Here is a 71,287-nt window from a genome sequence, read left to right as displayed (position 1 = left end):
CTACCCCCTTAGGAAAAATCTCGTCCTCGAGATTTCTGCTGATCCTCAAATAGATATGGATGTTCTGCCCGAAGGAAATCTTCCCTTTCCCATGTAGCTTCATCCTCAGTGTGGTTGCTCCACTGAACCCTGAAAAACTTTGTCGTTTTCTGACGGGTCCTCCGTTCAGACTCTTCTAAAATCTTTACTGGCCTTTCTCTGTAGGTGAGATCTGGTTGCATATCAATGTCCTGATGAGGTACATGCTTTTCTGGGTTGCTCACACATTTTCTTAACTGTGAGACGTGGAACACGTCATGGACGTCTGACAGCTCCTTGGGTAGGTCTAGTTGGTAGGCTACCGTGCCTCTTCGTGCCTTTACATAAAATGGTCCAATAAATCTTGGGGCTAGCTTCCCCTTAATTTTGAACCGTTGTAGACCCCTCATAGGAGATACTCGGAGGTATACGGAATTACCGGGTTCAAAGCTGACCTCACGGTGCTTCTGATCATAGTAGCTCTTTTGGCGGCTCTGTGCTGTCTTGAGTCTATCCCGGATTTGTTTAACTTTCTCCTCGGCCTCTTTAAGCATGTCTGGGCCGAAGATACGGCTGTCACCTGTTTCTGACCAATTCAGTGGGGTACGACACCTCCATCTGTACAATGCTTCAAAGGGTGCCATTTGCAAGCTGGCTTGGTAACTGTTGTTGTAAGCAAATTCGGCATACGGCAAACTCTCTTCCCAATTGGATCCATAGGTGAGCACACAGGCTCTTAGCATATCCTCTAGGATCTGGTTCACACGTTCCGTCTGTCCATCAGTCTGAGGGTGGTATGCTGTACTGAAGGCTAGTTACGTGCCCAGAGCTTGTTGTAGGTGATCCCAAAATTTGGAGACGAATTGGGTGCCTTGGTCTGATATTATAGTCTTTGGGACTCCGTGCAAGCAAACTATACGAGAGAGATAAAGCTTTGCCAGTCTTTGTGTGGAGTAGGTAGTCTTCACAGGAATGAAATGAGCAACCTTGGTTAGTCGGTCTGTGATAACCCATATGGCGTCATTCCCACGTTGTGATCGGGGTAATCCGATGATGAAATCCATTCCTATTTCATCCCACTTCCACTCCGGTATCCTGTTTGGTTGGAGTAGCCCTGCTGGCTTTTGATGCTCGGCCTTGATGCGCTGACACGAATCGCAACAAGCAATGAATGTGGCTATATCTCTTTTCATACCGTGCCACCAAAATCTTTCCTGAATGTCCTTGTACATTTTGGTTCCTCCAGGATGAATCGAGTATGGAGCGGTGTGGCTTTCCGTCAAGATCTGTTGCTTGAGTTCCTCAATGTTAGGCACGCAAAGTCTGTCTCGGTACCATAATGTTCCTTCACTGTCGGTGACGAACTCGGAAGTCTTACGAAGATTCATTTTCTTCTTTATGCCTTCGATGCTGGGATGTCCCTTTTGAGCCTTCTTGATTTGTTCCACCAGGGTGGGTTGTATCTCCAGGTTCGATACGGTGCCCTCGGAGACTAACATCATGTTGAGCCTAGCGAACTCTCGCTGAAACTCAGGCCTCAAATTTTGCTGACCGTCACTGTCCGGGCTGGGGTTTCGACTAAGGGCATCGGCCACTACATTTGCTTTCCCTGGGTGGTAGTGAATGCCGACGTCATAGTCTTTGACCAGTTCCAACCAGCGTCGTTGGCTTAAATTCAGCTCTGGCTGTGTGAAAATATATTTGAGGCTCTTATGGTCTGTATATATTTCACAGCGATTCCCCAACAGAAAGTGCCTCCACTCCTTGAGTGCATGTATGACTGCTGCTAGCTCCAAGTCATGTGTTGGGTAATTTTCCTCATGTTTTCGCAGCTGCCTGGAGGCATATGCGACAACCTTGCCATCCTGCATTAGTACGCATCCGAGTCCTTTCCGGGATGCGTCACAATACACCTCAAAGCTCTTGTGTATGTCTGGCACAGTTAAGACCGGTGCGGTTGTCAGCTTCTTCTTGAGTTCTTGGAAGCTCTGCTCGCATGCTTCCGTCCATACAAATTTCTTGTCCTTCTTGAGTAACTGGGTTATAGGTTTCGCCACAGTGGAGAACCCTTCAATAAATCTTCTGTAATACCCGGCCATTCCCAGGAAACTCCGCACATCAGTAACATTGGCGGGTGGCTTCCAGTCCAGTATGGCCTTGACTTTTTCTGGGTCTACGGCCACGCCTTCTTGGTTTAGTATATGGCCTAAGAAACCAACTTGTCTTAGCCAAAATTCGCACTTGCTAAATTTAGCGTACAACTGATGCTTCCTCAATTCTCCCAAAACAATTTTGAGGTGCTCAGCATGCTCTTCTGGTGTCCTCGAGTAAACCAGAATGTCGTCAATGAATACCACCACAAATTTGTCCATGAATTTCATGAACACTTTGTTCATGAGGTGGACGAAATATGCGGGGGCGTTCATTAGTCCAAAAGGCATCACCGTGAACTCGTATAACCCATATCTGGAAGTGAAAGCTGTCTTGGGGATATCTTCCGTCCGTACCTTCAATTGGTGATATCCCGATCTCAAATCAATTTTTGAGAATACCTTGGCCTGTGCGAGCTGGTCAAACAAATCATTTATTCGTGGCATCGGATATTTGTTTTTGATGGTGACCATATTGAGGGCTCGATAGTCTATGCACAGCCTCAGTGTCCCATCTTTCTTTTTGGCGAACAACACAGGCGAACCCCAAGGTGAGGAGCTGGCTCGAATAAATCCTTTGTCCAACAATTCCTTTATCTGCTTCTTCAACTCCACCAATTCTGAGGGTGCCATTCTATACGGCTTCTTATAGATGGGAGCGGTGCCAGGTGCTAGTTCGATGCTGAATTCGATCTCTCGGTCTGGTGGCATGCCTGGTAGTTCTTCAGGGAATACATCAGAAAACTCGCATACCACTGGAACTTTTCTCAGTTCTGCAATGTCCATTTTGTTCAGTTTTGGTTTCTGTGATCGTGGCCTTTCTTGAGCGGAAACTCTTATAGTCTTGCCGTGATGGTGAGTGAGAATCACTGTCCGATTGAAACAGTCGATGAATCCTTTGTTGGTGGTCAACCAGTCCATCCCTAAAATGACATCCAGTCCTTTACTTTCCAACACGATGAGATTCGCGTGGAATTGTAGTCCTTCGAACTCAATGACCACTCCTTGGCAGTAACCCTGAGCGATTTGTTTATTTCCGGGGGACTTGATGATCATAGATTTTTTCCAAGGGAAGTATCGGAAAACCGTGTTGCGAAACAAAACTCTTCGAAACGAACGAATGGGAAGCTCCAGAATCAAACAAAACCGTGGCAGGTACTGTGTTGACAGGGAACGTACCGAGCACGATGTCTGGGGCATTCTGCGCTTCTTCCCTGGTCACATGGTTCAGGTGACCCTTCCTGTGGTTGTTGCTGGGGTTGAAGTTGTTGCGCTTGGGGGCTGGATTGTTTCCACCATTGTTCGGCTTGGGTGCCGAGTCTCTTTGCTTCGGGCACTGTTTAGCATAATGCCCTTGTTGACCACAAGCATAGCAGGTGACCCCTGGACGGTATGTGAACTCCTTGTCCCTGGCATGAAACTGTCCGACAGGCCTTGGCTCAGTAGTCGTGGATCTCCTTGCGTCTGTCCTTGGGACCTCAGTCTTGCCTCGGTTGCTGCGGGCAAGAGTCGTCTTGTCCCTCTTCCGCTTACGGATATCTTCCAGACTACGGCGCTCATTCTCCAAGGTGATGGCCTTGTCCACCAGCGTCTTAAAATCCGGAAAGGTGTGCACAATCAGTTGGCATCTCAGTGCTGGTGCCAGGCCGTCCAGGAATTTTTCCATCTTCTTGCTTTCTGTCATGTGCTCGTCGTAGGCATAACGAGACAGCTGGGTGAACTGACTGTTGTATTCTGTGACTGACATGCCTCTCTGCTTCAGGTCATCGAACTCTCTCTTCTTGATCTTTAGGATGCTCCTGGGGATGTGTGCCCCACGGAAGCCTTCCTTGAACTCTTCCCAGGTGATGTTGTGTTCCCTGGGATGCATGTGTAGGAAGTTTTCCCACCATGCTGCGGCTGCTCCAGTAAGGTAGTGTGGTGCATACAGCACCTTCTCATGATCTGAGCACTGAGCAATAATCAGTTTCCTTTCAATCTCACGAAGCCAATCATCGGCTTCCAGCGGCCTATCGGTGTGAGCAAAAATTGAGGGGCGAGTCTTCTGTAACTCGGATAACTTGGAATGTGGTTGATAGGGTTCACGGTGGTTTCCCATATTGATGACATGGTTCATCATCTCTTGGTGCTGTTGCTGGCTTTGCTCGAAGAGACGGCATACTTGAGACAGTGCTGCTTTGCTGTCCTGTTGGCTGGACTGACCCTGAGTGAAATTCTTGCTGGTCTGTGTCCCGTAAACCTCTTCTGGCTGATTGGGCATGGAGCGAGTCCACGGGCGAGACATTTTTCCAGTCTGGGGTATTATTTGCAAAACCCATGAGAAAAACTGTGCAGCACAAGAAAAATCTCGCAAAGGCAATAATCAAAAGGCTTCAAGGTTTTCAAAGGAACACAAATGATTTTTTTTATGGAGAAGAAGTGCTTAACATAAATCTTACATGCGAAAAGCAAACACGTGATACAGCACTCAGGATGCGCGTACACAATCCTGACATGTTATTAAAACTAGCGTACTACTCCGGGAGGCAGCAAACACACCAATACAAACTATCATACAGGAATAAATAGCACATCACACAGGCAGACATAACACGCGGCTACTCGGTGCTCTCAGTCGGAGATGGTGAAGATCTCCTTCCCCTTACCGATGGCAAGGCTCAGCGGTCCAGGAGAGTCAACCTCCACCTCCTCTCTAGCTGGCTCCTGGCGCGTGACGCTGCGCTGCGGTGATGGTGCGGGGGCGACTGGTGGTAGAGCGTGTGCGGCAGGTGGTGCGGCTCTGACTGGAGTAGGAGCGATGACTCGGTCGAACTCCTCAGTGGTAGGCAGACGGCGAGCAGTGGCCAAAATGGCCGGTGCATAAGAGGCTGAAGACGGGACGAATGTCAGGGGCGGCGCCGTGTGGAGAAGCTCCTTCCTGCTAGCAGGACCGCCCCGGACTAAGTCCATGCGGGTAGCCACAAGATCATCTACGAGGTTGTCGAAAGACTCCTCCAGAGCCTTGAGATACTCCACAACCATCTCGATGGCTTCATCTCGTTCTCCCCGATGGCAGGCAAACGCATAGTGGCTGGTGTAAGGCACATGGCATGGGAGGTAGCGGTAGCGACGAGTCTTCATCATAGGAAGGATGTCCCGAAGGCGAGCTATCGCCTCACGGGCAGCCATCTGCATGGCATGCCTCTCTGTAGGCATGGCCCTTCCCACAAAATGGAAGTGGCGAGCAGCAGAACGTCCTCCCTTGAATTGCACCACAGCCTGGTGCATAGACACGTCGTCACTGAGCTTGTGCTGGTAGAGTGTGAACTCCGGGCGAGCTGCTGGCCCGATCGCGAGTTTGGTGATGGAGACGAGGAGCTTGAAAAACCCCTCGGGCACGTTGGTGAACACTCGGTTCTGACAGCTGCTGCCAGCCATCTACAAAAGTAGGAAAAAATTCTGAGTAGTCATGTCATAAATTTATGATGACCAACAGAAAATAGCTACAATTGCAAAATGCTGAAAAGGCACAAAAGACGCTAATAACCGATTAGCGATCGCACCTAGTGGCTTCCTACAGTCAGCCTGGCTCTGATACCAAGCTTGTCACGACCGGTTTTCAATAAAATAATTATTGAGAGACCAATCCCTTTTATGGACCAGCGAGGAAGAATTCCTTCTCACTGGTAGACAATATCTTGGTCACAGAAGAAAAATACCAGGAGTACTAAATATAATACAAGGTTGAGCAGAGACTGCCCAACAATTTATTACATGCATGCCGATAAAACAAGACGGCGGGTAGGGTGGCAAACTACTAACTCACGATGACAACGGTGGTGGAAATATCACCGCGAAGCGAGTGATATGATTCCAGAAGACTACAGCTCATCGAGCGTCGGAGTGAGGCTCGAGAAGACTTATTGCGGGTGGCGGAAGAGTATACAAAACAAGTGACCAACATCCGGGATCGCGCAGGACTGACTGGGACTCCTCTAGGCGTCGGACGCGCTATCAAACTCTTCATCCAAGAGATCGCCTTCGTCAACATCTGGCCAAATCAACAAGCCAGGTGAGTACTATGAAAGTACTCGCAAGACAGTTCGGACATAAGGTATAACAAATGTAAACATGAAGCACATGAACAAGTTAACCCGTGCGTTCAGACATAGAGATAATAAATACTGGGTGCCAAGCGAGGGTCTGAATGACGCCTCGAGCGGAAACTGCAGAATAGTAATACTGGTGCCAAACGAGTGTCTGAAAGACTCCTCGAGCGGAAAATGCGGAATAATAATACAGGTGCCAAACGAGTGTCTGAAAGACTCCTCGAGCGGAAAATGCGGAATAATAATGCGGGTGCCAAACGAGTGTCTGAAAGACTCCTCGAGCGGAAAATGCGGAATAATAATGCGGGTGCCAAACGAGTGTCTGAAAGACTCCTCGAGCGGAAAATGCGGAATAATAATGCGGGTGCCAAACGAGTGTCTGAAAGACTCCTCGAGCGGAAAATGCGGAATAATAATGCGGGTGCCAAACGAGTGTCTGAAAGACTCCTCGAGCGGAAAATGCGGAATAATAATGCGGGTGCCAAACGAGTGTCTGAAAGACTCCTCGAGAGGAAAATGCAGAATAATAATGCCACGGTCGGGCGTCGAGGCGACACCACATAAAGGGCTTGCAACAGAAAATAAAGACAGTGCATGCCACAGTTGGACGTTTGTGCGACATCACATAAAGGGCTTATATTTAAAGTAAGAAACAAGTACATGCCACAGTCGGACGTCTGCGCGACGTCACATAAAGGGCTTATATCACAGCTTAATAATACAATCGTTCGGGAACATAAATTATCACAAGCATGCGACAAATATAAAGTTAGTCCATCCACAGGAATAACAATAAAACTGGATTTACCACTTGAGCTTGTTCACCGGGGACAAGTTTTTCACACGGATAGATATGGATATAATGTTTACACTACTTGATCATGGATACGATTATTTGGAAAGAATTAACTCTGCAGAGTTTGTACTTAACCACACCCAACGGATTTCAGTAGTCACGGGGACTAGTTCCGTCTACGGTGTTTTGGAAGAAACACGTCTAACCAGTACACACCCAATTCAACCATCCGAAGCCAGGGATCACCCTCGGCAACATTCAAGAAAAACCTTGAGACGGGGAGGCTACAACCTCGCGTAGCATGGGATCAAATTTCTATACGCGGGCTCTAAGGGGGTGCCCCCCCTCTCGGTCCCAACCGGAAACACCCATGCCCCCTGACCGGATGACTGGCTTTAATCCTGGGCCAAGGTACCATCATCCCGGCCTCTCTGTTTGGTGTGTACACGGAAAGAGGTTACCAACTTACTAAACCGCATCCTGGCAATGAGACATGTGGTAGCACGGAAAGGGGAAAGAACGGTAACGTGGCTCCAACCATGTTAACGTCGGAGAAAGTCGGATGACGCAAGGCTGGTATGCTACAACAGTACCACCTTGCTGCCCTTCATGTCACCACATGATTAGGCCATCTCTCATCAGAGATCATCACAACTTTGGAACATGCGGGGAAGGAACGATAACGTGGCTCCAACCATGTTAACGTCGGAGAAAGTCGGATGACGCAAGGCTGGTATGCTACAACAGTACCACCTTGCTGCCCTTCATGTCACCACATGATTAGGCCATCTCTCATCAGAGATCATCGCGACTTTGGAACAACCGGGTCGTTGCCTTACAAGCAACGAGGTATTTACCGACACTCATATGCCACGCACAAACTCTCACGTGAACATGTAAAACACATGTCATATCAAATGTTCAAAACATGCTTGTCTGGTTCGGAGAAGTCGGAGTCTAGCTCGGCGAAGTTCGCGGCTCCTTCACCTCTTCCGGAACCTACGGCAATCACGAAACGGGTACTAACGTGAAAACCAACACTTGCACAGAAACTTTTCCACATAATTTTCAAATAAATGCCATAAAAAACTAGACAAAATTTGAAGATTGTCAGAAAAAGAATCACTCAAAAATTCCTTTTTATTAAAAAGTTATAAAGGTTTCTGTCCAGGGACTTATCTGTAATGAAACAGAAAAGTTCCAGGGTTTTAACTGAGAAAACAGAAAACGCTTCGGTTGGGAATGCGTAAGCGCAAAGGAGAAAACGTATTTGCCCGAAGGCGCCAACAGAAAACGGTTCAGAGGAGAATAGAATAGAGGCTGACAGGCGGGGTCCACCTGTCAGGTTTAAAAAGCTCGCCGGCGCCCGAAGACTGCGGTGGACGCCGGCGTCGAACCACGGCGAGTTAGGAAAAACGGAGGGTACCAAGAGCTTCAGCGTCTTCTTCCGCGTCGGTGGGTGGTGGACTCGTCCAACGGGGAGCACCACGTCGACGGCGACACTATCTCCGGCGGACGGCGGCTCGGGTGAGGATGGGGAACTCCGGTGGAGGGCTGCAAACTACGAATTGAGGCGCGGGTCAGAACGAGGGATGCAAGGTGAAGCTACTGGCAAGAGAATGGGGGCGGAGGAGCGCACACGGGGGCGAATCGGGCTGGATCCCGTGGCGGGTCGCGGCGGCCGGAGTCGAGGAAGGAGACCTCCTCGGGGCTCTACCAGTGGCTAGGCTTGCTCTAGGGGGGGTGCAGGGATGGTGGGTGCTCGAGTTGAAGCTCGGGGCCTCTATTTATAGGCAGATCGACGGGGTGGCCGTGAACGGAGAATCTCCGGCGAGCGATTACGGCGGAGCAGTGGATTGGCAGGTGGTTTGAGTGGCCAGGCAGCATCAGTGGAGGTTACTGGAGTCGTTTCACAGCTAAACGGGGTCGGTCTTGGCGTAATGGCGTCGGTCCACGGTGAGGTGACCGCACGGGCTCAACGGCGGCAGAGAGCGTGCTCCGCGCCCTGCGGTTCACGACGAGAGCGGCAGCGCGTTCGGGGGAGTGGAAGGCCACGCGGCGAGCTTCGGTGGTTTGGGCGGCGCTGGGTGGCGTCGTCGGCGCCGTGTCTCCTGCTGGCGTCCGCAAAGCCGTCGCCGGCATCGGTCACGGGGCGGCGCACCTTCTGCTGCTCGTCGCCGACGCCCGCAAGGCGCCAGGCGTTCGTGCGGTGCAGGAACAAGAGGGCGGGGACGAGAAGCAAGGCGACGCGGTGGTACTGGCGAGATCGACGTCCTTCTCTGAAGAAAACGACAGCAGGCCACTGCAGTGTTCTCTGAACTTTCTGAACTTGACATAGACATGCACTGCAGGTGTTCGACAGAAGGATTTTGCAATGAGATAAATTTTTCTGGAGCTGTAACTTGGTGAGATGACCACTCAATGCACCCAGAGGCTGCCTGATTTTACTTGGAATTTTTGGAGAAGGTTTTGAATGAATTTCACCAAATTTGACAAATCTGGTCCAAACTTGCAGCAGGTGTAGTTTGAAAATTTTGAACTGAAGACCAGTGGATCTTCATGGTTCTTGATTGAGGGTTCAAAGGACTAGGAGGGGAAAAAGGTTTGGGGGCAAAAATCAAGACAGAAAGTGGAGTTCCTTTGCAAATCTCCAAGTGCTAGAAGAGAAGACAGAAATTTATTTGAATAGAATATAAATGGAAATAAATACATGGGGAGGTTCAACTTGCTGGATTTGATGCAAATCATGATCCAAAGGTGAGGAAAGGGTTAGGAGAGGGGATTTGCACTGAGGCCATGGCAAGAAGGAATTGTTGAAAGTGGCAAAGGATTTTCCAAAAGCCATAGTGCAAATTTCAAGGAGATTTTCAAAAGTCATTTTCCCAAGTGAAAATATTTTGTCTTGAGTCCAAGTGAAAAGCAAGAACCTCCAAGACCAAAGACAGATCTTGGTTGAATCCAAATAAAACTTTTGCCATAAAGAAAAATATTTGAGAGTGAGAGTTCTCTTGAAGAAAAATTTAAATCACTCCCCTCAAGTCAAATAAAATCATTTGAAAAATCCAAATAAAAACTTGGGTGTCACAGCGCCCTAGGCTGCCTCCCCTCCTCCCCCACCTATATATATGAGAGGAGGGAGAGGGGCAACACACACCACGATCCCCAAGCCGTGTGCGGCGCCTCGTCACCCTCTAGTTCTATTTCCTCCTCCGTCCACGTCCGTTGTGCCTGGCAAAGCCTCGCGGAGAGTTTCACCACCACCGTCACCATGCCGTCGTGCTGCCGGAACTCATCTATTACTTCACCTCTCTTGCTGGATCGAGAAGGCGAGGACGTCATCGAGCTGAACGCGGAGGTGTCGTACGTTCGGTACTTGATCGGGACGGACCGTGAAGGTGTACGGCTACATCAACCGCGTTGATAAACGCTTCCTATTATCGGTCTACGAGGGTACGTAGACACACTCACCACTCTCGTAGCTATGCAACTCCATGGATAATTTTTTTTGTTTTCCATGCAACGTTCCCCAATATATTTAATTTCCACAATTTTGTAGAAAATCAAGATTTCATAAAGAAGTTCACAATTTTTTTAAACGCAAATTTGTCAAATATTCATGCTTTCAAATTGGTTTGGAGTTTCAAAACATGTTCGTGTTTTCAAAAGTTGTTTTTCAAAAAAATTGTTCGTGTTTACCAATTTTTTGGGAGATTTCAAAATCTTTCAGGATTTCAAAGTTTCTTCACATTGTTCAGAAATTGTCCATATTTTTCAAAGTCAGAGCGTAAGCTAGTGATGCTTTCGGCTACTGGACTTTAGCCATCTAGGGTGCGGCACTCAACCGCTTCGCCTAGCAGCACAACGCTTGTATTGCTCTCCTCCAAATAGGCACAAGCTTATCGCCAAATGTCCTCATATGAGAAATCATAAGTAAACGGGCTTCTGCCTGAGCTTCCAAGGATAAAGGTAGATGAACAGCCATTTGATCTCCATCAAAGTCCCTTGCAAATTTTTTCAAGAATTCTTTTATAATAAGCACTCTTATCAATAGCAAAAATAGGGTTAGGTGGTTAGGTATTGTGTAGGTATGGAATGAACTTATAATCTGATGATCGAGTCGATTCCATGATTATAAGTTCATAACCCTAGCGCCCATTCCCATTTTGGTGCCATCCTAAGGTGCTACTAAATGGAAAGATCTTATCAACGTCCATGAATGTGAAATCATAGATCGAACTGCCGAATTGGCAAAATTCGGCTTCTCCTTGAATGGTTAGGTCTGAATCCCGCAACGGAGCTTCCAAAAATTTTCTTTCCGAGTTAATTTTCTCAGTTTTATTAACCAGGGCCGGAGTATTTGAAACACGAGAAAGAAGTACCACTCGGGTAATATTTCCAGAGGAGTTGCAAACGGATCTGCCGGTTCACCAATCATTGATGGCTCGGGAATTTTTTTTCTAATCCATATCTCTCTCATTCCTTTCTTACAAACAAAAGAGTTTTTTTATTGAAGGCTGGATTATATCCTTTTCAATCTTTTTTTAGTATCAGAAGGAAAAAGAAAGAAAAGATGGATTGGGTTGAACCTCAGAGTCATTAAAAATTTGGTAAACCCCATTTTAGAAAAAAAAAAAGAAAAACCTAATCCTTTGAATCTTTGGTATCCTTCAAATCTTCGCTATGTCAGGGCCTAAGATCAGGCCGAAAGGCATAGTCGATGGACAACAGGTCAATATTCCTGTACTACCCCTTGTTGGTACGGAGGGACGGAGGAGGCTAGGTTAGCCTTCATTCTTGTAGAGTAAATAATTGGATTTTTCTTGAGTTATTTTTTTAAGGGAAAGAAGGAAAAGGCAGATTCAAAATCTTTTTTCTTCGGACTTTCCTTTTGCCGAAGTGGAATCGTAGAACAGAATGTGATACGATGAGATAGAATGCAACATGTTTTGAAATGGATATTGTTCTCTCTTTGATCAGGGATTGCTATATGAAAAGAAGTGGAGTTTGAAAAAGGGCAACAATAAGAAATAAGAAAGAATTTTACGAATTGTACAGACGAATTCGAATTAGCCAATAAATTGGCTATCGTCTTTTCAATATAAATTCTCCATACCATTTTGCATTTCTCGACAAATATAATCTGTTTGCGCAGCTGGGCCATCCTGGACTTGAACCAGAGACCTCACCCGTGAAGTAAATCATCGCCCCTATGATCCAACCAATTGGGCGAGGTCTCAAGAAAAGGGCGTGGAAACAGATAGAAACTCTTGTCTTATTTACTCTTTACTTTATTTTTTCTATTTAAAGTTGATCAATTTACATAATGTATCTCTTTTCTGTATCGGGGATCGTCAAAATAAGCAAAAATAGTATTTCTACGTAAAACACCCTTATGTTTGAAATTTTAAAAAACTCAGAATCACAAAAAAATGTTCACATCTTTCAAAGAGTGTTTTGGAATTTCACTTTTTTTGTGTTTTCAACAAACATTCGGCACTTAAAAAATCACAATTTTCAAGAAGTATCTCAAAAACTTCAAAATCTCGATGCTGCAATGTGTTCCTTAATATTTCGCACTTTCAATCAATCATTAATACACATTAGTTCTACTAGCTAGTAACATGCATTCAATAGTGCGAGGTCTTGAGTTCGAGTCCTTGCAACTTGCTTCTTATTAGGGATTTTTATGTCGTGCTACAAAACACTACTTGCTTCGCCCAACGGGCGAGCCCAGTCGCGTGGAATCCTTTGTGTCACGCTCTTAAATCCGTCATATACGAGGTCCCTTTTTTATCATGCGGGGTGCAGCCTATAACGATCAATGACCATGCATGCCTCATCTTTCGCTGTTTCCTCTTTCGCCAATCATGCACCATTGTGCAACAACAACAACAACAACAACAACAACAACAAAAACTACTCGTCGACGACGGCATGTGCACCTCAATGCGATTTTCTGCCACTCTACACAGTTTATTGTGAACAAGAGCTTGAATTGTCGATTACCAGCAAATTCCTCTTTAGTTTGCAATAGTTAGGACAAATCCCCTTTTATGTAGTCCTTTAGTTCATCCATGGAGTATTAAGTTCCCATCAAAACACAAAATGCCCTGTTTACCTAGGGCCACCGAAACTAACTATGTGTATGATTATATGTCATGTGCAAAACAATAGGCATATAATTGTTATCTTGCATCGAGACCCCTCAGATGTCAGGACTGAGCCCCCCTCCTCGACCGACCTTTATGTTGTTGAGCCGTCGATTCCCCCACCCTCCTCTACCACGGAAGAAGAAGGTGGGGGAGCACAATGAATTCTATCATCTAGGTTTATTTGGTCTAGACCGAATGTCTATGTTTTGTGTCCGTTATGGTGCCGCTTCAGTGATGGTGATAGGGATTGTGCTAGGACCAATCTTGTTGTTATGGCTCCAACCTCATCTCGACATTGATCTGAGCAGCGTTGAGGGGCTAGTGAGCTTTCTGGTTTTGCAGATCCCCAGACTAGGCTTTTTGGTTGTCAACGATGTGCATAAGAGTCGCTTCAGTGGCAAGATGGCTACGTCGTGGCGGACTCATACCCTCACAGTGGTGCGATGTCATCAACTTCACACTTACTACTGTGTATAGGGGTTTTGGTTGGTGACATATATCCTTCGTCTCGAACTTCTTGGTGTGCAAGCGTTGAACTCCTTTATTTTTTGGTAGGCATACAGTTCCCTTTAAGGAAACCACGGGCGACACGTCCAAGGTAGTTGGGCGCCCTGCCCTCTCCCACCACACACATATGAGAAAATATGACCCAAGATGTAGTATGCACAACATAGGAACACGTGAACACACTTCCCACCTACAACTCCCCCGTCAGTATTCTCATTGAGGTTGTGGGCGAGGTACCTATGTTTCTTGTGACTATCGTTGCCTTGCGGTTATCAAAAGTTGTAATTTTCTAAGGTTTGTCGATTCAAACTTCAAAATCAATAAAAAAAAGTCAAGCAAGTCAAAACAAATACCAAGAATCATAGACATAACAAAGATGTTATTATCTACTACCCTTCTGTTCCTTGCCGCAAATTGAGAACTTAACCTACTTTTCATATACATGGTTGCCAAACAAGTTGTATCCAAAATAGGTTTGAGCCCAAAGTCAATTAGACATCTACCTTAAGACATCTTTTTTCAATATCTGCAAAAGCATATTTATTATGTATTACCCATTAAGGAATTATACAAATACGACAAGGATACCACCACGAACAATGGTCTAACGAAAAAGGATAAGGAACTAAAGTACCATCACTTCATTGCGAAAGCCAAAACCTTTAACATAGGATCGTGAGAGGCGGGTCTGCGAATACAACATACGATGTTTGATGCTTTTCTAGATCTCTATTTGTCATAAGAAGTTGTAGTAGGTTCATTTAATTCATCAACCGTGTTTATATGACATTCATACGAAACTCGTATCTTTTTTCTAGGATCATGTATCGAATTGCACATCATTTTCTTGCAACTCGAGAACCCATAATGTGAATGAAGGATGAGGTTTGTCTAGGCATATGCACGCTTGAGCTCTGCATTTAGTCCAACTTTATATCAGGACTTTGTGTTCTACAATAGTAGAAGGCCTTAATTGTTACTATATAGCTTTAGCTTCTGGTGTCTTCCATCTGTGTGATATGTCCAATTAATAGGCGATGATCAATATCGTGATTTGGAAGATTCCAGAGTCCAACTGATGCATCATAAGATGTAGTTTTGTATTTCGTATATTTGGTATTATAAATATAAATAGTTTTCTCAATAAATTTGGTCAAAGCTTACAAGTTTGACTTTTCAAAAAATCTATGCGCACTACATTATGAAACAGAGTGAGTATATTAGTATATCTCTGTTTGCATGCTCTAAAAGTTATGGTAGGAGAGGCCCGGAACAAGGCAAACAATACCATTTTTCAGTATGGTTGTAGAAAAGAAAAGGAAGAATTATGCCAAGGATCAATATTAAAATCTCTAAATTCACATTATGTATCATCGTTATATAACATGCAAGATAAACAAGACATCCGGTTCTTAATTTATTCGGTTCTGCTATTTCTCAGTTGACTGAGAAATAGTGAAGTCTCAGTCGACTGTTTTAGCCACTGGATCATTTGTTGCTCCAAGATTTGCGCTGGAACTGAGTTATCCTCATTTCGGCTGTGTAACACTCTTTGTCCAGCCCGTTTGCCTTTTATCCTTTGCCCCCGTCGGCCTTGGTCCTGTAGGGGCTAGAGAGTATTTGTTGGGCTTAGTAAGCAGGTGTTCGATGGGCCTTTTTCTTGTTTTCTTTTTTATTTATTTTTGGGCGCGATTCAGAGGAGAACGGGCAGATATGTGTGTTCCCGTCGCACTACCGATGGAGATGGGCGAGGCTGCTGATGGAGTAATTTATCTTCGTTATTATCCGCTCTCTTTTTTGTCTTTTTTCTTTTTTTGTTTTCTGGTTCGAGTAGTTGCATGTCTAATAACCCGACCGCAACTTGACTTCTTTGTTTTGTCGAAGGGGGCGCCAGTAGAGGGGGCGGGCCAGTTACAAGCCTGACAACAACCCCGCAAATGCAAGTGCCGCACCCAACAGCAACTGCATGTCCCCAAACTGTTGGGGAACGTAGTAATTTCAAAAAAATTCCTACGCACAGGCAAGATCATGGTGATGCATAGCAACGAGAGGAGAGAGTGTTGTCCACGTACCCTCGTAGACCAAAAGCGGAATCGTTAGCACAACGCGGTTGATGTAGTCGTACGTCTTCACGATCCGACCGATCAAGTACCAAACGCACGGCACCTCCCAGTTCAGCACACGTTCAGCCCGATGACGTCCCTCGAACTCCGATCCAGCCGAGTGTTGAGGGAGAGTTTCGTCAGCACGACGGCGTGGTGACGATGATGATGTTCTACCGACGCAGGGCTTCGCCTAAGCACCGCTACAGTATTATCGAGGTGGACTATGGTGGAGGGGGGCACTGCACACGGCTAAAAGATCAAACGATCAATTGTTGTGTCCCAAGGGGTGCCCCCCTCCCCGTATATAAAGGAGTGGAGGAGGGGGAGGGCTGGCCCTCTCTATGGCGCGCCCAGGAGGAGTCCTACTCCCACCGGGAGTAGGATTCCCCCCTTCCAAGTAGTAGGAGTAGAAGTCAAGGAAAGGGAAGAGGGAAGAGAAGGAAGGAGGGGGCGCCGCCCCTCCCCCTAGTCCAATTCGGACTAGTCAATGGGGGGGCGCGCGGCCTGCCTCTCCCTCTCCCCTAAAGCCTAATAAGGCCCATATACTTCTTCCCCAGTATTTCCGTAACTTCCCGGTACTCCGAAAAATACCCGAACCACTCGGAACCTTTCCGATATCCGAATATAGTCGTCCAATATATCGATCTTTACATCTCGACCATTTCGAGACTCCTCGTCATGTCCCCGATCTCATCCGGGACTCCGAACTACCTTCGGTACATCAAAACACATAAACTCATAATATAACTGTCATCAAAACTTTAAGCGTGCGGACCCTACGGGTTCGAGAACTATGTAGACATGACCGAGACACGTCTCCGGTCAATAACCAATAGCGGAACTTGGATGCTCATATTGGCTCCCACATATTCTACGAAGATCTTTATCGGTCAGACCGCATAACAACATACATTGTTCCCTTTGTCATCGGTATGTTACTTGCCCGAGATTCGATCGTCGGTATCTCAATACCTAGTTCAATCTCGTTACCGGCAAGTCTCTTTACTCGTTTCGTAATACATCATCCCGCAACAAACTCATTAGTTGCCATGCTTGCAAGGCTTAAGTGATGTGCATTACCGAGAGGGCCCAGAGATACCTCTCCGACAATCGGAGTGACAAATCCTAATCTCGAAATACGCCAACCCAACAAGTACCTTCGGAGACACCTGTAGAGCACCTTTATAATCACCCATTTACGTTGTGACGTTTGGTAGCACACAAAGTGTTCCTCCGGTAAACGGGAGTTGCATAATCTCATAGTCATAGGAACATGTATAAGTCATGAAGAAAGCAATAGCAACATACTAAACGATCGAGTGCTAAGCTAACGGAATGGGTCAAGTCAATCACATCATTCTCCTAATGATGTGATCCCGTTAATCAAATAACAACTCTTTGTCCATGGTTAGGAAACATAACCATCTTTGATTAACGAGCTAGTCAAGTAGAGGCATACTAGTGACACTCTGTTTGTCTATGTATTCACACATGTTATCATGTTACCGGTTAATACAATTCTAGCATGAATAATAAACATTTATCATGATATAAGGAAATAAATAATAACTTTATTATTGCCTCTAGGGCATATTTCCTTCAATCTCCCACTTGCACTAGAGTCAATAATCTAGTTCACATCACCATGTGATTTAATACCAATAGTTCACATCACCATGTGATTAACACCCATAGTTCACATCGTCATGTGACCAACACCCAAAGGGCTTAACTAGAGGTAATAATCTAGTTCACATCGCTATGTGATTAACACCCAAAGAGTACTAAGGTGTGATCATGTTTTGCTTGTGAGAGAAGTTTAGTCAACGGGTCTGCCACATTCAGATCCGTATGTATTTTGCAAATTTCTATGTCAACAATGCTCTGCACGGAGCTACTCTAGGTAATTGCTCCCACTTTCAATATGTATCCAGATTGAGACTTAGAGTCATCTGGATCAGTGTCAAAATTTGCATCGACGTAACCCTTTACGACGAACCTTTTTCTCACCTCCATAATCGAGAAACATATCCTTATTCCACTAAGGATAATTTTGACCGTTGTCCAGTGATCTACTCCTAGATCACTATTGTACTCCCTTGCCAAAATCAGTGTAGGGTATACAATAGATCTGGTGCACAGCATGGCATACTTTATAGAACCTATGGCCAAGGCATAGGGAATGACTTTCATTCTCTTTCTATCTTCTGCCGTGGTCGGGCTTTGAGTCTGACTCAATTTCACACCTTGTAACACAGGCAAGAACTCTTTCTTTGACTGTTCTATTTTAAACTACTTCAAAATCTTGTCAATGTATGTACTCATTGAAAAACTTATCAAGCGTCTTGATCTATCTCTATAGATCTTGATGCTCAATATGTAAGCAGCTTCACCGAGGTCTTTCTCTGAAAAACTCCTTTCAAACACTCATTTATGCTTTGCAGAATAATTCTACATTATTTCCAATCAACAATATGTCATTCACATATACTTATCAAAAATGATGTAGTGCTCCCACTCACTTTCTTGTAAATACAGGCTTCATCGCAAGTCTGTATAAAACTATATCCTTTGATCAACTTATCAAAGCGTATATTCCAACTCCGATATGCTTGCACCAGTCCATAGATGGATCGCTGGAGCTTGCATATTTTGGTAGCACCTTTAGGATTGACAAAACCTTCTGGTTGCATCATATACAACTCTTCTTTAATAAATCCATTAAGGAATGCAGTTTTGTTTATCCATTTGCCAGATTTCATAAAATGCGGCAATTGCTAACATGATTTGGACAGACTTAAGCATAGATACGAGTGAGAAACTCTCATCGTAGTCAACACCTTAAACTTGTCGAAAACCTTTTGCGACAATTCTAGCTTTGTAGATAGTAACACTACTATCAGCGTCCGTCTTCCTCTTGAAGATCCATTTAATCTCAATGGCTCGCCGATCATTGGGCAAGTCAATCAAAGTCCATACTTTGTTCTCATACATGGATCTCATCTCAGATTTCATGGCCTCAAGCCATTTTGCGGAATCTGGGCTCATCATCGCTTCTTCATAGTTCGTAGGTTCGTCATGGTCAAGTAACATGACCTCCAGAATAGGATCACCGTACCACTCTGGTGCGGATCTTACTCTGGTTGACCTACGAGGTTCGGTAGTAACTTGATCTGAAGTTTCATGATCATCATCATTAGCTTCCTCACTAATTGGTGTAGGTGTCACAGGAACCAGTTTCTGTGATGAACTACTTTCCAATAAGGGAGCAGGTATAGTTACCTCATCAAGTTCTACTTTCCTCCCACTCACTTCTTTCGAGAGAAACTCCTTCTCTAGAAAGGATCCATTCTCGGCAATGAATATCTTGCCTTCGGATCTGTGATAGAAGGTGTACCCAACATTTTCTTTTGGGTATCCTATGAAGACGCATTTCTCCGATTTGGGTTTGAGCTTATCAGGTTGAAACTTTTTCACATAAGCATTGCAACCTCAAACTTTAAGAAACGACAGCTTAGGTTTCTTGCCAAACCATAGTTCATACGGTGTCGTCTCAACGGATTTAGATGGTGCCCTATTTAACGTGAATGCAGCTGTCTCTAATGCATAACCCCAAAACGATAGTGGTAGATTGGTAAGAGACATCATAGATCGCACCATATCTAATAAAGTACGGTTATGACGTTCGGACACACCATTACACTGTGGTGTTCCAGGTGGCGTGAGTAATGAAACTATTTCACATTGTTTTAACTGAAGGCCAAACTCGTAACTCAAATATTTTACCTCTGCGATCATATCGTAGAAACTTTTATTTTCTTGTTATGATGATTCTCCACTTCACTCTGAAATTCTTTAAACTTTTCAAATGTTTCAGACTTGTGTTTCATCAAGTAGTTATACCCATATCTGCTCAAATCATCTGTGAAGGTCAGAAAATAACGATACTTGCCGTGAGCCTTAACACTCATCGGACCGCATACATCAGTATGTATTATTTCCAATAAGTCAGTTGCTCGTTCCATTGTTCCGGAGAACGGAGTCTTAGTCATCTTGCCCATGAGGCATGGTTCGCAAGCATCAAGTGATTCCAAAAGTTCATCAGCATGGAGTTTCTTCATGCGCTTTACACCAATATGACCTAAACGGCAGTGCCACAAATAAGTTGCACTATCATTATTAACTTTGCATCTTTTGGCTTCAATATTATGAAAATGTGTATCACCGCGATCGAGATCCAACAAACCATTTTCATTGGGTGTATGACCATAGAAGGTTTTATTCATGTAAACAGAACAACAATTATTCTCCAACTTACATGAATAACCATTTTGCAATAAACATGATCCAATCATATTCATGCTCAACGTAAACACCAAATAACACTTATTTAGGTTCAACACTAATCCCGAAAGTATAGGGAGTGTGCGATGATGATCATATCAATCTTGGAACCACTTCCAATACACATCGTCACTTCATCCTTAACTAGTTTCTGTTCATTATGCAACTCCCGTTTCGAATTACTACTCTTTAGCAACTGAACCAGTATCAAATACCGAGGGGTTGCTACGAACACTAGTAAAATACACACCAATAATCTGTATATCAAATATACCTTTGTTCACTTTGCAATCCTTCTTATCCACCAAATACTTGGGGCAGTTCCGCTTCCAGTGACCAGTCCCTTTGCAGTAGAAGCACTTAGTCTCAGGCTTAGGTCCAGACTTGGGCTTCTTCACTTGAGCAGCAACTTGCTTGCCGTTCTTCTTGAAGTTCCCCTTCTATCCCTTTGCCCTTTTCTTGAAACTAGTGGTCTTGTTAACCATCAACACTTGATGCTCTTTCTTTGATTTCTACCTTCGTCGATTTCAGCATCGCGAAGAGCTCGGGAATTACTTTCGTCATCCCTTGCATACTATAGTTCATCACGAAGTTCTACTAACTTGGTGATGGTGACTAGAGAATTTTTTCAATCACTATTTTATCTGGAAGATTAACTCCCACTTGATTCAAGCGATTGTAGTACCCAGACAATCTGAGCACATGCTCACTGCTTGAGCTATTCTCCTCCATCTTTTAGCTATAGAACTTGTTGGAGACATCATATCTCTCAACTCGGTTATTTGCTTGAAATATTAACTTCAACTCCTGGAACATCTCATATGGTCCATGACGTTCAAAACGTCTTTGAAGTCCCGATTCTAAGCCGTTAAGCATGGTGCACTAAACTATCAAGTAGTCATCATATTGAGCTAGCCAAATGATCATAACGCCTGCGTCTGCTCCTGCAATAGGTCTGTCATCTAGCGGTGCATCAAGGACATAATTCTTCTGTGCAACAATGAGGATAAACCTCAGATCACAGATCCAATCCGCATCATTGCTACTAATATCTTTCAACTTAGTTTTCTCTAGGAGCATATAAAAAATTTAAACGGGGAGCAACATCGCGAGCTATTGATCTACAACATAGATATGCTAATACTACCAGGACTAAGTTCATGATAAATTAAAGTTCAATTAATCATATTACTTAAGAACTCCCACTTAGATAGACATCCCTCTAATCTTCTAAGTGATCACGTGATCCAAATCAACTAAACCATGTCCGATCATCACGTGAGATGGATTAGTTTCAATGGTGAACATCACTATGTTGATCATATCTACTATATGATTCACGCTCGACCTTTCGGTCTCAGTGTTCCGAGGCCATATCTGTTATATGCTAGGCTCGTCAAGTTTAACCTGAGTATTCCGCGTGTGCAACTGTTTTGCACCCGTTGTATTTGAACGTAGAGCCTATCACACCCGATCATCACGTGGTGTCTCAGCACGAAGAACTTTCGCAACGGTGCATACTCAGGGAGAACACTTATACTTTGATAATTTTGTCGTGGTATTCTCACGGGGGGGTGTGAGACGACAGATGCCACAAGGGCTTTGTGTGAGGGTAAGACTGCTGCTGATAGGCCCGGGAGCGGGTATGCGAGTAGCACGCGCTAGTTTACCCAGGTTCGGGGCTCTCCGGAGAGATAATACCCCTACTCCTGCATGTCTGAGTATATATATCTGGGGTGTACATCGGGCAGTACAAAGTGCTCCTAGAGCTGTATGTGGGGGCAGTGCCGAGTGCATCTGATCTGGTATCTGTGTAAATATATGTGCCCAAGAGTATGTGGCGTGGTGCACTTGGCACTAGTGGCCGTGGGTGGAGCTTGTGGCCGTATGGGTGTGTGTCCATACGTGAGCATGTATGCATGTGTGTGTGAGTCCATGCATGGATGGATGGATGTGTGCCTCCTTTTATAGTGTGGAGCTAGCTTACTCTCTAAGCTATGTGGTGGTATGGGAGCAAGGAATGGTGCATGTCATGCTTGTCCCCTGGGTCACTTCATAAATAGTGCCAGGGGACATGTGACACTATACATGATGGCTGGGGTGACACGTGAATAGTGCTCGGGTACGGCCGTCTCGTCGGTGTCTTGTCGATGTCGGGTCGGGCTGCAGTCGACAGCCGGCTGGTTGGCGCAGTCGGCAGCCGGCAGCCGCCCGGGCGGGGCAGTCGGACGGGGAGCCGGCAGGAGCAGTCGGGTAGTCGGACTGAGGGGCTTTGCTAGCCCCGATGTCTTGAAATATTGTCTTGCCGTCTTTGGGATACCCGTGTCCAATTACTCCGACAGTATCCCCCAAGCCTTCGGGCAACTTGGCAAAGTTGGGCGGAGGTTTTTTCGCGAGTGTTCATGGAAATGATCATGCAAAAAGACAAAGTTAGTCCACGCAGATATATCAAATGATTGCTTTTAGCATTGCAAGTTTTATGCGGAGGGTGCCGACTCGGTTTCGTCCGAGCCCCCTTCAATCTTTTTTATGTTCCCTCCACTCTTTGGCTTGCTCTCGCTTGCCGGACAGCCGCTCTGCGGTCTGTGGCTGAGAGTGGGCCGCGGAGTGGAGTGTACAATACTCAGATTCTGGGAGCGAATTCGACCGAGTAGATACTCGTAAAGAAAACGGCCGGGTCGCCCGAACCGCTTTTCTTCCCGTACGTTTTTCGCGTGGGTGGCCTCCAGCGTTCACTCTTGCTAGCCGGACAGCCGCTCTGCGGTCTGTGACTAAGAGTGGGCCTTTGGTACCACGCATGCTACTAAGCCGTCTGCGGGAACAAACGTCTCAGGCCAAGCGGCCAGCCCCCGGGCCAACTCTGGCTGGCGCCGGGGCGAACAGTGATGCAACTGTAATGAAATGCGGAGATAACCCCCAAGCATCGCTCGGGGTTATCCGTGCTCTCGCGGTGAAAAAATATGCGAGTGAGGAGCTCACATTAATTTTCGTGTAGCCAAGGCGGAGTTTGCCGAAGAGAGCCGGCGCATCCGCTAGGTGTAGCCTTCGAGCCCCCGGTCGCTCGAAGGAGGGTCCCGGCCGGTCAGGCTCGACCGGCCAGGCGGCGAGGCGTCTTGCAGCGCCCTTTTTCTTCTTCTGCTGGCTGCTGGCAGCCGGACGAAACTCTTCTCTTATCTCCGTGGGGGCGCGCCAGCGCACCCACTGGGTGTAGCCCCCGAGATTCGGGCCGACTGCTGAGCAGTCGGGCCGGATCTTCCGGCAACGACTTTGTCTTCTTTCCTCGCGGGGGCGCGTCAGCGCACCCGCTGGGTGTAGCCCCCGAGATTCGGGCCGACTGCTGAGCAGTCGGGCCGGATCTCCCCGCAACTACTTTGTCTTCTTCTTCGCGGGGGCGCGTCAGCGCACCCGCTGGGTGTAGCCCCCGAGACTCGGGCCGACTGCTGAGCAGTCGGGCCGGATCTCCCGGCAACTGCTTTGTCTTCTTCTTCGCGGGGGCGCGTCAGCGCACCCGCTGGGTGTGCCGTCGGAGCAGGAGGCAGACCCGCCGGCTTGGCACTGCCGGGTCACGACTGACCGTCCGAGTGGCGAAGCAGACGGACGAATCATCCGGATGGGTGTTTCTTTTCTTCTCTTTGTCCCAGCCGACTTCTTTCTCTTCTTCTTTTTTTTCAGGCACTCGGCCGTTTGCTTTGTTCTCCAGCGGGGAACTTTTCTTTCCTTCCAACCGGCCCTTGTTGTTTCTCACGCCGGCAGGGTGAGGTGCAGGCGGAGCAGCCGGCAGGCCGGGGAGCAGGCGGAAGCCGGCCGCCGGCTGGAGTGGCAAACCGGCGGGCGTGGGGGCCAGACCCGATGTGGGAGGCCAGCGGCCGGCAGGGCAGAGGCCGGACCCGGCGCGGGAGAGGCGAGCGCGCGGGGCCGAAACCGGGCGAGCGCGGACGACACGGCCAGGCGGGGGCGACGATGGGGGGCCGGACGCGCAGGAGTCGGCCAGGACGCGCGGGGAGCCGGCCGCGCGGCGAGTAGGAGCCGGCCACCGGGCGGCGCGGACCGCAGGCGCGGAACGGGGCGAAGCCGGCCGCCGGCGCTGGCGACCCGAAGCCGGCCCGGGCCGGGCGTGTGGAGGAGCCGGCGCAGGCACGCAGAGGCGCGGAGCCGGCCACAGGGCGGGGCCGGGTGGCGGAGCGAAGGCGAGCAGAGGCGCGGGGCTGGACCCGGCCAGGCGGAGGCGACACTGGGGGGCCGGACGCGCAGGAGTCGGCCAGGACGCGCGGGGAGCCGGCCGTGCGGCGAGTAGGAGCCGGCCACCGGGCGGCGCGGAACGGGGCGAAGCCGGCCGCCGGCGCTGGCGACCCGAAGCCGGCCCGGGCCGGGCGTGTGGAGGAGCCGGCGCAGGCACGCAGAGGCGCGGAGCCGGCCACAGGGCGGGGCCGGGTGGCGGAGCGAAGGCGAGCAGAGGCGCGGGGCTGGACCCGGCCAGGCTCGGGTGGCCGGCGGCGGAGTGGGGGCGCCGCCGGAGCGAGGCAGAGGAGCGCGGGGGAGGCCGGGGTGCGGGCGCGAGCCGGCCAGCGCGGGTGGCCTCCGGGCGAAGCTGAAGCGACGAGCGGCACGCCGGACGGTGCCGAGTCGCGCTGAGCCGGCGGCTGTGACGCCGGACGGGTGGGGGCGGGAGTCGGCGCGGGGCGAGCGGGAGCCGGCCACAGCAGCGGCCGAGCGCGCGGAGACGGCGTCACGCGGAGGCCGGCCGGGAATCGGCGAGCGGGCGGCCCGACGCGGAGACGACATGCGGGAGGCGGCGTCGGTTCAGCTGAACCCGTCGCAAGGTGGGGCCGGAGCCGGCTGGGCGGACGGACGGCGACCCGGAGCCGGCCCGAGGTTGGTGCGGGGCAGCAGCGGGGCGAGGCCGGCACGCAGGCATGGAGTAGCCAGAGCCGGCGCTGTGCAGGTAGTCAGACGGAGGTGCAACGCGTGGAGCCGGACGGAGGCCCTGGGCACAGCCGCGTCTGCTCGGCGGCACGCGGACATGGGCGGAGCAGCGGCGAACGCACGGACGTACGGACGCGGGCAGAGCAGCAGCCACTCCGCAGTGCACGGACACGCAGGGCGCCAGCGGAAACGCGCGGACGCGGGCGACGGGGCGTCACGGGCGCACGGCTGGGGCGTCATCCGGCGCGGGGAGGTGCCGACGCACACGCCGGAGCGAGACAAGGCGCGGGTCGCACGGGAGGCCGGGACGGCGGCGACGCAGTCGACGCCGCGGTGGCGGTGATGAAGGCGAGGCCAACGGCGAGGACGCGCCGTCCCGCGCGGCCGCTCCGGGGGTGGGTCGAAGTCGAACCCCCGAGTGCTACCGGAGAGACGGCACGACGCCGCGGCGGTGATGGCGAAGGCGAGGCCGACGGCGAGGACGCGCCGCCCCTCGCGGCCATTCCGAGGGTGCGTCGATATCGAGCCCTCGACCGCTATCGGAGGGACGGCCCGACGCCGCGGCGGTGATGGCGAAGGCGAGGCCGACGGCGAGGACGCGCCGCCCCTCGCGGCCATTCCGAGGGTGCGTCGATATCGAGCCCTCGACCGCTATCGGAGGGACGGCGCGACGCCGCGGTGGTGATGGCGAAGATGGTCCCGCCCGAACTGCGAAACCAGCAGCAGCGTGGTAGCATAGATAGTACCGACCCACGGTGGGCGCCAACTGTCGTGGTATTCTCACGGGGGGTGTGAGGCGACAGATGCCACAAGGGCTTTGTGTGAGGGTAAGACTGCTGCTGATAGGCCCGGGAGCGGGTATGCGAGTAGCACGCGCTAGTTTACCCAGGTTCGGGGCTCTCCGGAGAGATAATACCCCTACTCCTGCATGTCTGAGTATATATATATGGGGTGTACATCGGGCAGTACAAAGTGCTCCTAGAGCTGTATGTGGGAGCAGTGCCGAGTGCATCTGATCTGGTATCTGTGTAAATATATGTGCCCAAGAGTATGTGGCGTGGTGCACTTGGCACTTGTGGCCGTGGGTGGAGCTTGTGGCCGTATGGGTGTGTGTCCATACGTGAGCATGTATGCATGTGTGTGTGAGTCCATGCATGGATGGATGGATGTGTGCCTCCTTTTATAGTGTGGAGCTAGCTTACTCTCTAAGCTATGTGGTGGTATGGGAGCAAGGCATGGTGCATGTCATGCTTGTCCCCTGGGTCACTTCATAAATAGTGCCAGGGGACATGTGACACTATACATGATGGCTGGGGTGACACGTGAATAGTGCTCGGGTACGGCCGTCTCGTCGGTGTCTTGTCGATGTCGGGTCGGGCTGCAGTCGACAGCCGGCTGGTTGGCGCAGTCGGCAGCCGGCAGCCGCCCGGGCGGGGCAGTCGGACGGGGAGCCGGCAGGAGCAGCCGGGTAGTCGGACTGAGGGGCTTTGCTAGCCCCGATGTCTTGAAATATTGTCTTGCCGTCTTCGGGATACCCGTGTCCAATTACTCCGACAAATTTAGTGAGGGATCATCTTATAATGCTACCGTCAATCAAAGCAAGATAAGATGCATAAAAGATAAACATCACATGCAATCAATATAAGTGATATGATATGGCCATCATTAGCTTGTGCTTGTGATCTCCATCTCCGAAGCACCGTCATGATCACCATCGTCACCGGCGCGACACCTTGATCTCCATCGTAGCATCGTTGTCGTCTCCCCAATCTTATGCTTCTACGACTATCGCTGCCGCTTAGTGATAAAGTAAAGCATTACAGGGCGATTGCATTGCATACAGTAAAGCGACAACCATATGGCTCCTGCCAGTTGCCGATAACTCGGTTAAAAAACATGATCATCTCATACAATAAAATTTAGCATCATGTCTTGACCATATCACATCACAACATGCCCTGCAAAAACAAGTTAGACGTCATCTACTTTGTTGTTGAAAGTTTTACGTGGCTGCTACGGGCTGAGCAAGAACCGTTCTTACCTACGCATCAAAACCACAACAATAGTTTGTCAAGTTGGTGCTATTTTAACCTTCGCAGGGACCGGGCATAGCCACACTCAGTTCAACAAAGTTAGAGAAACTGACACCCGCTAGTCACCTGCGTGCATAGCACGGCGGTAAAACCAGTCTCGCGTAAGCGTACGCGTAATGTCGGTCCGGGCCGCTTCATCCAACAATACCGCCGAACCAAAGTATGACATGCTGGTAAGCGGTATGACTTATATCGCCCACAACTCACTTGTGTTCTACTCGTGCATATAACATCAACGCATAAAACCAGGCTCGGATGCCACTGTTGGGGAACGTAGTAATTTCAAAAAAATTCCTACGCACACGCAAGATCATGGTGATGCATAGCAACGAGAGGGTAGAGTGTTGTCCACGTACCCTTGTAGACCAAAAGCGGAAGCGTTAGCACAACGCGGTTGATGTAGTCGTACGTCTTCACGATCCGACCGATCAAGTACCGAACGCACGGCACCTCCGAGTTCAGCACACGTTCAGCCCGATGACGTCCCTCGAACTCCGATCCAGCCGAGTGTTGAGGGAGAGTTTCGTCAGCACGATGGCGTGGTGACGATAATGATGTTCTACCGACGCAGGGCTTCGCCTAAGCACCGCTACAGTATTATCGAGGTGGACTATGGTGGAGGGGGGCACCGCACACGGCTAAAAGATCAAACGATCAATTGTTGTGTCTCCAAGGGGTGCCCCCCTCCCCATATATAAAGGAGTGGAGGAGGGGGAGGGCCGGCCCTTTCTATGGCGCGCCCTAGGAGGAGTCCTACTCCCACCGGGAGTAGGATTCCCCCCCCCCTTCCAAGTAGTAGGACTAGGAGTCAAGGAAAGGGAAGAGGGAAGAGAAGGAAGGAGGGGGCGCCGCCCCTTCCCCTAGTCCAATTCGGACTAGTCAATGGGGGGCGCGCGGCCTGCCTCTCCCTCTCCCCTAAAGCCCAATAAGGCTCATATACTTCTTCCCCCGTATTCCCGTAACTCCCCGGTACTCCGAAAAATATCCAAACCACTCGGAACCTTTCCGATGTCCGAATATAGTCGTCCAATATATCGATCTTTATGTCTCAACCATTTCGAGACTCCTCGCCATGTCCCCGATCTCATCCGGGACTCCGAACTACCTTCGGTACATCAAAACACATAAACTCATAATATAACTGTCATCGAAACTTTAAGCGTGCGGACCCTACGGGTTCGAGAACTATATAGACATGACCGAGACACGTCTCCGGTCAATAACCAATAGCGGAACCTGGATGCTCATACTGGCTCCCACATATTCTACGAAGATCTTTATCGGTCAGACCGCATAACAACATACGTTGTTTCCTTTGTCATCGGTATGTTACTTGCCCGAGATTCGATCGTCGGTATCTCAATACCTAGTTCAATCTCGTTACCGGCAAGTCTCTTTACTCGTTCCGTAATACATCATCCCGCAACAAACTCATTAGTTGCCATGCTTGCAAGGCTTAAGTGATGTGCATTACCGAGAGGGCCCAGAGATACCTCTCCGACAATCGGAGTGACAAATCCTAATCTCGAAATATGCCAACCCAACAAGTACCTTCGGAGACACCTGTAGAGCACCTTTATAATCACCCATTTACGTTGTGACGTTTGGTAGCACACAAAGTGTTCCTCCGATAAACGGGAGTTGCATAATCTCATAGTCATAGGAACATGTATAAGTCATGAAGAAAGCAATAGCAACATACTAAATGATCGAGTGCTAAGCTAACGGAATGGGTCAAGTCAATCACATCATTCTCCTAATGATGTGATCCCGTTAATCAAATAACAACTCTTTGTCCATGGTTAGGAAACATAACCATCTTTGATTAACGAGCTAGTCAAGTAGAGGCATACTAGTGACACTCTGTTTGTCTATGTATTCACACATGTTATCATGTTACCGGTTAATACAATTCTAGCATGAATAATAAACATTTATCATGATATAAGGAAATAAATAATAACTTTATTATTGCCTCTAGGGCATATTTCCTTCACGAACATGGTTGCAGCTAGACTTTCTTTTGTCGGGGGGGCGGCGGAAGAGGGGCGGGCTAGTTGTATGTCCGACTCTAGGCATGCAACTACAAATGTCGCACCCGACCGCAACTGCATGTCTTCTACCCCGACCGCAACTGGACTTTTTTGTTCTGTCGGAGGGGTGCCGATAGAGGGGGCAGGCCAGTTGCAAGCCCGACAACAGCCCCGCAACTACAAGTGCCACACCCGACCGCAACTGCATGTCCCCGAACATGGTTGCAACTACACTTTCTTTTGTCGGAGGGGGCGGCGGAAGAGAGGGCGGGACAGTTGCATGTCCGATTCTAGGCATGCAACTGCAAGTATCGCAGCCAATCGCAACTGCATGTCTTCTAACCCGACCGCAACTGAACTTTTTTGTTCTGTCGGAGGGGGCGCCGGTAGAGGGGGCGAGCCAGTTGCAAGCCTGACAATAGCCCCACAACTGCAAGTGCTGCACCCGACCGCAACTGCATGTCCCTCAACATGCTTGCAACTTGGCTTTTGTTTTGTCGGAGGGGCGGTGGGAGAGGGGGCGGGCCAGTTTGCATGTCCGACACTGGCATGCAACTGCAAATGTCATCCTCGACCACAACTACATGTCTTCCTACCCGACCGCATCTAGACTCTTTTTTTCTGTCGAAGGGGGCGCCGGTAGAGGGGGTGGGCCAGTTGCAAGCCCGACAATAACCCCGCAACTACAAGTGTCGCACCCGACTGCAATTGCATGTCCCCCAACATGCTTGCAACTGGACTATTATCTTGTCGGAGGGGGCGGAGGGAGAGGGGGCAGGCCAGTTTGCATGTCCGACACTAGTCATGCAACTGCAAGTGTCACCCCCGATCGCAACTGCATGTCTTCTAACCTGACCGCAACTGTACTTTTTTGTTTAGTCGGAGGGGGCGCCGGTAGAGGGGGCGGGGGCGGGCCAGTTGCAAGTCCAACAACAGCCCCGCAACTGCAAGTGCCACACCCCGACCGCAACTGCATGTCCCCAACATGCTTGCAACTGGACTTTTGTTTGTCAGAGGGGGTGCTGGGAGAGGGCGGGCTAGTGTGCATGTGCGACACTAGGCATGCAACTGCAAGTGTCATCCCCGACCGCAACTGCATGTCTTCTAACCCGGCCGCAACTGGACTATTTTGTTCTGTTGGAGGGGCGCCAGTAGAGGGGGCGGGCACGCAGTGTGGGACTGATTTTTATTAAAGAACTAAAACTGTGTCATGGTTTTTGAATTAGAGTTTCTATCATGTACCCCTTACTCATTTTTTTCATTGTCATTTTTTTTCTATCACTTTGACTGTTCCCTAGAGAGAAAAAAAACCAGCATTTACGCCTTTCGCATTTTATTTTATTTTAGCAAAATCACTTCTAGCATTCTATCACTTCTAGTTATTTTTGGGATTTCTTAGCTTTTGTGTGTCGACTGGTGTGTAATACTAATACGGTAGTAGACCATTTCTCTTTCTTTCTTGGTCATGTGGGAGCGCATTTTCCTTTTCCAACCTCGGATATCTGTCTGGCCATTCGTTTCTTCTGTTATCTTTAAATATTTTTTTGAGATAATTCTTTTAGACAAATCTGTTGTCTTTAAATGTTTCTGCAAAAACACACACACGAGCCAGCCCACAGAAAACAACAAACAAAAGGCAACCGAGCCCACAAACAAGCCCAGCAAGTGAACAACACAAAACCAGCGATCAAACAGGCCGACCACATGTGCTGACGTTATTCGACTGAGACTTAGCGAAGTCTCAGTCGACTGAGATGTAGACGGACCTAATTTATTACATGGGTGTGGCTAAGTCTCAGTCAGGTGATATAACATGCAAGAGAGAAAAGAAAAAAAAAGAAAAAAAAGAAAAATTGCACGATTCTCAATGTAAGATTCCGCGGATATAGCATCGACTGAGACTTAGCAAGACTATTATTACATTCAATCAAAATCCACAGCTCCTTTTTAGATGGTTATCTTTATTAGATTTCACCTGATTCCTTTTCTGGCCGGTTTCCCTTCTAGCCTTTGCGGCCCTGATTGATCCAAGCGGCGAAGGCATCCAGGGTCCTCCAGTCAGAGCGGTAGTGCTTCTGCGTGAACTCGAGGAATTCACGCCAAGTGAAGTCCGGGTACGCGCGCGGGCGGCCGTCAATGGCGAGCAACTCGGCCGGCGGCGCGACGAGGCGGTCCAGCTGCGGGCTGAGGAAGAAGGTGAGCGACCTGCGGGTGAGGCTGCTGTTGACGACGGCGCGGTGGAGGCAGCTGATGTGGCGCCCGTTGGTGAGCGCGGAGAAGGTGTCGCCGATGTTGACGACGAAGGCGTCGCTCCGGGGCCGCACGGCGTGCCACGCGCCGCCGGTGAACACCTCCAGCCCGCCGACGTCGTCCTGGTGGAGCAGCGTCAGCGACGTCGGGTCGTGGTGCGGGCCCGTGCCCAGCGTCAGGTGAGGCTGCTGGCACGGCGGGTAGCGGTTCAGCCGCATCTGGGAGGCGTCGCCGGCGAAGAAGCCGCGCAGCGCGCCGCGGCCGAGGCCCAGGCACGCCGCCAGGACGTCCGTGACGTCCAGCGCCAGGCGCGTCATCTCGTCGCAGTACTCCTGCCACACCTCTCTGCATGCATGGCATATCCAAGCATAAATTGATAAATATGCACTCGTTCGGCATGCAAAAGAAAAATAACACTGTAATTTGACTTCATGCCAAATATGCTTCGTAAAAAATGTACTCCCTCCGTTTCTAAATATAAAATATAGTAAATCTTTGTAGGAATTCCATTACGGACCACATACGGATGTATATAGATACATTTTAGAGTGTAGATTCACTCATTTTGTTCTGTATGTAGTCCATAGTGATTTTTTTATAAAGACTTATATTTAGAAAGGAGGGAGTAGACCTTTGCTGAACTTTTTCTAGGGCTATCTTCTGCTAGCTCAGAATCTCAGATGCGGCTCTACACTGCTTCTACTTCAAGATTCCTTGTCGTTATGGGTACTTGTAAGACAAGCTTGGCCTTTCCTAATGAAAAATCAGGGGACGATCGTCCTCTTGTATATATCACTAAAAAAGTAATAACGTACTTATATGCATGGATTGTTTTGAAAGCAATAGCGGCTACGGATAGTATGCCAATTACGCATGGATTTAGCTAGAAAGAGAGTGACGTAAGTGGGTACGTACCCCATGTCACGGTACTCCTCGTCGAGGACGCCGACGAAGTAGTCGACGACCTTGCGGGCGCCCTCCGGCGCGGCGGAGCAGTTGAAGGACATGGTCTCCTTCCAGGGGAGCTTGCTGCCGAACCGCCCCACGAAGCTGCCGGCGTACCCGTGGTTCTCGCCGAGGCGGCGCTGCGCGCGCTGCTTCTCGGCGAGGGGCAGCACGTAGAAGGCGTCGCAGCACCGGTACGCCTTGGCGAGCAGCGCCGGGTCCACGCCGTGGTTCACGACCTGGAAGAACCCGTGCTTCTCGCACGCGGCGGCGAGGTCACGGAGGCCGGCAGCGCCGTCGCCAGCGAGGAACCCGGCGAGGTCAACGACCGGGACGGCGATCTCCTCCACGCCGTCGACGGACGGGGCCTCGTCGGCTGGCCAGACGAACTGCGGCGGGATGTCGTCCTTCCGGCTCAGGACCGCCGCGTCGAACACGAGAGTGGCCATTTGCGCGCGCTGGATCTGGTGGGCCGGCCGACGGCGATCGTGGTGGATTGGCGCGGCGGCGGTTTTGCACGCTACGAGAGTTGCAAGCTTGGCTTGGTTGGTGTGCTTTGCGGGTGGATGCCTCGCGTGTATATATACTGAGAATGTGAGACGGCGGAGAAGGATCGAGATGCTGTGATCGGCGTTACGTGCCTCGAGTGCCGTGATCACGCACGTGTCCCAGGAGGGCTAGCCATTTTTGGGAAAGGTTAATGAGCAATTAATATCGTCTCTATCCAATATCCATGGAAATCTATATGCACATGTCACAAAAAAAAAGATAGCAGATATTTTTCTTTTGACATGCAAGGATAATGCGCATTCTTTACACAAAATTAACGTGTTGCTATACTAAAAAAAACTACTACATTTTGTAGTATGTGTAGAAAGATGCATAGAAAACCTTAGACGCCTCCCCCAACAATGAAACCCCCGTGGGCCGCCCCAGGCATGTGTACAGCCGATGCAACAACTTCACAGGGCCGCAGCCCACATATTCAGCCTATGGCCCAACAAAAACATATATGTCTTTTCAGCCCACATAATAACAAGCATTCGACAGTGAAGTGCAGATTATTCAAGGCATTTTACTTTGCTAAATCCTATCTGCCGCAACTGATTGTCGGGGGCCGCTATGTACAACCTCCGTTTCATATTAAGTGACACTGATTTAGTACAACTCCGTTTCGATTATCTCTTTAAGCGAGTAGCATGCTCGCATCGCTCGCATCGATAGCTTCGGTTCGCTAGGCCAGAAGAACTGATCGCTCGCAGGATCCGATAAATGGGGCAGGCCCAAGGCGCAGAAAGCAGCGCTCGGTCGCTCCGCATAGAAGCAAGCATGAAATACCAAGCAACTATGGTGTGTCATTGCCAAGAAGTACTAGAACCAAAAGGTGGATTTCACCGCCTCAGGGGTTTGCAATAATTAATATTGATGCTATTGTTTGCAAAGATGAGGATGGCAATTACCTTGGTGCATCAACGATAGTGCTGAGAAGCTTGATCGAGCTGGAAACCCTAGAACATATGGCACATACCAGCAGATTTATACTTCCAAGAAGTGCAGGCAATTACTAATTGTGTTTTGACCGAGGATTACAAACGTGCTAGTTCGGTGACTATTGAAGACATAAGAGTGAACAAGGAGGGTTTCGGCGGGCTATGCATAGTGCATGAGAAGAGGGAGACAGTGAAGCACAAGATCTTACAAAGGCTGCTAAATTCTTTAGAGCATGACCGCTATGTTTGGCTACTTGTCACACCCGATATTATTTGTATTCGAAACATTACCTAAGTTGAACAAAACTTTTTTACACAAGTGGTTTACCTCAAAAAAAACATACATGTGCTACTTTAAGAACGGATTTCCTGCTTTTTTACTTTCTATATATTCCAACAATTTCGAAATGTCAAATAAAAAATTCACGCATTATAAAAATGTTCCTGTATTCGAACAAAGTTCATGAATTTTAAAATGTTGACATTTTTTTAAAAAAAATCATGTATTAAAAAATGATCCCTAATATAAAAAAGGTTCACAGATTTGAAATATATTCTTGAATTTGAAATATGTGTGAGTATTTGTAAAAGATCATGAATTTGAAAATTGTTCGTGTATTTCAGAACAATGTTTTGAAATTTGAAAATTGTTCACATTTTAGAAGTGTTCACATTTTTTCATTAATTTGAAAAGATGTGCATGTATTTGCAAAATGCTCATGAATTTAAATAATGTTCATGGATTTGGAAAATGTTTTCATATTTGAAAAAGTTAAAGATTTTTGAATCCTGAATATTATTTGAAAATTGAATGTTCTGAATTTTGCGAATATTTGGAATAAAAATCAAAAATAAAAAATAATATGAAAACTAAAAAATAGCAAATGAAAAACAAAAAGAAAAAAGTAAAAAGAAACGAAGAAGAAAAAAGAAAAATAAGCCTTCTGGAACCTTTCTAAAACTGGATGGAAGGTTCCAGAAGTTTCACAAAATCTCCACTAAATGGGCGGGCCTGCTCCACATGTGCTGTAGGCGAGTGCACGAGCGATACATATCACTGGCACGGGTTGTCGACCGGACGCACACTACGAGCGAGGTGAGGTGAGCGCTCTGGGGTTGGCCGGTCCATTTTAGCTACGTGCACGTTCTCAACCTGTCTCGGGAACCATCTAGAAGGTTCCCGGACTGCTTTTTCTTTAACAGTTGTTTTCCCGTTTTACATTTTCGTTTTTTCTACTTATTTTTATTTTCCTTTAATATTTTTTAATTTCCACAAATTTTTAGAAAATCATGATTTCATAAAAGAAGTTCACACAAAAAATTAAAACGCAAATTTGTCAAATATTCATGCTTTCAAATTTGTATGGAGTTTCAAAACCTGTTCGCATTTTAAAAAAATGTTTCTTTGCATCTCGCTTCTTTTTAGGGATGTTTATGTCGCACTACAAAAAACTAATTGCTTCGGCCAATGGGCTAGCCCAGTCGCGTGGAACCCTTTGCTTCTTTTTAGGGATGTTTATGTCGCACTACAAAACACTAATTGCTTCGGCCGATGGGCTAGCCCAGTCTCGTGGAACCCTTTGCGTCATGCTCTTAAATCCGTCATATACGAGGTCCCTTTTATTTATCATGCGGGGTGCAGCCTAAAACGATGAGTGACCATGCATGCCTCATCTTCCTTTGTCTCCTCTTTTGCCGATCACCTTTGTGCAACAACAACAACAACAACAACAACAACAACAACAACAAACACTACTTGTCGACGACGGCATGTGCAACTCAATGTGATTTTCTGCCATTCAACGCAGATTATTGTGAGCAAGAGCTTGAATTGTTGATTGCCAGCAAATCCCTCTTTAGTTTGCAATAGTAAGGACAAATCCCCTTTTATGTAGTCCTTTAGTTCATCCATGGAGTACTAATTTCCCACTAAAACACAAAAAGCCTTGTTTACCTAGGGCCAAACTAACTGCGTGTATGATTATATGTCATGTGCAAAACAAAGGCATACAATTGTATCTTGCATCGAGACCCCTCAGATGTCAGGACCGAGCCCCCCTCCCTCCTCTACCGACCTTTCTGTTGTTGAGTCGTCGATTCCCCTGCCCTCCTCTACCACGACGGAAGAAGGTGGGGGGGCACAGTGAATTCTATCGTCTAGGTTTATTTGGTCTAGATCGAATGTCTATGTTTTGTGTCCGTTATGGTGCCACTTTAGTGATGGTGACGGTGGTTGTGCTAGGACCAATGTTTTTGTTATGGCTCCAACCACATCTCGACATTGATCTGAGCAGCGTTGAGGGGCTAGTGAGATTTCTGGTTTTGCGAATCCCCATACTAGGTTTTTGGTTGTCAATGATGTGCATAAGAGCGGCTTCAATGGCAAGATGGCTACGCCGTGGCGGACTCATGCCCTCATAGTGGTGCGATGTCTTCAGCTTCACAACTACTACCGTGTATAGGGGTCTTGGTTGGTGACATCTATCCTTCGTCTTGAACTTCTTGGCGTGAAAGCGTTGAACTATTTTATTTTTGGCAGGCATATAGTTCCCTTTAAGGAAACCACGGGCGACACGTCCAAGGGATTTGGCCGCCCTGGCCCCCTCCCACCACACGAGAAAATATGACCCAAGATGTAGTATGCACGACATGGGAACACGTGAACACACTTCCCCTTTACAACTTCCCCATCAGTATTCGCAATGAGGTCGTGGGCGAATTACCTAAGTTTCTTGTGACTATCGTTGCCTTGCGGTTTTCAAATAGTTGTAACTTTCTAAGGGTTGTCGATTCAAACTTCAAAATAAAAAAAGTCAAGCAAGCCAAAACAAAGTGCCAAGAATCGTAGACATAATAAAGAAGTTGTTATCTACGACCCTTTTGTTCCTTTTCTTGCCACAAATTCAGATACATGGTTGCCAAACAAGTTATATCCGAAATAGGTTTGAGCCCAAAGTCAATTAGAAATCTACCTTAAGACATGTTTTTTGAATGTCTGCAAAAGCATATGTATTACCCATTAAGGAATGATACAAATACGGAAAGGATACCGCCATGAACAATGGTGTAACGAAAAAGGATAAGGAACTAAAGTTCCATCACTTCATTGCGAAAACCAAAACCTTTAACTTTGTCGCTCCCCCCCCCCCCCCCCCCCCCGCGGGGCCCTTGACACTAACACTCATGTGACGACGACCGCAACATTGGATCCTTTGATCCGCACAAAGACAAGGCCATAGTCTCGAGACATTGAAAATAATAGTCCATTGTGAGGTGCGGGTCCGCGAATACAATTGAAGAAATATCGACGTCAGCACGAGCTTCTTGTGATACAAATCCAGCATTAACGCACCACACGGACATGAAGGAGGAGGACCATACACCACCAACAGTTCACGAACAACTTTATTCTTAGGCGCGTCGCCACATAGTTGATGACGCCAAAAAACACACCACTTGAGCGAGAGCTTGCCACCAGTGCAGAAACCACCGGGTCAAGGGAGTGAAAATAAGGGGTGACGCAAGTTGTACACATGTGTTCAGTTTCGTGACGAATGGGTGCCCGTGGTAATGCCAGTAAAAAGACAAAAAAAATCATATGTGTAGAAAAAAACCGAATGTAACGTATGTCGGACTGTAATTCCTACGCCACGGATACCAAGGGCTCCCATTCCCCCACGAAAATGAACACGGGTGTACAACGGGCACTCATGTTTCATATCCCAAAATTTCAGATTTTTTCAAAATTTCCTGATATTTTTTAATGCTATTTTTATACAGGGGGTGTGTGGCACCCTAGAGCTGCAATGCATTTTCCGAGTTAGAGCACGTATAATAAGCCTATTTAGATTCGACCCATCACCTGCCTGCCAGACCAAGATCCAAGGTAGGTGTAGATTCGATCTAAGAGGGTGGGAGGAGAGGAGAGGAGAGAGGCGGCTGGTTTTGACCCGCCCCGGGACGTCGCCAGCAATTCCGCGAGGCGAACCGCGGCAGCCGACCAAACACGGAGGCGATCGATTCGGGGAGGGGCGAACCCCGAGCCATCGCCACCAGCACGGCTGCGTCCTCCGAGACATGAATGCGGGGGGCCGCGAATTTCAACCCGCATCGACCCGCCCATCCACCCCAATGGCGACCGACCCACTATTTTAAGAAGGAGCGAAAATGTCATCGACTTCAACTTGCATCTGTAGCTGTAAACTGACTCTCATATGTACAGTTGAGCTTGACGGGTGCCGTTGCAGCTACTCCGTCCACCACAATCCATCTACTTTTCGCCTACATTTTTCATGAAACCATGATTCGCCGGGGCCAAGGGGGAGAAGAAGAAGCTTCGCTTCTTCGCAAGCTTCGCCGCCTTTCTCTTCTCAAGTAGGGGTCCGGTTTGCGCGACAAAGTCCGGTTCCGGGTTCAGGCATGCCCCTAAACCTGCAGAGAGAGTGCATGAGCGCTCCGCTGAAAATAGATTGCAAGCAATGGATAATGCAACTCAACAAACAGAGAAAATGGCAGTAGAACAGTTTAGTATGGCTCCGGGTTCGGGTGGGGAAGCGGGGAATACCTGTCTTCGCCTCCGGTGTTGAAAAGCATAGCAGAAGCGCGCTATGACATAACACGGAAGAAAGAATCCCACGAACTGAAGAATTGCCTGAAATGAGGGAAAATATTCAGTTAGTTTAGTGTGAAACCATAATGCCGAGATCGCATAGAGGTGAACATTGAGATGGCAAAGTAGGTCATATGGACTCACGCTGAACAGAACCGTCGCATCTTGTAGCATGCTAGCATCTCGCACGATCACGGTTACATGGCGCACGAGCAGAAGGAACATCAACTGCAACAAAAATCAACATCATTATCCACCCTTCAGAACTGTAATAAAAGATAGGCTTACTGAGAAAAAGGGTTCTGTAGCATACAATTAGAGCAATAGACCGGCAGCATGTGGCGCCACTCGAATTTGAGGTCATGCAGTCATCGAATTCAGCGTTCAGCAGCTGCTGCTCCGCGATGGCGATCGCCAGGAAATGGGAATCATGGGGATCAATCCGTCCAACCCAGCTTTGCCTGGTTACAAACAAACAGCCATTACTTCAGAACATGCACGGCAGCATTCTTCAGTTGACAGAACATAAATGATTTCCACAATTTCACCAAACTATGAAACATGTCTTCTGTAAGTACCTAAGATCCATGCCCATTTCATCTGAACAGCACTTGGTTGGAGGGAGAACATAGTTCGGAGAGTAAACCTGTAGCAGAAAACAAACATAAGCCGACTCTGAAAGACTCTGCTGACAAATACTACAGAACATGGTGAAAAACCAGCAACATTTTATTTTTCCTCTGCCATGCAGTTGGCCTGAATTGGACTGCTCATAATTGATAAACTGAACTACAGCTCTAACTACATCAGGCCCCAAGGTTCTTTAACAACAAATAAAAACAATTAATTAACATGCCATCACCTAGAATTTAGAAATGCAATGCAATATTGGTATAGTACATTGCTCTACAGGGGTAGTCCTTCTGGTAACTGAAAAACCAGAAATACCCACCTGGTTGCAGATTTCACATGTGATGTTCCCCTTCTTGTCGCACCACCTCTGTATGCACTTCCTGTGCGCGAACTGCATCCAACCAACGCCGGTTGACCAGCACCACACGGTTAGCATTTTTGTTTGTTCATATCATAAGATAATCTCAGGTCACATGTCACTTTGTTCAGGAGATAATCAATCCCAGGTCACATGTGAAACGGGTGGAAGGAAAAACAGCCTATTATCTGACAACTGGAAGGATGAGGCAATGATTTGGATGGATAAACATGGACCGGTCACTGCTAATTCGACTGTTTGCTCATGTCTGCAGAAAAGAACAATCGGAGACCGCACTGTTTTGGTTTGGACTCTGTAATAACAGAGTATGTTTCGTTGCGCGTTAAGAACAATCATTTGGCAATCTGAACAGAGCTTTCGCTGCTCATAATCATCACACTAAGCTCCAGTCTAGAGAAAGATTCCAACAACAGAAAATACTACCCCAAAAAGATGAAGCAAAAATAGCAGAATAGCATTACCAAGCATCATGTCAAATTTCAGCCAAAATGAAAAGAGGGATGCACCTAACATCGACATAGCCAAAAGAAAGGAAACAGAGGACTGCAAGTGCAAATTTCAGACCACTGCTGCCTGAAGAAAAACACTTATCAGAGAACGGATGGAACCAAGAATCTGAGATAAAAACATCTAGAAATCTGCCCATCACTTTGAAGAACATAACGAGTAAACATCAGATTTCCACTTGGCCTCCACAGGCCGCTAGACTTGCACACCGCAGCTCCAAAACAAGCAAGAACAGAAGCGTCCTCCCAGAGAGATTGGGGAAGAAAGAGACGGGGAGGGAGAAAGAAAGAGAGGGGGTCACCTTGAGCGTGCCAGTGCAGGCGCAGGGGGAGTCCATGGCGGCCTCCTCCCCCTCCTCCTGGCATATCCGGCACTCTATCGCCCCCTTGCCGTCCACCCCGACCACCACCTCCACCTGCCCTTCGCCGCCGGCGACCTTCTCCACGCGCGCCATCCCTCTCTCCCCCTCTCCCTCTCACACGCTGAGCAGCTCGCGTCCCTGAAGCTGGAGCAGAGCAGAGCAGGTGAGGAATGAGCCAAAAGGCGGGGCCTTTTTCTAAGCTCCGTCCCAGGACAACAACTCCAAGGAACAAGAGAGAAAGAGAGAGGGTGGACGGGAGAAGAATACCAGGCTAGGAGTATACTACTCCCACTTCTCTCCCTCCTCGGCTGCTAGCGTAGGAGTATTCTAGCTAGCGCTCATATTTTTGTGGGGATTTTACTCCTCCTCCTCCTACAGCCTGCTTAGGTTGCGGTTTGTTGGCTTGTGGCGTCGAATGATGAGCCAGTGATTGGGTTCGTGGTCGTGGGGTTAGTGGACACCGGGTAACTCCCACTGGGCTAGTGGGAGATGAGGCGATATTGACGCTCGTGCGAGCGTCTTTCCGTTACCCTGACTGCTATGTTGCCCCCTCTTTCACCCACATTTTGCCACTCAACGTGTTATTGTGGAGTTTATGCGTCTAGGACATATCAGCTATGAAAATGGCATCATTGATTTATTTCTCGCGTTTGCTATATTCATTAGTTGTCTGAATTTTTAAGTCAGGTCATGTCGATTTATCTGAGGAGAGAGGCAATGCACGGGACCGAAGATGGTGGCGAGCTCGAGGGTTGATAGTGCGAGTCGGAGAGCCTTTTTGTATTTAATTCCATGTCGGATTAGGCGTAGCCCTCGCCGGAGACAGGGACGGCGTAACGAGCAACAGTGGGGCATGTCGTCGCAACCGGAGGAGAGGAAGGGAGGCGAACGGCTGGAGGATGACATGATCGACTAGGGGGAGAGAAGGCACTCGCTCCGGTTTGAGGAAGAATAACGGTTGGAGGAAGAAGAAGATGATCCAACCATTCGATTTTTATCTAATGGCTTGGAGCGGTTCCTTGGAAATCGACTGACTCGAATCGTTTTTTGAGGTAACCGTCATATAGGCGGTCCTTTTATTTATTTTTTCTGTGGAGTGTTGTAGGAAGAGGTAGATTTTAAATTCTTAACCATTGTAACTAGGCTAGAAGAAGTAGGTTCTATATCGGGCAATCGATTCCATGGAACAGAGAGGCGGCATATGAGGCCTAAGACGGAGGCGGGCTTGACGAACAATGCGGGTGGGGGAGCCTTCCGTGTTTAAATCCTGGACGACTTATATGAAGCCATAGTCGGAGGCGGGGACGCCATAAGAAGAATCAATGAGGCATGTCGTCGCAACCGGAGGAGAGGAAGGAAGGTGGTCCTGAGGCGAGCGACTGGAGGATGACATGATCGCGTGGGAGAGAGAAGGCGTGCGCTATAGTACGAGGACGACATGACGGGTAATCTTTCTTTTCTTCACCCTATGTAACTACCTGAATGTTGTCATCTCTCCCTGGCTAATATAAGTTCAGGCTGGCGTAAGCCCTCCGTAGTTTCCCGTCAAAAAAATAGTACGAGGAAGAATAGAGGTTGGAGGAAGAAGAAGATAATCCAACCATTTGATTTTTATCTAACGGCTCAAAGCGGTCCCTTGCAAATGGACTAACTCGAATTGGTTTTTGAGGTAATTGTCAAATAGGCGGTTCCTTTATTTCTTTTCTTGTGGAGTGTTGTAGGAAGAGGTAGGTTTTAAATCCTTAACCATGGTGACTAGGATGGAAGAAGTAGGTTATAAACTGGGTCAGTCGATGTTGTGGAACAAAGAGGCCAGGTGCGAGGCTAAAGACAGAGGTGGGTGGTGAGGGGGAATTTTTGTATTCAAATTCCCGGTCGGATTAGACGGAGCCCTTGCTAGAGGCAGGGACGACGTAAAAAGAAACAGGGAGGCGTGTCGTCGCAATCACAGGAGAGGAAGGGAGGCGACCCCAAGGCGAACGACTAGAGGAGGAGAGGTTTGGAGAGAGAACAGCGTGCACTGTGTTTGAGGAAGAATAACGGTTGGAGGAAGAAGATGATAATCCAACCATTCATTTTTTATCTAACGACTCAAAGTGGACTCTTGCAAATCGACTGGCTCGAATCTTTTTTGAGGTAACTATCAATTTGACAGTCCCTTTATTTGTTTTCCTTGTGGAGTGTTGTAGGAAGAGATAGGTTTTAAATCCTTAACGATGGTACCTAGGCTAGAAGAAGTGGGTTGTAAATTGGGTCAGTTGATTCTATGGAACAGAGAGGCAGCACACAAGGCCGAAGATGGAGGCGAGCTCGAAGGTTGACAATGTGGGTGGGGGAGTCCCTTTATGTTTAATTCCCGATCATATTATATGGATCCCTTGCCGAAGAAGGGACGGGGCAGCATAACGAGCAAAAGTGAGTCGTATCATCGCATCCAGAGGAGAGGAAGGGAGTCGAGCCTGAGGTGAACGGCTGGAGGATGACATGATCGACTGGGAAAGAGAATGTGTGTGTTGTGATTTGGGGAAGAAGAAGATAATCCAATCATTTGATTTTTATCTAACGACTCAAAGCAGTCCCTTGCAAATTGACTGCTCAAATCATTTTTGAGGTAATTGACAATAGGCGCCCCCTTTTTTTATTATTCCTCACGGAGTGTTTAAGGAAGAGGTAGGTTTTAAATCCTTAAACATGGTAACTACACTGGAAGAATTAGGTTCTAAATCGGGCCAGACAATTCCGTGGAATAGAGTGGCGGCGCACGAGGCCGAAGAAGGAGGCGGGCTTGGGGGTTGAAAATGCTTGTGGGGGAGCCTTTTTGTATTTATTTCCCGGTCAGATTAGATGGAGCCCTCTCCGTAGGCGAGGACGTCGTAATGAGCAAGAATGAGGTGTGTCGTCGTAGCCAAAGGAGAGGAAGGGAGGCTAGCCAGAGGCAAACCACTGGAAGAGGAGAGGTTTGGGATGGGAGAGAGAATGTGCTCGCTGCGGTTTGAGGAAGAATAATAGTTGGAGAAAGAAGAAGATAATCAAATCATTCAATTGTTATCTAACGGGTCAGAGCGGTCCCTTTGCAAAATCGTCTGACTCAAATCGTTTGAGGCAACAGACATATAGGCGGTCCCTTTATCTTTGTTTCTTTGTGTTGTAGGATGAGGTAGGTTTTAAATCCTTAGGGCTAACTCTAGTAGATCCCTTAAAATGGTTAACTCTTCAAAATATTGTCCTTTTAGGAGTTAACCCCACCTAATCGGATTCCTATCTGGCTAATGTTGGTAATCGTAGCATAATTTTAAATTTTTCCTACGCTCACCAAGATCCATCTATGGAGTATACTAGCAACGAGGGGAAAGGAGTGCATCTACATACCCTTGTAGATCGCGAGCGGAAGCGTTCCAATGAACGTGGATGACGGAGTCGTACTCGCCGTGATTCAAATCACCAATGACCGAGTGCCGAACGGACGGCACCTCCGCGTTCAACACACGTACGGTGCAGCGACGTCTCCTCCTTCTTGATCCAGCAAGGGGGGAGGAGAGGTTGATGGAGATCCAGCAGCACGACGGCGTGGTGGTGGATGTAGCGGGATGTCGGCAGGGCTTCGCCGAGCTTCTGCGAGAGAGAGAGGTGTAGCAGGGGAGGAGGGAGGCGCCCAAGGCTGTTGTACTACTGCCCTCCCTCCCCCCCCCTTTATATAGGCCCCCTGGGAGGGGGGGCGCCGGCCAAGATCCCATCAAGGGAGGGGGCGGCGGCCAAGGGGGAGACTTGCCCCCCAAGGCAAGTGGGGCGCCCCCCCCCACCCTAGGGTTTCCAACCCTAGGCGCAGGGGGAAGGCCCATGGGGGGCGCCCCAGCCCACTAAGGGTTGGTTGCCCTCCCACTTCAGCCCATGGGGCCCTCCGGGATAGGTGGCCCCACCCGGTGGACCCCCGGGACCCTTCCGGTGGTCCCGGTACAATACCGATAACCCCCGAAACTTTCCCGGTGGCCGAAACTTGACTTCCTATATATAATTCTTCACCTCCGGACCATTCCGGAACTCCTCGTGACGTCCGGGATCTCATCTGGGACTCCGAACAACTTTCAGGTTTCCGCATACTCATATCTCTACAACCCTAGCGTCACCGAACCTTAAGTGTGTAGACCCTACGGGTTCGGGAGACATGCAGACATGACCGAGACGCCTCTCCGGTCAATAACCAACAGCGGGATCTGGATACCCATGTTGGCTCCCACATGTTCCACGATGATCTCATCGGATGAACCACGATGTCGAGGATTCAATCAATCCCGTATACAATTCCCTTTGTCAATCGGTATGTTACTTGCCCGAGATTCGATCGTCGGTATCCCAATACCTTGTTCAATCTCGTTACCGGCAAGTCTCTTTACTCGTACCGCAATGCATGATCCCATGACTAACGCCTTAGTCACATTGAGCTCATTATGATGATGCATTACCGAATGGGCCCAGAGATACCTCTCCGTCACACGGAGTGACAAATCCCAGTCTCGATCCGTGCCAACCCAACAGACACTTTCGGAGATACCCGTAGTGCACCTTTATAGTCACCCAGTTACGTTGTGACGTTTGGCACACCCAAAGCACTCCTACGGTATCCCGGAGTTGCACGATCTCATGGTCTAAGGAAAAGATACTTGACATTGGAAAAGCTCTAGCAAATGAAACTACACGATCTTTTATGCTATGCTTAGGATTGGGTCTTGTCCATCACATCATTCTCCTAATGATGTGATCCCGTTATCAATGACATCCAATGTCCATAGTCAGGAAACCATGACTATCTGTTGATCAACGAGCTAGTCAACTAGAGGCTTACTAGGGACACGTTGTGGTCTATGTATTCACACATGTATTACGATTTCCGGATAACACAATTATAGCATGAACAATAGACAATTATCATGAACAAAGAAATATAATAATAACCATTTATTATTGCCTCTAGGGCATATTTCCAACAGTCTCCCACTTGCACTAGAGTCAATAATCTAGTTACATTGTGATGAATCGAACACCCATTGCGTCCTGGTGTTGATCATGTTTTGCCCTAGGGAGAGGTTTAGTCAACGGATCTGCTACATTCAGGTCCGTATGTACTTTACAAATATCTATGTCTCCATTTTGAACACTTTCACGAATGGAGTTGAAGCGACGCTTGATATGCCTGGTCTTCCTGTGAAATCTGGGCTCCTTCGCAAGGGCAATAGCTCCAGTGTTGTCACAGAAGAGAGTCATCGGGCCCGACGCATTGGGAATCACCCCTAGGTCGGTAATGAACTCCTTCATCCAGACTGCTTCCTGTGCCGCCTCCGAGGCTGCCATGTACTCCGCTTCACATGTAGATCCCGCCACGACGCTTTGCTTGCAACTGCACCAGCTTACTGCTCCTCCATTCAAAATATACACGTATCCGGTTTGTGACTTCGAGTCATCCAGATCTGTGTCGAAGCTAGCGTCGACGTAACCCTTTACGACGAGCTCTTCGTCACCTCCATAAACGAGAAACATATCCTTGGTCCTCTTCAGGTACTTCAGGATATTCTTGACCGCTGTCCAGTGTTCCATGCCGGGATTACTTTGGTACCTTCCTACCAAACTTACGGCAAGGTTTACATCAGGTCTGGTACACAGCCTGGCATACATAATAGACCCTATGGCCGAGGCATAGGGGATGACACTCATCTTTTCTATATCTTCTGCCGTGGTCGGGCATTGAGCCGTGCTCAATTGCACACCTTGCAATACAGGCAAGAACCCCTTCTTGGACTGATCCATATTGAACTTCTTCAATATCTTGTCAAGGTATGTACTCTGTGAAAGACCAATGAGGCGTCTCGATCTATCTCTATAGATCTTGTTGCCTAATATATAAGCAGCTTCTCCAAGGTCCTTCATTGAAAAACACTTATTCAAATAGGCCTTTATACTTTCCAAGAATTCTATATCATTTCCCATCAATAATATGTCATCCACATATAATAAGAGAAATGCTACAGAGCTCCCACTCACTTTCTTGTAAACACAGGCTTCTCCATAAGTCTGTGTAAACCCAAACGCTTTGATCATCTCATCAAAGCGAATGTTCCAACTCCGAGATGCTTGCACCAGCCCATAGATTGAGCGTTGGAGCTTGCATACTTTGTTAGCATTCTTAGGATCGACAAAACCTTCCGGCTGCATCATATACAACTCTTCCTTAAGGAAGCCGTTAAGGAATGTCGTTTTGATGCCCATCTGCCATATCTCATAATCATAGTATGCGGCAATTGCTAACATGATTCGGACGGACTTCAGCTTCGCTACGGATGAGAAAGTCTCATCGTAGTCAACCCCTTGAACTTGTCGATAACCCTTAGCAACAAGTCGAGCCTTATAGATGGTCACATTACCATCCGCGTCTGTCTTCTTCTTAAAGATCCATTTGTTTTCTATGGCTCGCCGATCATCGGGCAAGTCAGTCAAAGTCCATACTTCGTTTTCATACATGGATCCTATCTCGGATTTCATGGCTTCTAGCCATTTGTCGGAATCCGGGCCCGCCATCGCTTCTTCATAGTTCGAAGGTTCACCGTTGTCTAACAACATGATTTTCAGGACAGGGTTGCCGTACCACTCTGGTGCGGAACGTGTCCTTGTGGACCTACGAAGTTCAGTAGTAACTTGATCCGAAGCTTTATGATCATCATCATTAACTTCCTCCCCAGTCGGTGTAGGCACCACGGGAACATCTTCCCGCGCTGCGCTACTTTCCGGTTCGGAAGGGGTGACTATCACCTCATCAAGTTCCACTTTCCTCCCACTCAATTCTTTCGAGAGAAACTCCTTCTCCAGAAAGGACCCGTTCTTGGCAATGAAGATCTTGCCTTCGGATCTGAGGTAGAAGGTATACCCAATAGTTTCCTTAGGGTATCCTATGAAGACGCATTTCTCCGACTTGGGTTCGAGCTTTTCAGGTTGAAGTTTCTTGACATAAGCATCGCATCCCCAAACTTTTAGAAACGACAGCTTAGGTTTCTTCCCAAACCATAATTCATACGGTGTCGTCTCAACGGATTTCGACGGAGCCCTATTTAAAGTGAATGCGGCAGTCTCTAAAGCATAGCCCCAAAATGAGAGCGGTAAATCGGTAAGAGACATCATAGATCGCACCATATCTAATAGAGTGCGATTACGACGTTCGGGCACACCGTTTCGCTGAGGTGTTCTAGGCAGCGTGAGTTGTGAAACGATTCCACATTTCCTTAAGTGTGAACCAAACTCGTGACTTAAATATTCTCCACCACGATCTGATCGTAAGAATTTTATTTTCCTGTCATGTTGATTCTCAACCTCACTCTGAAATTCCTTGAACTTTTCAAAGGTTTCAGACTTGTGTTTCATTAGGTAGACATACCCATATCTACTTAAATCATCAGTGAGAGTGAGAACATAACGATATCCTCCGCGAGCCTCAACACTCATTGGACCGCACACATCGGTATGTATGATTTCCAACAAGTTGGTTGCTCGCTCCATTGTTCCGGAAAACGGAGTCTTGGTCATCTTACCCATGAGGCATGGTTCGCACGTGTCAAATGATTCGTAATCAAGAGACTCCAAAAGTCCATCTGCATGGAGCTTCTTCATGCACTTGACACCAATGTGACCAAGGCGGCAGTGCCACAAGTATGTGGGACTATCGTTATCAACTTTACATCTTTTGGTATTCACACTATGAATATGTGTAACATCACGTTCGAGATTCATCAAGAATAAACCATTAACCAGCGGGGCATGACCATAAAACATATCTATCATATAAATAGAACAACCATTATTCTCGGATTTAAATGAGTAGCCATCTCGAATTAAACGAGATCCAGATACAATGTTCATGCTCAAAGATGGCACTAAATAACAATTATTGAGGTTTAAAACTAATCCCGTAGGTAGATGCAGAGGTAGTGTGCCGACGGCGATCACATCGACCTTGGAACCATTCCCGACGCGCATCGTCATCTCGTCCTTCGCCAGTCTCCGTTTATTCCGTAGTTCCTGTTTTGAGTTACAAATATGAGCAACCACACCGGTATCAAATACCCAGGAGCTACTACGAGTACTGGTAAGGTACACATCAATTACATGAATATCACATATACCTTTGGCGTTGCCGGCCTTCTTGTCCGCTAAGTATTTGGGGCAGTTCTGCTTCCAGTGACCACTTCCCTTGCAATAAAAGCACTCAATTTCAGGTTTGGGTCCTTTCTTTGACTTCTTCCCAGTAACTGGCTTACCGGGCGCGGCAACTCCCTTGCCGTCCTTCTTGAAGTTATTCTTACCCTTGCCCTTCTTAAACTTAGTGGTCTTATTCACCATCAACACTTGATGTTCTTTTCTGATCTCCACCTCCGCTGATTTCAGCATTGAATATACCTCGAGAATGGTCTTTTCCATCCCCTGCATATTGAAGTTCATCACAAAGCTCTTGTAGCTTGGTGGAAGCGACTGAAGGATTCTGTCAATGACCGCATCATCCGGGAGATTAACTCCCAGCTGAGACAAGCGGTTGTGCAACCCAGACATTCTGAGTATGTGCTCACTAACAGAACTATTCTCCTCCATTTTACAGCTGAAGAACTTGTCGGAGACTTCATATCTCTCGACCCGGGCATGAGCTTGGAAAACCATTTTCAGCTCCTCGAACATCTCATATGCTCCATGTTTCTCAAAACGCTTTTGGAGACCCGGTTCTAAGCTGTAAAGCATGCCGCACTGAACGAGGGAGTAATCATCAGCACACTGCTGCCAAGCGTTCATAACGTCTTGGTTCTCTGGGATTGGTGCTTCACCTAGCGGTGCTTCTAAGACATAATCTTTCTTGGCTGCTATGAGGATGATCCTCAGGTTCCGGACCCAGTCCGTATAGTTGCTGCCATCATCTTTCAGCTTGGTTTTCTCTAGGAACGCGTTGAAATTGAGGACAACGTGGGCCATTTGATCTACAAGACATAGTGTAAAGATTTTAGACTAAGTTCATGATAATTAAGTTCATCTAATCAAATTACTCAATGAACTCCCACTCAGATAGACATCCCTCTAGTCATCTAAGTGAAACATGATCCGAGTTTAACTAGGCCGTGTCCGATCATCACGTGAGACGGACTAGTCAAGATCGGTGAACATCTCCATGTTGATCGTATCTTCTATACGACTCATGCTCGACCTTTCGGTCCTCCGTGTTCCGAGGCCATGTCTGTACATGCTAGGCTCGTCAAGTCAACCTAAGTGTATTGCGTGTGTTCCGAGGCCATGTCTATACATGCTAGGCTCGTCAACACCCGTTGTATTCGAACGTTAGAATCTATCACACCCGATCATCACGTGGTGCTTCGAAACAACGAACCTTCGCAACGGTGCACAGTTAGGGGGAACACTTTTCTTGAAATTATCATAAGGGATCATCTTACTTACTACCGTCGTTCTAAGCAAATAAGATGCAAAACATGATAAATATCACATGCAATCAAATAGTGACATGATATGGCCAATATCATTATGCTCCTTTGATCTCCATCTTCGGGGCACCATGATCATCTTCGTCACCGGCATGACACCATGATCTCCATCATTGTGTCTTCATGAAGTCGTCACGCCAACGATTACTTCTACTTCTATGTCTAACGCGTTTAGCAACAAATTAAGGTAATTTACATGGCGTTATTCAATGACACGCAGGTCATACAAAATAATAAAGACAACTCCTATGGCTCCTGCCGGTTGTCATACTCATCGACATGCAAGTCGTGATTCCTATTACAAGAATATGATCAATCTCATACATCACATATATCATTCATCACATCTTCTGGCCATATCACATCACATAGCACTTGCTGCAAAAACAAGTTAGACGTCCTCTAATTGTTGTTGCAAGTTTTTTTACGTGGCTTGTATAGGTTTCTAGCAAGAACGTTTCTTACCTACGTAAAACCACAACGTGATTTGCCAATTTCTATTTACCCTTCATAAGGACCCTTTTCATCGAATCCGTTCCGACTAAAGTAGGAGAGACAGACACCCGCTAGCCACCTTATGCAACTAGTGCATGTCAGTCGGTGGAACCTGTCTCACGTAAGCGTACGTGTAAGGTCGGTCCGGGCCGCTTCATCCTACAATACCGCCGAAACAAGATACGACTAGTAGCGGCAAGAAGAATTGGCAACATCAACGCCCACAACTGCTTTGTGTTCTACTCGTGCATAGTAACTACGCATAGGCCTGGCTCATGATGCCACTGTTGGTAATCGTAGCATAATTTTAAAATTTTCCTACGCTCACCAAGATCCATCTATGGAGTATACTAGCAACGAGGGGAAAGGAGTGCATCTACATACCCTTGTAGATCGCGAGCGGAAGCGTTCCAATAAACGTGGATGACGGAGTCGTACTCGCCGTGATTCAAATCACCGATGACCGAGTGCCGAACGGACGGCACCTCCGCGTTCAACACACGTACGGTGCAGTGACGTCTCCTCCTTCTTGATCCAGCAAGGGGGAAGGAGAGGTTGATGGAGATCCAGCAGCACGACGGTGTGGTGGTGGATGTAGCGGGATGTCGGCAGGGCTTCGCCGAGCTTCTGCGAGAGAGAGAGGTGTAGCAGGGGAGGAGGGAGGCGCCCAAGGCTGTTGTACTATTGCCCTCCCTCCCCCCCTTTATATAGGCCCCCTGGGAGGGGGGGCACCGTCCAAGATCCCATCAAGGGAGGGGGCGGCGGCCAAGGGGGGAGACTTGCCCCCCAAGGCAAGTGGGGCGCCCCCCCCACCCTAGGGTTTCCAACCCTAGGCGCAGGGGGAAGGCCCATGGGGGGCGCCCCAGCCCACCAAGGGTTGGTTGCCCTCCCACTTCAGCCCATGGGGCCCTCCGGGATAGGTGGCCCCACCCGGTGGACCCCCGGGACCCTTCCGGTGGTCCCGGTACAATACCGATAACCCCCGAAACTTTCCCGGTGGCCGAAACTTGACTTCCTATATATAATTCTTCACCTCCGGACCATTTCGGAACTCCTCGTGACGTCCGGGATCTCATCCGGGACTCCGAACAACTTTCGGGTTTCCGCATACTCATATCTCTACAACCCTAGCGTCACCGAACCTTAAGTGTGTAGACCCTACGGGTTCGGGAGACATGCAGACATGACCGAGACGCCTCTCCGGTCAATAACCAATAGCGGGATCTGGATACCCATGTTGGCTCCCACATGTTCCACGATGATCTCATCGGATGAACCACGATGTCGAGGATTCAATCAATCCCGTATACAATTCCCTTTGTCAATCGGTATGTTACTTGCCCGAGATTCGATCGTCGGTATCCCAATACCTTGTTCAATCTCGTTACCGGCAAGTCTCTTTACTCGTACCGCAATGCATGATCCCATGACTAACGCCTTAGTCACATTGAGCTCATTATGATGATGCATTACCGAGTGGGCCCAGAGATACCTCTCCGTCACACGGAGTGACAAATCCCAGTCTCGATCCGTGCCAACCCAACAGACACTTTCGGAGATACCCGTAGTGCACCTTTATAGTCACCCAGTTACGTTGTGACGTTTGGCACACCCAAAGCACTCCTACGGTATCCCGGAGTTGCACGATCTCATGGTCTAAGGAAAAGATACTTGACATTGGAAAAGCTCTAGCAAACGAAACTACACGATCTTTTATGCTATGCTTAGGATTGGGTCTTGTCCATCACATCATTCTCCTAATGATGTGATCCCGTTATCAATGACATCCAATGTCCATAGTCAGGAAACCATGACTATCTGTTGATCAACGAGCTAGTCAACTAGAGGCTTACTAGGGACACGTTGTGGTCTATGTATTCACACATGTATTACGATTTCCGGATAACACAATTATAGCATGAACAATAGACAATTATCATGAACAAAGAAATATAATAATAACCATTTATTATTGCCTCTAGGGCATATTTCCAACAGCTAACTCCTCGAAACATTTAGGAGTTAACTTCTAAAACCTTGCCCCCTCTCTCATTTTTAAGCAGGCGGACACATTTCTCAAGAAAAATTCTCCTTCCCAACTACCTCCCGCGGGCCACCTGTTCTCGCCTCCGCTGCCCAACGTCGCCACCGTAGCCACCACCAGTCCCAATTCCAATGGGAATGGAACCGCATGCCCCTCCGCAACCTCGCTGGCAACTCCCGTCGGCGCTACACCATCGGGGTCGAACCACGCGTCACCCCCTGGGACAAGGAAGTCGATCAGGACAGAGGGCATGATGTAGACCACCGCAATATAATTGAACTCCCATGACAAGGCCACGCCGGCCTCGAAGACGATCGTCCACCCTACACTTACTTCGGTCAATGGCAATCGGGCGAGGAATTCGACGACGACCATAACGCCCTCGAAGAGGCAAAAACAAAGAAGGCTTCTAGGCTGACGCCTTCTCCCCGACCAGTGCCTCGCAACCCTTCTCCGACCACCCCATAATTTCCTCCTCCCACATGTTCGGTCTTTGTAGCCGAGGCCGAGGTCCATGGCCACCAAGTGTTCAACGATAATCCCGAGAGGTAAAGAAAATGTTTTTTTCTATGGATATCGATGATAGTTTATGGCGACAATCTTGTGACATGCTTGTTGTTGATGATTGTATTGTGGAGGATCATGATGTTGTGACAAAGAGGAGCTTTGTGCTATGACTGAGAACAAGAAAGCCTTGGCGGCTGAATGCACAGAAAGAAGGAGGTGAGGTGGAATGAGCTCAAGTTCCTTGAGGATGAGAAGTGGATAGCAAAGTTTACGACCCAAGCGAGGAAGGTAGAAGCGGAGGAGCATAGGGTTACACTCGAGGAGGAGAGGCTGGCAAAAGAGAAGAATGTCTAAGAACGTGCTATCATGTCATGGACCCGAGCACCATAGATACGACGAGAAAGTATTGGGAATTCACTCACAGGGAGATCTTGGCCCAATCGGAGGTCCGACATGGTGGCGGCCATGGTGGTGGTGAGCACGAAATTGGTTGAGTTCGTGTACTATGAGTTTGATAGGGCTCGGTCCATGACATGAAGACATTCAATGTTGTGTTTTTTGGGATCAAACTTGATCGATTTGGTGGCTTTTGGATGAAGTATATCCATGTTTTAATCTGGATTGTTCGATTGGATAAACTATATGTGTCTGTATGTTCAATTGTTGCATATGATCAATTTTGCATCATTCAAATGATTGATGAAATATCGTGCAATTGTTTGAATGTAGGTGACAAAGGATAAAAAACTAGTCAAATAATTTTTTTAGGAGTTAAATACAAAACTAGATCAGTAGGGGGAGGAACCCCTGCGACTTTTTAATTAAGAGAGGAAAATATGAGACACACGTCCGAATTGAGATTTGAACCCGCGCCGGCTGAGAGGGGCCACCACTCTCTGGCCGCTGGGCTATGAGCCCATCCATGAGTTAAGCATAGGGGTCCGGTTAGGTCCGACCACACCTAACTCCTCAAAGTTTAAGGAGTTATGGTTTAGGAGAGTATTTGAGGAGTTATAAGATAGGGGATAGGCTAGAGTTGCCCTTAACCATGGTAGATAGGTCTCTTCAATTTTGAGCTATGAACCGAAGCAATCCTAGAGATATGAGCAATATTTCACGGAACAAAACCTGTGGGCGAAGGTGGCGTCACTTGATCGGGAGGAAGGAGGCCCCATCCTACAATTCATGGGGAAGGGGTGAATTAGGAGACAACACGTTTGTTCGCAAGACACTTTGCATTGATGGAATCCGTAAGTGCAACATTTTTGCTATGAACCGTTCACTCAAACCACGGACTTTATGTAGAAATGGTAAAAGAATGATATATTTTAGGAATGCTAGAAAAATTCATAAGCAAAGTATTATTGGTGTCACATGAAAAAATACGAGGGATGAATAATATTGCTCTCATTTTTAGTTCAAAAAGACATGATGCCATATTTAATTTTGGATGAACTTTCACAGCTTCCCAATCAAAAGCATATCCGTGTCTACAGAACTTTTCACGCGTTTTCTGAAACTTGAATGGTGGTGTTGAGGAAGATATCATCTTCTAAAATATTTGGAAAATCTTGAAACAACCCTTGGGTGTGGATAATGTTATTACAAAGTAAAAGCACGGAAAGTTTTCACTGGGCAATATGATAAAAAAATTGCGGGGAATATGATCGATTTTAAGAGCATTGTGAGTTGATTTATCCTTTTTTGGCATGGCATGCTTGTTTTTGGTCTTCAATGATTAATGAAGAGCATGTATCCACGTGTTCCCTTCACACATCTTTTGCAAGGTCCGAAACGTAAAACCCAATTTTCAAATGAGTGACTTTAAACGGTTCTTACATTATTAATTAAAACACATGGTTTAATGATTTGAGATTCAAAAAGAGCCGGACGAGCTAAAAGCAGGTATCCAAAGCTGGATGGAAGCAGGGGACGTGAAAGCAGAAAAGGAACGGAGCCGCCCGTTCGTGGTGGACAAAAAGAGAGACCGAGTAAATGACGGGTGCGTTCACTTACGTGGAGGGCGTGAGAAGATAGATCGATCGATGAGGTGCGCAACCAGAACGCTTTCCGCCCTCACCAGCCATCACCGATGTCAGCCGCCCCGTTCGTTTGCACGGCCTTTCTGTCGCGCTCCGTTCCGCGGTGCGGTGCCCGTGGCCCGTGCCGTAGACGTAGCTTTCCTCGCCGTTTTCCCGGTTGGCCACTTGCGGTTAGGTCCGCGGTGCTCCCGTCACGCCGTTTGGCCCGCTCGTTTACGTGCCGCTACCAATTCGCGTAAACGAGCCTGGCTAGCTAGCTACCCAGAATTGCACGCCTGGCCGAGGCTTGGCTGGAAAGGGCAATCTAGCCGGCTCGTAGTGTTATTACTGTACTGATCTTCCAAAGCCTATACAAAGCAACAAACTAGCTCCCGTCGTATATTGTTGCCGAGATGCCTAAGGTAAGTATATGATGAGAGTGATGCGTGTGCGCTAACGGAAAAACAGACGAGTGTGCCTGTGTATGTGTAGGTGTGCACGCGTCGCTGGACGCACCGGTTTCGAGCCACGTCGGGCGCCTTTTGAGGCTGCGTTCAACGGCTCACGGCGTGTGTTTGCCTACTCGCCATTGCCCGTTTGGGCAAGCACGCCACGGCTCCCATCTTCCCGCCAAACGAGCACGGGGCTCCATGCTAGACTCATCATTATTTTTTCTCAACGGGCAAGCTACGAGCTTCTTCTAGAGCTAGGTTTGTAGAATACTCCCGACTTGAATCCAGAGCCGGAGTATAATCTTTTCTTTAATAAAAATGATTTTTAGGACTCACTTTATTAAAAAAAAGGTATTATAGAATTGCCGAGAAGAAAGACGACGCCGAGGTGGCACATTGGCGTTATCATGATCAGTCCTCCGACTTCGCCACCGACGACCACCGGTGAAGCCCTCGTTGCAATTGAAACGTGATGCCACGCAATGAGCCGCCAAATACCCACACGCCAATGACAGGGCAACTATAGCCGGAGTATCATCTAATCTTGAAACTAAATGACAACCTTTTCTTTTTCAACTACAAAGAATTAATGCCAAGCTTTTTAGAATCTGAAATGTGTGTATTTATGATCCGTGGAAACTTTATACATGATGAATGACTGATGTGTTTTTGCATTTTGTTTTGTAGAGCTTGCGTATTTCACGTCATTTTATTATGTATGGGGGGTGCTTTTTTACTTCTGATGAACTTTACAATTGATAAGTGTCATTTTTAAAAAATTCAAAAAAAAAATCACGTGTTTCTGTGGTGACATTGTCACTTTTGAAGCTCCTTAATTTCGTTTTCAGTAGACATTGTGTGCACGCATGTGTTCGTCTACATTATTATCGGTGTTTTTTTAGAAACACACATAATATTTTCTTTGTGGCATAAAAACACAGACAATATACTCCTGGTACACATTTTCATACAATGTGCATACATGGATTAAAAAAATTCAGAAACGTCCACGTCACCTTCTTCACACACAAGAACGCCGAAAAGGGAATTTATTATGTAAATCAATATTGTTGTGACAAGCATTTCTGGTAAATATGATTCTCTAAAATTGGCTACAACATTTGGCTTCTGACAGCGAAACGATGACCACAGTCCATTCTTTACATCTAGGGCCTATTCGGTTTGGAGGATTTTCATAGGAAACACGTAGAAACAAGGATCCCGGAGGAAAATTTCGTATAGATGCATTCGGTTTGGAGGAAATGTGTACAGGAATTTCGTAAGAATACTATTCATTTCCTGTGTTTTTGGAGGAAATTACACATCCACTCAAATTTCTTAGGATGGCAAGTGCCATCCTATAAAATTCCTATATTAGTCCTAATTCCTACGTTATGAAATCCTCCAAACCGAACGAGCCCCTAGCGGTGCCTTTTCCTACCTCCGGGAGGAAGCATTGATTTTGCAAGTCAAGAACTGGTGCGCGTGCTTTGGTGGTTAAACCACCACACCACACCAGCGCGTTCGATTTCAACGAGAGGTTGCGGTACCTCCGTGGAGCGCGACGGGCCACCCTCTACAACTAGATTACTAGAGCAACATTATTATCATCAATATCAGTGATTAGTCCAGCGTGAATGTCACATTATTATAATTTCCAGATATTTTCTGGTTCACCATCACCAGCCCAGCCGATGCCCGGTCGTATGTTCATTCGTTACTCTGAACCCATCGATGCTGATTGTTTGACAATAAGTTGGGCACCTACTCCGTCTCCCGGCCAATTCCCCTGCCAAATCACCAACCAATTCGTACTACTAATCCGGGATCTTCCCTGTGTCTGAAGAAGTGAGGACATGAGCAAGCATATTTTAGGGGGGGGGGGGGGGGGGGGGGGGGTGAGAATCCAGTCCGTGTTAGAAATTCTACCGCCATTGCCGATGAACGAGAAAAGTTTTCTCTGAATCCACAATGTTCCAAGATTTCATTGCCCTATGATTGCCAACCGGTGGTTGGTGTGGCAGCGAGCGGTGTCTGGAGTAGAATGGAAAGGGAATAACATGTACGTTGGGTTCATCTGGTGAACGTCCATGCGGTCACCTAACAAACATTTTGGATTCCGCTGGGAATTCGGTTCTATTGAAATTGCGAGTGCGATGGGGGAATAAGGTGGCGCCCCAAAATCATTCCAGGTCCTGGGTTTAATCAAGCCCTCACCCAGACGAAATGACCTGGTTTCTGGTATAATGATGCTACCGATATCTATTATCATGCACGGATGCACCTACTAACCTAATCCGTTGAATTTTCTTGCAACTCGGAGCACAAATCTCAGCGTCGCCCAACGGTCGCGTCAAGAAGCCGGGAATGCTGTCATGTCAGGAGGATTCTTCCAGGCCACGGGATCGGAGTTGGAAGAACAATATACTTCGTTATTATACTCTGTATTACTCTTGCATGGATCATGCGTGTGAGTTGGTACTAGGTCACTGGTGATGGATGTGGGGGTTGGCGTGTGGAGCTTGAGGAGTGAAGTGGAGCACCCCCAAATGATTGATCGGGTAGTTCGAAGCCGAAGCCAAGGTGTCAGTGGATCATGCTGCAGACAAACTGGATAGGATTTTTCATCATTGGTGCGCTGGAGCCCGGAGCTGCGGCGCTGTCAGCATGGGCCCAGGCCTCCCCAAATCTAACGTGTCTGCATGTTCGGTGCCACTCCTAGTCAGCAGTGCCACGCACATATCTTCAGTGATGTGTCACCCGCAACCTGCAGATCATCTCAAATGTCTCATCTGAACAATTGTTTGCCTGCTAATGCTATTTCTGAATCTGGAGCACATTCATCAGGGAATAAATACACAGAGGCATTTTCTCTCTGAACTATCAGGAGGAGGAGGCAGGCTCCTCTTCAGAAGGCTCTTCAGAGTCGGACTGCAACACGTCAGGAGCGTCCATGGAGTCGGACAGCTCCACATCAATGGCGTCATCGGTGTCAGGCTCCTTCTCCAGCTCCAGGATCACATTGAACCCGAACGACGAGCCCGGCGCGAACGACGACTCCAGGTCGCCTTCCGATTGCGTCGTCGCGATCTCAGGGTTCACCTTGAGGTTCTCCTGAACCGGTTGCAAAGCTGGTGTCAGTTACTTCTGAATCCAAAAAGTCAAAGGTTGTCTAATATAAAAGAATTTTACATGAAATGGCACCAACCTTCTTGACGAAATCGCCGACGGTGACGCTGAGTATTTCTTGAAGGATGAACTTGGTGACCCGGCTCTTGCCGAGCATCGACAGGAGAATGCTGCTTGGTATCTGGACACAGTACAGGGATTCAGAAGCTGTCGTCAGTTCTCGGTTCTTAATGTGGGGGGTTAGGACAGCAGTGCAGACTTGGTAGTGTAGTTTATGTCTATGTCTAGCCGTGTCATCTCTTGATTGCAGTTAGTATTTAGTAGCCCACACTTTTGGTTGAAAATTTAGCCGGTAACAGTTGAGCGTACGTACTCGGCGATGCTCGATGGAAAGAAACTACTCCCTGTCCTTGGGTGGTTTTATTTCTGAACAAGGACGGTGTTTTAAAAGACTTTACCATTCCGAGGAGGAGTTGGTTAACAACCATCTTGAAAAGTATGCGTGAAAGAAAAGGTAGCCTTGACTTACAATGCAATTAAAAGTGGCAACCTCAGAAACTAAAGTCCATTTGGAACGGCGGAATTTCAGACGAAAATCAGGGGAGTTTGCAGATGAGGCGTGAAAGGTTTACAGGCACTTACATTTGATGTTTTCCCTTCAATCATCCAACAGATATGCATGAACAAATGGCAATGAAATCGTTAGAAGCTTCAGTGACTTGATGCAAGCAAATACTATATAAAATGTTTCTTGCAAGGAAATGGGGATTAATTGATATACCTCCCTTGGACCTTCTGAAACCTGGTACCGGCGGCGCGTCCTTGGCCAGGCTCGTCAGGGCTGCATCAAACACCTTCTGCGTTTCCTTCCCGGGCAGCTCGATTCTTAACTGCAGGCAACAAGTTCCCAGCATCAGATGAGTCAAGACCACTCAAAACATCTCTAGGTACATGTCCCATTGGTATTAGGTTGAATACAAATGTATGCATCAATGTATGTGACTAACTAGATGTGGACAGCTTAATATTTTTTTTCTAAGTTGACAGCTTTAATTTAACATTGCTTGGCAGAGTGAACAAACAATCTCACATGGATCTTTTCTTCGTCACGTTTGACAACGGTTGTCTTGAAGCTATCCAGCGAGAGCCCGGTCTTCTCGGCCTCGGCGACCGATGCGGCCCGACCTGCAGTTCTCTGAAAACCTCAACGACTGTATCTGATTCTGAAGTTTTTGCGTACCATTTGGAGCATCACTATCCACTGACACTGATAAATACATGTACTGTAGTGGACATTGTTGCAGAACTTGCAGCTCACCTGATCGAGCCGCCGACACCGGCAGGAATGTGTGCCTCGCACTTCTCCCGGTCGAAACAAGCAACCTGGTACATTTTGACAACAAGCATCCTTTGCTAAACTGAAGACTGAAGCAGCAGGCAGAAACACATATATACAACAACGGTCCATGGGAAATTCAGGTTTTACCCTTGGGCAGGCATGGGGCACTTGCAGGCATCACCAATCTTCATGTGGATATGAACCGGGTCGGTCGCCTGCAAGGTTAAATCAATGGCAAATTGGCAATCACGGGTGAAACTCCTGCGCTGCTTGCGTGAGAGTACGTACGGTTGAGGAATTAACGGAACCTGAAGCTGGGAGAAGCCGAGGCATCGCGGACCAAGCTGGAGCTTCGGAAACGTCGCGGCTGAAGCCATGGATGTGGGAGGCGAGCTTCCCCGAGGTTTCGGCTGCGATTTGGGGAGGCGGAGCTAGGGGAAGAAGGGGGGGCCGTAAAATGTTATCCGAAATTATCTGCAGCAAGGCAAGGCGAGGGAAGAACCCTCGCTTGTGCGTTGGGCCACTAAACGGCCGATGCTGTTTCAGCGGAAGATTCTGATGGTAGTCTACGGGCCGTGTACATAGGCCGCATTTGACCATAAACACTTCTCAGGATAAAGGCTACTACCTCCGTCCTGATTTATTGGTCCCCTCAAAATTTTGTGCCAAATTTTAACTAGAGATTTAACTAACTAAATATTAATGCATGTCATCGAAAATTGTATATTGGATTCATATTTTCCAATTATATAATTTTTTATGACATGACTTAACATTTTGTTAGTTAAATTTGTTATCAAAATTTGACACAAAATACGGAGGGGACCAATAAATCAGGACGGAGGTAGTACAAGGCTACAACCGAGAGCAACTAACAAATTGTTACCCCTTGCGCTGCTTCTGTAATTGTTATGAGTATAAATAAAATTATAGGTATTTCTCAAGAAAAAACTAATTGTTACCCCTTGCGGGGCTTCTGCAATAGTCAATTTTTTGCTTGTGGGTGTGCCGAGTGGTGCGTCTAGCCTCCGTCACGTGTCACGTGTTGGACACTTTCTTTATTTTCTTTACACGTTCTTCTGGTTTTAAATATTTTTTGTTGTTTTTTGGCTTTTCGGTTATTGTGTGGATTTTCCTAAGTTTTTGGTGATTTCTTTTGTTTTTAAAGCACAACTGTGTTTCTGGAAAAAAAATATCTTGTGCTACCATGCGAAGTAGAGTTTTGTTTCCGTCAGAAGAACAACCCGTGCTTCGGTAAGTAATACACCCGTGCTTCCGTGAGAAGCACAGATGTGCTCCTCGAAAAGGAAAAGAAAACGATTATGCTTCTTTGAAAAAAAAAAGGAAAAACACAGGATGTGCTTCTACGAGAAGCACATTATGTGCTTCTGCGACCCTGTGCTTCCGCGACCTTGTGCTTCCCTGAAAAGAAAAACACACAGCATGTGCTTCAGCGAGCCTGAAGAAAAAAGGAAAAATCACAACTTGTACTTCTGCGAGGAGCGCACCCAGTGCTTCTTCGAAAAAACAAAAACAAAAAACATAGCCCGTGGTTCCCAAAAAAAGAAAAAACTGCAACCTTGCTTTGGTTTTTTTGTTGTCATTTTTTTTTGTTTCCATTTTTTCATGGAAAATTTTCGTCAAAACTTATTAAAACGCGATCTAGTTTCGAAGATCTCAGTGCCAGAAATCCAATAAAAAAAGGTTCAATATTTGGATGCAGGGTTGAAGAGATAAAATATTTGAATAAATGAAATTATGAAAATAAAGAAAAATCCACAGGTTGCAACATGTGACCCAACACACAAGCGCCACTTGTGAGCACCTAAGAAAAGTGGAGAGTGAGCTTTGCAAGGGATAACCCTTAACTTGTGATTTCAGCTACAACTTGCTTTCACTTTCCCCTTTTTTTAGAGAAAAGGCCAAGTGAACTGCGAAATTCAAATCGGCAAGAAGCATGATCGCGTTTAAATGGGAGAGCAAATCCTATTTGACGCACTGCGTCAAATACCTGCCCTTTCGACCAGACAAGTGAGTACCATCGTGTCCAGGGATGGTGTGGGAGGGCACGTAGTGGGCCGACCAATTTAAGCAGCTACGTGAACCCGATTTTAGCGAACTTATGGTCCTTTTTCTTTTTCTTTTTTTCAATTGTTCCTTTTTTTTACTTTTTTTAATGTTTTTCAGAAATTTCAGCATGTTCAATTAAAAAAATAGAATTAATGTTTTTGGATTTAAAAAATGTCCATGTTTACAAATATTGGTTCTCATTTTATAAAAAAATGACCCGTCATTTTATTTTTGTGTTTTCAAAAAGTAACCTTAAAAAAATACATTTTAAAAATATGGTCTCAATTTTTTGAAAACTATTATAAAGTTTCAAAAATTAAACTGTTAATTTCATGTTACTTCAAAATATCAAACGAAAATAAAAATCTGGAAATAGGGGGGGGGGGGGGGGGTGTAGTTTAGTTCTTCAAGTCCTCAAAGCCTGACTTGCAAAGTCGGTAGAGAGAAGTCGTCCAAGTCCTGGTACACAGTCGTGATTAAGCGAGGGTGCCTCAAATTCAGTCAAGTTCCATTCCCCAACAATTAGACCTGATAATAACTATTACAAAGTGTCACTCTTTTGCGAACAGAAAAGCGGCGGCAGCGGTTACCAGATCCAGGGCACTCGCCGGGGTTGCCGGTGCTCCCCTTCCCCTTCGATCGTCATCTTGGCGTCATGCGGGGGAGGGGAGCCCCGGTTTCTCATTTGGGTGTGTTTTACTCCTATGTTTTTCTAGGCTTTCGAATTTCCCCCGTTGGTGTCATGGCGGAGCAGATGCCAATGGTGCTCATATGAATAATGGTCTCTTAGTCCGTGCTCCTACTCCTCGGAGGTGTTGATGGCGCCGGCGAGAGGCTTGTAGAGTACAAGCTGTTGGAGTGGCTTCGATCTGTCGGTGCGTCTTGGCGGCAGGGATGGGCTTTTCTTGAAGTGCGGCGATGATGATTGTTGCGGATATGCGGAAGGCGGTGGAGGATCCGGCCTCCTGTTGACGGGTGGGTTGGCGTTGGCCAGGATCCGGTGTTGAAGAGGCTCGGTGGGCTCCTCCGGCCGACGTTTCTTATCGGGCTAGATTCGGCCTTTCGGGGTTGGTGGTTATCGCAGCTCGTTAACGCCTCCTGGCTAGGGGTTTCTTTAGCGACAAGATGTGGACCAGCTTCTGGTACTCTTCTTCTCCGGCGACGGTGAAGGTCGTGGGTGCTTGATAGTTACGGCGAGGGCGGTATGCAGCAATACAACCACTTGTATCTTCAATGTTTTATGTTGCTCGTATGCGTATCATCTATGTATCATTACTTTTATGAATACAAGTAATGTATGCCTAAGGGCTTACATCTTTAAAAAAATACAAAGCATTAATATTTTTTTTCTTTTACACTTATTTCATTTTTTCCGTATAAAAGTCCAACGACTTTCACAGCTTAAAGAAATGTACTCCACCAAGCAACTTCAGCGAATTTGCCGTTCCGTCTTGCTCTGCTTTGGACCATTCAGAGCGTTTATAATTATCAAAGTCAAGGTCGCAACGTAGAATTTGATGATGATGATAGTTCATGTTGTTGACACAGGCGCACATGGAGCTTACGTTGCGTCAGGCGTGCTCTAATTTCTACTTTCAAGGTAGTACTACTCTCGTTTTCTTTGTTTGAATTCGTTTGGTGTCAACCATCATTGGTTCTGCACCAGATCAACTAGGGCTTTGATTAGTTGAGTTGGAAAGAAAAACTAGGGCTAGTTTCACACGGTAAGTGAAAAGGCTAGCTTCACCATGAATTGCACCGTACAGCTTTTGTGTTTTCTTTTTCTATTGAGAGAAGTACAACTTTTGTGTTAGCTTGCCATTAAACGGCAGGTGTTTTTTTTTTTTCGGATGGCAGGCAGGTGCTGTTGATTGTCAAAAATAAAAAAAGATTCATCTGCAAAAAAAAAAATTGTGAAAAAAAGGCAGGTGCTGTTTGAGCCCAAGAGACTGATGTTGGTACTAGGCCTTGCACACAGGTCACATTTGACCTCCTCTGTTCTTCTACTCCCTCCGTCTCATAATATAAGAGCATATTTGACATTAGTGTACTGTTAAAAATACTCTTATATTATGAAACAGAGGGAGTACTTTCTTAGAGAAGATAAAAAAGAACGACCACTGGACAGGGAAATTTAAATCGGCACTCAAGAGCATCATAGTGTCATTTGCTTTTGTAAAAACAATTGCACATGCAGCTATATGTACGTCTAAATTCACATGAAAAAAGATGTGCTTTGTGATCTATGTGAAAAAATGAACAAGCTTTGGCGCATAAAAAAGGCCTTTTAGAGCACTTTATTTTGCCCAGAACACAACATAAGTCTTTTCTTCATGAAATGTTTGCATGCAGTAAAAGAGACAAACATATGTGTTGTAAAGAAAATTAGAAGTTTTTGAATTTTTCAATCATTTTGGTGATTTTATATGCTCTCATGAACCAAATCGTTGCTCGGTTTTTATGAAGTGTTATTCTGTTCTTATTCCCCTTTTATAATAATTTTATTTTTCTTCAAAATCCTAAGATTTTTCAAATTTAAGTTGTGAATTTCTAAAAACATTAGGAAGTCGGTCGAGCGAAGTCCTCAAAGTATACCACATAAGTTCTACCAAGGAAACCACGCAGAGGCAAGATTCGCAAGGAGAATAATACTCGATTCCTGTTTTGCGACCAAACGAACATACACTAGGGTTTCATCTGCCTCCTGTTGGCACCGCTACCAGTCCACCTCATCTCCGGTGGGCTTAGAACCATGGAGGCATGGTGGACCCCGACCTTGCCGGCGGGAGGGTTCCTCCTCTGTTTTTAGGTGTTTTCTTGAGTTCGATTAGGGTTTATGTCCTACTCAAGAAGGCGTTAGCGATAGTGGCTCCCTGAAGATGGAATAAGGTTCTCTCCGCCTAACCCCTGTCTTGGTGATGCGTCTAGAACCGTCGGAGGACGTGTGGAGGTGTGTCTTCGACGGATCTCACGGGATTCGACCGGTGTTAGTCTTCGGCAGATCCCCTTGGATACAATATTCTTTCATCTTCGTCAGTGTGTCTACATATTGGATCCTTGCGATATACTCTTCTCTTCATTGGTGGCCTTAGCACAATGACTTCCCCATTGTCTTCTATAACAAGTTTTGCCCGGCTCCAGCGAGAAAGGAGCAATGACGGCGACGCGCCTTCAGCTCGTTCTAGTGTTTGTAGTCGTCGCTAGGTGGTCCACGGACCTGAATGTATTTTTGTTATTTTTACTGTTCTTTGTACCGCCATGACAAATGATAAATAGATCGGAAGTTTTCCCAAAAAAGCATCACACTTGATTCCCAAATGTACTCCTGCTTATGTCATGATTAAGCTACGGTGCCTCAAATTTTTTTTTGAGGCAAAATATTTGCCTCGTCGATTAATTAAGAAGAAGAGAATTGCCTAGTTAATTTTCAAAAAACCGGGCAAAAACCGATACAAACAACCCGAAACAGGCTACTCGGGAAGCACGAAACACCGTGACCACACAAACAACCCGTCACATGCTCCTAACACACAACAATCGTACCTCACCACACTTGCACAACTCAACAAAACCCTGACAAGAACACCAACAACAATGACTTGGACAATCACATCGACAACCCAAGAAACTGAGCATCATCCATCAAGAAACCGCAGACGCCTTCCCATTAGCGCACACACCGGCCACATCAATATCCTCAACCACATGCACCTCCGACCCGAAGGACTCAGAAGATGCCTCTGGATGCTCACATGACAGACATGAATCATCTCCCACACACGAGGTCACTAGTGAGTCCACCTTCATGTGCTTCACTGACAAAAGCGAAGCAGAGCTCATACATAGCTCCCTAATCTCGGGCATGATTTGCAGCACCGGAGCCACGAGCATGGCAATGGACTCGTCTTGAGAGGTACATAACACAGGGGGCGAGGCAGACATCGACGACGAAATGTCCCCAAGACGGGGGGAGAAACAACCATATAACTTTGCCTCCGTGTCCTCCTCGGAGCAAACACCAACTGCAATAGGAGGATGTGACGTCATAGCAGTTTGCAACATAGCCGGCATAAGGGAGAGTCTACTCAGAGCAACCTCCGCCCGCTCCAAAAAGCTCCCAACCCGCACCAGGCAGCCTTGCAGCAGCGCAATCTGATCAGCTAGAGCGGACTGCAGCACCACTTCAGATGAGGTTGTCGAGTCCGCCGTAGCAGATACAACAGACGCCCAGGACCCACGGTGAAGCGCCTTGGAGGGGGGCGCGAATTTCATTGGACCCTTGCGTAAAGCTGATGTAGGACCATGCATGGTGTTGACGTTGGCCACGAGCGGCGTGGCAAGGCATGCCAGCGAGCTTAGAGGACGCCAGGGATTGCGACATCCGTGCGCACGATGACCATTCTCCAAACAACGTGAGCACCGCAACGGATCTCTGCAATGAGCCGCACGATGCCCATGAGCAAAGCATCTGTAGCATCTACCGTGAAGCCAAGCAGGAATAGGACGAGGAGCTATTGTCGTGGGCAATGTCAGCTGCAGCCAAGGCCGTCGACGGTGCCTCCAATTCATTGTTTGGATTTCACTCACCAACTAGGCACGTTGGACCGAACTATTTTGAAATGGCAATCTCTTCTTCTTCCTTTATTTTTACAATAATTTCAACTACTCTTGCTTAAAAGTAACTATTCATTTATTCCAATAAATATCCAAAGACTTTTGCAGCTTAAAGAAATGTGATCCAGCAAGCAGCTTCAGTGAATTGTCATTCGGCCTTGTTCTGCTTTGGACCATTCAGAGCGTTGAATTGTCAAAGTCAAGCCCCCTGCTTAGAATTTGGTGACGATGACAGTTGATGTTGTTGAAACATGCACCAACCTGAACCTCTGTAATCTCTTCAAATATAGTCATGACATGAAGCTTACGTTGCGTCAGGCGTGCTTAAATTTCTACTACTTTCTAGCGCACCCTCGCTTTGTTCGTTTGAATTGGTTGGTGTTAACCATGATTGCTAGTGCACCAGATTAACTAGGGCTACCTAATTTCACACCCCAAGAGAAAAGACTAGCTTTGTGTTCGGATATCTAATTCGGTGTATGAGCCCATCTGCACTTGATGAATAGTAAATTCAAAAAAATACTATAAAATTTCAAAAAATTCTGAAAAACATGTAGGTAGAAGATGTTTCGATACGTGATGTTTGTGCCAAATTTCAGTTTGTTCAGACATCTGAGGAGCTCATGGCAAACAAAAAAAAATCGGTCAACCTACGGCTCCAAAACTATACGAAATTTGACACATACTCCACGCACATGAGCATCTAGCATAAAAAAATCAGTTTTGTTTGATTTCTTACTATTTTAAATGAATTGATTGTTCATCTGCGGGTGTAGTTGCACCCGAGAGCCAAAACACCACGTTTTGTTTTATGTTAGCAACTGTAAAAGCATCTACAATCGGAAGTAGCAAATGTGAGCCCCTATATGCCCACGGATGCGACCGGACGCGCCCGTGGACAGCGCCGGGCAGCTCACCATTTGCCCGCATCCACAACCACACTTCTCATATCTCAATACTCAAATCCATGTAAATCCTTGCACTCAAATTCATCATAAATTCAATGATACAAAGATAGTATAGACCGAATAAATTCACTACATGCCAAAATAAAATTCAATAGTTCATACATAGATAAAGGATACATGAATGAATCAACAACTTCAGTTCTCGCGGTCATTGATCCTCTTCTTCATGCGGAGCAATCACTTCTTTTCTTCATCATCCAAGAGGGTGGTGTCCTGCAACATGACCCTTGACTCATCCGCCTCTCTTGCAAGCCGCAACTTCTCTTTCTCGAGCTCAAAACCATGCATTGTCGCTGTTTATTCAAGCTTCCATTTTGCAACCTTCTCTTGCCTCTCCAATTCAACCTTGATCTTCTCCAAGATCAACCTCTCACTGTCGACTCCATCTTCTCTCTTTGCACATCGATGAACATTCTGTACATTTCCTCCTTCTTCACCTCCTTGGCAGAAAAAAATGCCCGTCCAAGTGGCGGACATTTTTCTTGCCGCTCCTTCGCGTGCTACCCTACCCTTCTCCCACTTGTTCCCCGTCACCTGCTGGTTTCTCTTCAGCACGGTCGGTTGCATGTCTGCCCCATCATTTTCTTCTTCTTCCTCATCCAATCCAATTGATAGTGGAGCTAGACCCATCGTTTTTCTTCATCTTCTTCGTGTCGTTTTCAATATCCTTAAGGACGGTTTGCCAGTTGGGTTTCCCATTCAGTTTCACCCAACAATGTGAAAAAATGAATGACTTCTTCTCCACTTGATGGTACAATGCCGCCACCAAAGTTGCATGGGTTTGAACTCCGATGTCACTTTGGTTTCGGCCGACAACTTGTTTAAGATGCCCTACAAATTTGCTCATGGCCTCTTGGATGAGCAACAATCTATGTTGAAGAGAGCATGGGACATAGTTCGTAATGATTGGGTGTGGCTTCACATAGTTTTTTTGCTCATGGTAAAGTTTGTGAACGTTTTCCCAATATTTCTCGTCTTTTTGCTCGATTTCACATGTTGGGTCCATCCTCGTATTACACCAACTTCCACACAACAAAACATCTTCAAATTGTGTGGATGCGGGACCTCTAGGCTTCACTACTTTTGCACCAACTTTCTTTTTCGTTTTAGTGCATGATGTTTGTCCACATTCAAACACCGAGGAATTGGTATCCTCCATAGTAAATTGCAATGACTCTTGACCATCATTTATCATGTCATGCAATATTTGTTCCTACAATATGCATCACAATTTAACTATCGTCCTACACGTTTGATCCGATGGTATGTGCAACAAAAGAATTAACGAATGCAAGTACGACAGGGGCAAAGATTGTATCGGGTTCGGGCATTCTATAGAGCAGGTAGCATGCCCGGAGCCGGCATAGACCGATGACGCCCGGTGCATTTGCAACCGCAGCGAGTCCGCAAGCATGGGCGCACCAGGGACGGATTGCGAGAAGCTCAAATCTGGGATGCCCGTCCACTGGAATGGCGGACGGAGTCGGGCTCCGCCGAAAAGTTGTTTGTCCCCACGGCCACGACCTTTAGATTGGTGGCTGTCGCGGCAAAGTCCATGTCCTCAGCAGTGGGCACGCAGGGCATCTCAGGACCGCCCGCCTCCGCAAATGCCTTTGCCGCCGCCTCAGCTCGCGCTGCCTCCGGCAGCTCTCCTTTTTGGCAAGGTTATCCTTCTTGCAAGGAGCCGACAGGCCGTGGAGGCTGACCGATTCTGCCGAGGCATCATCCATGGCCATGGCGGCGGACAGGGTTGTCAGCGACGGGGGACGAGGGTGGTGAGCAAGGGAGGAGGAGGGCGGCTGCGCGGAGGCGGGAAATGGAGGACGGGGGCGGGGACGGTTTCAGTCGAAGAGAAGGAGAACTCAATTTTGAGAGGATTTGGGATGGGTCCGGCTTGTCGGAGCCAATGAGGCAGGCGTGCCCGGGCGTTCCCATATCCGCCTCAGATATGGACCAGGTACGAGGAGTGCCAGTCAGTCCGGACGTTTGGGCTAGATTTACGAGGTCCTATTGGGTGCGGGTTTTTTTATCCGACGAGTGACCAAACAGCCTGTCCGGGGGATGAATACGGGTTCCCGTTGTAAATACTCTAAGTGCTTAAAGAGGATCTGTGACCATTTTGTAGTAGCTCAGCGCCAAAAGTCCAAGCCTACCAAACACTGCAAAGAATTCCTGCTTGTTTGATTGCTTCAAACTTCAAAGGATGAAAATGAAGCAAAGCAACTTTGGCTTTGCTCTCGTGCGCACAACGGCACAAGGCAGCAACAGAAAGGAAATCAATTAGAACGCGAGACCGACGAGTTAACTGAACTTTGTTTCAGATCATTTCATCTGTATTATATGTACTGGCATGATACATCTATACACTTGTACACCTCTTGGAAGCGCGAGGCAGAGATGGAAATGGTATTCCAAAAGAAATAAATTAACCAAGAACATATTTAAAAAATCGTTACCACAGTAACCTCTCTAAATCTAAACTATATGTATATACTTGCTGATTATCTGGGACCAACGATCAGTGCCCCGCGCCCCGCCTGCTCGGCCCCATGGGCAGCATCTCCATCAGCGACGACACCAGCGCCGTCGCCGGGCTCGGGGGCACGGGCCTCGCGGCGTCGGCGCACCGCACGAAGCTCGCGGCGAGGATCGCGACGAGGACGGCGACGACGACGAACAAGTCGAGGCGGCGGCGAGCTTCCATGGCCTCCCAAAAGATGCGAACGCGCCCTTGGAATCAGATGGATCTCCTCTGAGTCCCAAGGAGCACAAGCACACAGTATACTTGTCTGAATCTCTGAATCTCCGGTCTTTCTTTCCTTCGGTTTGATGCTAAGCTAGCCTAGCGCGCGCGTGTATTTATAGCCATCTAGAGACGGGCAGCTGGGTTGGGAATTCTCGTGTGCGTGCGTGTCCCGTTCTTTGAAGCCGGGTTGGAAATTCTCGCGCGTGCCCGAACCGGTCAAGGGCGCCGGGGTGTCCGTCCACCGGGAGCAGCAGGCAGCGGCCGCATTCACTCCGGAGCGCTGACCCGGCCGCTCCGCCGTGCCCGCGCGCGTTGGAACGGGTCTGGGGTGGGAGGTGCACCGGCGCCGGCCACCTTTTGATTCGTCTTCGTGGCGTCGTGTGGCCGGAGGAGGTCCGCTTCCCTCCCCGGCGCCTGTCGTCGTCTCGTTGAATTCGTAAAGTGGGACGGAGCTCGGATGGGTTGACACGACAGCGCCGCGTTTACCGGCCGCGCCGACTTGTACGTTTTGGCTCGCTTTTCGTCTTTTTATACGGAAATACTAAACGTCTGAAGTAAGATTTTTAACCATGACAAATCCGATATTTTTCATGATAAATTATGTTCTTGTGAGGATGTCAATTTTCTTTTAGCAAACATAGCAATTTCTGACAGGAAAACCAACATGGCAATGATTTACCATGTTTGCTAAAGGAAGTTATTGTGGCTGAAATGATGGAGATAACCACGACTACTACTCCCTCCGTTCCATATTACTCGTCGCTGATGTAGTAGCTAAATCAGCGACGAGTAATATGGAACGGAGGGAGTACTTCACAGCAACATCAAAGATGTGTGATTAACCACAGGGGCGATTTCACCGTCCGGGCACCCTAGGCACGTGCCCGGGCTCGAGCGCTGCGGATTTTTCGAGTAGCCGGAGACACAATCGATGAATACGTACGATCTACGCGGAAAAATACAACAGCTTAGTGAATTGGGCTAGTTTGGACGTTGTTTTT

At 47.5% G+C, this 71,287-nt stretch overlaps 3 protein-coding genes across 4 annotated transcripts; all 3 read right to left on the bottom strand.

Moving 5' to 3' along the window:
* Positions 1 to 30,687: 30,687 nt before the first annotated feature.
* Positions 30,688 to 32,951, bottom strand: LOC109741858 (gibberellin 20 oxidase 3-like). The gene is made up of 2 exons (XM_020300942.4): positions 32,375 to 32,951; positions 30,688 to 31,804 (listed from the first exon to the last, which is right to left on the bottom strand). The coding sequence occupies exons 1-2, from the start codon at positions 32,851 to 32,853 to the stop codon at positions 31,213 to 31,215; spliced, it is 1,071 nt and encodes a 356-aa protein (XP_020156531.1). The 5' UTR covers positions 32,854 to 32,951; the 3' UTR covers positions 30,688 to 31,212.
* A 5,092-nt stretch (positions 32,952 to 38,043) lies between these two features.
* Positions 38,044 to 40,842, bottom strand: LOC109741861 (uncharacterized). Of its 2 annotated transcripts, XM_040404557.3 has the most exons (8): positions 40,651 to 40,842; positions 40,324 to 40,527; positions 39,456 to 39,527; positions 39,082 to 39,149; positions 38,817 to 38,964; positions 38,648 to 38,731; positions 38,459 to 38,545; positions 38,044 to 38,325 (listed from the first exon to the last, which is right to left on the bottom strand). In XM_040404557.3, the coding sequence occupies exons 2-8, from the start codon at positions 40,474 to 40,476 to the stop codon at positions 38,320 to 38,322; spliced, it is 618 nt and encodes a 205-aa protein (XP_040260491.1). In that variant the 5' UTR covers positions 40,477 to 40,527; positions 40,651 to 40,842; the 3' UTR covers positions 38,044 to 38,319. The 2 variants fall into 2 exon arrangements, with proteins under 2 accessions (XP_040260491.1, XP_020156536.1); XM_020300947.4 differs by lacking the exon at positions 40,651 to 40,842 and having other exon boundaries at positions 40,324 to 40,632.
* Positions 40,843 to 58,164: 17,322 nt separating this feature from the next.
* LOC109741860 (uncharacterized) lies at positions 58,165 to 60,485 on the bottom strand. Its single transcript, XM_020300943.4, has 8 exons — positions 60,197 to 60,485; positions 60,036 to 60,103; positions 59,868 to 59,932; positions 59,640 to 59,734; positions 59,331 to 59,439; positions 59,192 to 59,205; positions 58,629 to 58,730; positions 58,165 to 58,534 (listed from the first exon to the last, which is right to left on the bottom strand). Exons 1-8 carry the CDS (start codon positions 60,263 to 60,265, stop codon positions 58,304 to 58,306), a joined length of 753 nt encoding a protein of 250 aa, XP_020156532.1. The 5' UTR covers positions 60,266 to 60,485; the 3' UTR covers positions 58,165 to 58,303.
* Positions 60,486 to 71,287: the final 10,802 nt, after the last annotated feature.

The sequence above is a fragment of the Aegilops tauschii genome, chromosome 3, assembly GCF_002575655.3.
Source record: "Aegilops tauschii subsp. strangulata cultivar AL8/78 chromosome 3, Aet v6.0, whole genome shotgun sequence".
NCBI lineage: Eukaryota > Viridiplantae > Streptophyta > Magnoliopsida > Poales > Poaceae > Aegilops > Aegilops tauschii.
The sequence above is the reverse complement of the archived record's forward strand: the minus strand, read 5'-3'. Positions and strand labels throughout refer to the sequence as shown.

Excerpts from the sequence above, each read along its gene's own strand:
- LOC109741860 (XM_020300943.4), bottom strand. The coding sequence starts at position 60,265 with ATGGCTTCAGCCGCGACGTTTCCGAAGCTCCAGCTTGGTCCGCGATGC. Across the intron at positions 59,735-59,867 it reads GGTGTCGGCGGCTCGATCAG|GTCGGGCCGCATCGGTCGCC; the intron begins GTGAGCTGCAAG and ends AGAGAACTGCAG. Across the intron at positions 58,535-58,628 it reads TCGGCGATTTCGTCAAGAAG|GAGAACCTCAAGGTGAACCC; the intron begins GTTGGTGCCATT and ends CAACCGGTTCAG.
- LOC109741858 (XM_020300942.4), bottom strand. The coding sequence starts at position 32,853 with ATGGCCACTCTCGTGTTCGACGCGGCGGTCCTGAGCCGGAAGGACGAC. Across the intron at positions 31,805-32,374 it reads GAGGAGTACCGTGACATGGG|AGAGGTGTGGCAGGAGTACT; the intron begins GTACGTACCCAC and ends CCATGCATGCAG.
- LOC109741861 (XM_040404557.3), bottom strand. The coding sequence starts at position 40,476 with ATGGCGCGCGTGGAGAAGGTCGCCGGCGGCGAAGGGCAGGTGGAGGTG. Across the intron at positions 38,965-39,081 it reads GAAATGGGCATGGATCTTAG|GCAAAGCTGGGTTGGACGGA; the intron begins GTACTTACAGAA and ends GTTTGTAACCAG. Across the intron at positions 38,732-38,816 it reads GCCGGTCTATTGCTCTAATT|TTGATGTTCCTTCTGCTCGT; the intron begins GTATGCTACAGA and ends TTTTTGTTGCAG.